Source organism: Orbicella faveolata, unplaced genomic scaffold (genome assembly GCF_042242905.1).
Source record: "Orbicella faveolata isolate gen_17 unplaced genomic scaffold, um_ofav_v1 contig_48, whole genome shotgun sequence".
NCBI lineage: Eukaryota > Metazoa > Cnidaria > Anthozoa > Scleractinia > Merulinidae > Orbicella > Orbicella faveolata.
The window spans coordinates 8,990,542-9,062,630 of NW_028301578.1; the positions used below are offsets into that span (position 1 = coordinate 8,990,542).

General features: G+C 38.3%; 3 protein-coding genes, 3 long non-coding RNA genes and 1 pseudogene across 8 annotated transcripts; 3 read left to right on the top strand and 4 right to left on the bottom strand.

Annotated features, from left to right (window-relative positions):
* Positions 1 to 5,920: 5,920 nt before the first annotated feature.
* On the bottom strand, positions 5,921 to 11,055 carry LOC110048857 (uncharacterized; the record flags this gene model as incomplete). Its single annotated transcript, XM_089280899.1, has 5 exons — positions 5,921 to 7,262; positions 7,966 to 8,119; positions 9,561 to 9,740; positions 10,426 to 10,575; positions 10,819 to 11,055. Coding segments are annotated over 5 exons (1,065 nt in total), but the record flags the coding sequence as incomplete, so codon positions are not given.
* Positions 11,051 to 14,986, bottom strand: LOC149096407 (tight junction protein ZO-1-like). Its single transcript, XM_089281210.1, has 3 exons — positions 13,718 to 14,986; positions 13,065 to 13,149; positions 11,051 to 11,803 (listed from the first exon to the last, which is right to left on the bottom strand). The coding sequence occupies exons 1-3, from the start codon at positions 13,741 to 13,743 to the stop codon at positions 11,315 to 11,317; spliced, it is 600 nt and encodes a 199-aa protein (XP_089137336.1). The 5' UTR covers positions 13,744 to 14,986; the 3' UTR covers positions 11,051 to 11,314.
* A 6,876-nt stretch (positions 14,987 to 21,862) lies between these two features.
* LOC149096408 (uncharacterized) lies at positions 21,863 to 23,872 on the bottom strand. The gene is made up of 3 exons (XM_089280900.1): positions 23,737 to 23,872; positions 22,924 to 23,240; positions 21,863 to 22,342 (listed from the first exon to the last, which is right to left on the bottom strand). Exons 1-3 carry the CDS (start codon positions 23,870 to 23,872, stop codon positions 21,962 to 21,964), a joined length of 834 nt encoding a protein of 277 aa, XP_089137026.1. The 3' UTR covers positions 21,863 to 21,961.
* A 4,600-nt stretch (positions 23,873 to 28,472) lies between these two features.
* Positions 28,473 to 39,124, top strand: LOC149096409 (uncharacterized). 3 transcript variants are annotated; one of them, XR_016204436.1, is made up of 3 exons: positions 28,473 to 28,489; positions 37,471 to 37,586; positions 38,718 to 39,124. It is a non-coding gene; the product is annotated as an uncharacterized LOC149096409 (long non-coding RNA). The 3 variants fall into 3 exon arrangements; XR_016204434.1 differs by lacking the exon at positions 28,473 to 28,489 and adding an exon at positions 33,013 to 33,147; XR_016204435.1 differs by lacking the exon at positions 28,473 to 28,489 and adding an exon at positions 35,356 to 35,431.
* Positions 39,125 to 44,656: 5,532 nt separating this feature from the next.
* On the bottom strand, positions 44,657 to 48,168 carry LOC149096410 (uncharacterized). Its single transcript, XR_016204444.1, has 2 exons — positions 47,971 to 48,168; positions 44,657 to 47,485 (listed from the first exon to the last, which is right to left on the bottom strand). It is a non-coding gene; the product is annotated as an uncharacterized LOC149096410 (long non-coding RNA).
* A 77-nt stretch (positions 48,169 to 48,245) lies between these two features.
* LOC149096411 (uncharacterized) lies at positions 48,246 to 50,312 on the top strand. Its single transcript, XR_016204442.1, has 2 exons — positions 48,246 to 48,371; positions 49,095 to 50,312. It is a non-coding gene; the product is annotated as an uncharacterized LOC149096411 (long non-coding RNA).
* An 18,642-nt stretch (positions 50,313 to 68,954) lies between these two features.
* Positions 68,955 to 72,089, top strand: part of LOC149096412 (uncharacterized) — a 3,485-nt pseudogene continuing 350 nt past the window's right edge.

Consider the following 72,089-nt stretch of genomic DNA (forward strand, 5'->3'; position numbering starts at 1 on the left):
AAACTTAAATGAACGGTCCAAGTAATCGTTTACGGAAAATAAGCAGGTCATTTGGCGTTAGCATGTCTTTACTCCTCGCTTAATCCTTGCAACGTATTGCATTGCACATTCTGTAGTCTCTGTGGTAGTAGCTATTTTTATTTTCTCTGAAAAAGAAAAACAATTATTATTCGGGAAAATGCCTCTAAAATTCTGGAATAATGCTAAATGCTTTTGCCTCGCTAAAGTGCAGGGGAAATTATGGTAGCGTGGGGTACAAAAGCCCATATGTAAAACGTAACGTAGTACGGATTTGCCACTGTGCACGACGCCTGCAAGCTCTTGCCAAATGAACTAAGAAAAAAAAAAAAAACATCAGAAACCAAATCACGGTTCACAAAGCGTTATATATCGACAACTAGTACGTCAGTGGTAGACAACCACAGTTCACGGTTCATGTTGTAATTAAGATATACATTTCACATTCTGGAAATACATTCCCAGGACGGTTTCTGCGTACAAAAGGGTTTTCTCAGTTACGCTTCTCTCATTCCTCGTCCTACTGTTGACCCATTCGAAGTGGTACGCTGTGGTGGATAAAGAAAAATTGCAAACATTCAAACGAAAATACAGTGGAGAAATCAAAACAAATGCTATTATATTTTCGGTAACAACTGCGAACAATACAAACTGCAAAGAAAACAGTGCTCTATTCTCTCTACTTTACTCTACCATGATACGGTGAGTTCATTCTATGACTTCACACTATCTCCTCATTAATTAAAGCCTGGTATTTTTCAGGTGTTACATTTAGGTCCTCTTTCAGTGTGACAGTTATTGGAGGCACGATCAAATCTGTACTTTGTTTTGGCTGTGTGTTGATACATTCTTTTCTTGAGCAACGTCGAAATGTACGTTCCATCACAAAGCTCTTTCCATCAGCTGTTTCATTAGGCGGTGTATTTTGAGCATCCACTGAAATACAAATCTCTCCCTCTGAAAACTGTCTTTGAAAGCCTGGTTTTGCGCACCTCGTTTTGGGGTCAGGTTCCAAATGAAATTTTAGAAACGCACGACAGAAAAAAAAAAAAAGTGTTCGATCTCACCACGAGAAATTCGAACTACTACGTTCTCCCTACGAGAAATCCGAATGCGTAGTTTTCCATTTACACTTGGAAGGGTCTTAGCACGATGGAACCGCAGACTCATCATACAACTGTGCAGAAATAGTAGTAATGCGTCATTATTTCAGTACTTTGATAGATTTAAATTTTTCCAAGACCCCGAAACTTGCAATCGCCGAAAAATGTATTTAATGACCTTTAATCCGACGGTCATAACTTGTATACGAAACTTGTATCTCTAACCCAGAACTCCGACACAATTAAACGAAACGCGTGAGCGCTCGCACAAATGAATGTCGACGCGCATAGATTATAAGAACTAAGGCATATTCGAGATATGTAAATACCTCATTCTTTTTAGGAAAAAGGGATGCGAGACTTTTTTTTAAAACGTTTTGAGTCAAAAGTGTGAAAAGAAAAAAAAAAAGTTTGGAAGGTTGTGTAAAATCAGAGTGGAATAGTTAACCTTTTTTATGTCTTTTTGTTTTTGCCACTCGTGCTAAAAATTTCTACCAGACTCCTATCGTAAAGTCTTTATTCAGGGGACAGGTAATTGGAATCGGAAGAATTATTAACTAAGAGAAATGGGCTTGTTTTAGCATGAAATGCTCTGGACTAGCAAACAAAGAAATGTTTGGTATTACACTTAACTGGGCGAATTGACTTTCAGATCCTGGGAGTGAAAGGGTTACTTGTTATTTCACTTTAAATAAACAATTACATATTAATGGCTACTCCCACTTCCCCTCCCCCCCCCCCTCCCCCCTCCCCGCCCCACTAACCTTTCCAGAGGCCTCATAGTTAGTGCGCTCGTCTCCGGAACAAGCAGCCGAGGTTCGAGCCCCGGCCTGGGATAAAGTGTTGCATTCTTGGGCAAGACACTGCTCTCACAGTGCCTCTCACCACCCAGGTTTATAAATGGGTACGGGCGATCTTAATTCTGGGATTATCCCTGCTATGGACTAGCATCCCATCCTGGGAGGAGTGGAAATACACCTAGTTGCTATATGCTATGGAAACCATGATAATTATCCGTCTTATGGGTCACTAGGCTACCCACTACAGCCCCCCCCCCCCCTTCCTGTCTTGATAAATAATACAGCACAAGTGAGAGAGTGACAACTACTCAACAATCTACAAGAAATATATTTAACCAAGAGCTCTTTGTATAATGGGCCTTAAATTAGTTCCTCAAAATTTAATTATAACTCTAAATTTATACAAAATTCAATACAAAATGGTAGTTACATAAGTGAAAATCACTGGCTCATATTTAACAATCAACGAAAGAATATGTGTGTTCTGTTAATATGAGAGCTGTTTCTAATATATATATATATATATATATATATATATATATATATTCTATTTCCTTGTGGTGAATGGATTTCAAAAAGCGCTCAACTCTTAGAGGAGCATAGTATATTCATTAAATGTAGTTCAGGACTTCAGGAGTGATTCATCGTTTTATTGCTACAGACCTGTTTCGTATGGTCAACAAGTGACCACACTCATCAGGCAACATCAACGAATGACCGGTTAATTTAAATGCTGGCGGTTAAATACAAATTCAAATAGTTGCTATGGTGCTGATTATTGCGTTACGTTATCTTAAGGTTTTTGAGTACATATCTGTTTCTGTGAGGGCACGAAGTTGCTAATTCATTACGTTTGTTGAGGCTACATAGGTCTTTCCTGCAGATTATTAGAAATTTTTCGTAAAGACATAAACTGCATTTTTTAGTTACGTTGTTGTAAGGCTTGGATTTTGGCGTGGGTGAAGTGACTTTTTGGCGTGGGTGATAATGTGGCGGTCTTGTTGGGTGATAGTGGTGAATTGGGATGCATAGTCTAGCGCTTTCAGGAAATAGAATTTGTATAGCTCGTCCATACAAGTTGAGCGCTCTCAGGAATGAATTTCCAAGTGAAAGACTTCGAGTATTCGACCAAGAACATCCCGCTGGCAGGAAAAAATACGTTCCTCCAAAAGTTAATTGAGAAAATCGAATCGCTGATTCAACGTATGCGTTGGAAGGCATTTTTCTTCCTTAACAACCAAGACACCGACGAAACGACTAGGCAAACATACGGATTCAAGTCAAAGCGCTCACCGCCACACGTCAACGAACTGAATGAGTTTGAAGACTGTATGCAGAACTTGATACAGCGAATTGAATTTAGAACTGATCACCAACCTTCTAACCTCCAAAGAAAACTGGCCAACGACCTAAAAGAGATCCGAGAAGACAAACACATTTACGTAAAGGCAGATAAAACAACCAACCACTACAAGACCGAACCGAAAGACTACGTGACCCTTGTACACAAGAACGTAACGAAAGCCTACAAAAAGACGAACCAAAATGTGCCGAATGTGATAACTTCTGTTGACAAGAAAGTGGCAGAAAAACTTGGGCTAGACCACCGCATTGAAGTTTCGGCTAACAGAGATTCATTCATTACCATGAAAGACCACAAGCCAGATTTCCTGAACAACCCGACCTGTCGACTTATAAACCCAAGCAAATCAGAAATTGGAATTATAAGCAAGCAAATTCTAGATAATATAAACAAAAAAGTAATCAACGCAACAAAAGTGAACCAATGGAAAAGCACATCCAACACCATAGAATGGTTTACAGCCATACCAGAAAAAGCCCAGCATGCGTTCATCACCTTTCACGTCTGCGACTTCTATCCCTCAATCTCAGAACAGCTCCTCATGAAAGCGCTAGACTATGCATCCCAATTCACCACTATCACCCAACAAGACCGCCACATTATCACCCACGCCAAAAAGTCACTTCTATACCACCAGCAGTCACCATGGACAAAAAAGAACACTGACAACATGTTCGACGTAACTATGGGTTCTTACGACGGTGCAGAAACCTGCGAACTCATAGGAACATACATGCTGTCACTAATCACCGCCAAATTTAAAGATCAAGTGGGACTTTATCGTGACGATGGTTTAGCTGTTTGCAAAGCCATGCCAAGAGAAATAGAAAAAAAATAAAGCAGCAAGTAACCAATGTATTCAAATCGAATGGCCTCAAAATCACGATTGAAGCAAACAAAAAAACGGTTAACTTTTTAGACGTAACCTTCGACCTCACAAGCGGAACCTACAAACCATTTACAAAACCCAACAACAAACTACTATACGTCCATCGACAGAGCAACCACCCCCCGCACCTACTAAAGAACATCCCAGAAAACATAAACAAAAGGCTAACAAGCATCTCATCAAGCCAAAAGGTTTTCGACGAAGCCATACCCCCGTACCAAAAAGCTCTAAATGAAAGCGGATACACCTACAAATTGACATACAACCATCAGCCCATACAAACACCGAGGAGAAACCGCAAGAGAAACATCACCTGGTACAATCCCCCATGGAACTCCAACGTCAAAACCAACCTAGGAAAGAAGTTCCTCCACATAGTCGACAAATGCTTCCCAAAGAACCACCCACTTAACAAGATCTTCAACAGACACACGCTCAAGCTTAGCTACTCCTGCATGCCCAACATGAAATCCATTATCTCGTCACACAACAAAACACTCCTCTCCGATTACAACACAGCCCCAACACAACAACCCAACAAACAGTGCAACTGCCGAACAAAAGACGAATGCCCCCTTCAAGGTAAATGCCTTGAAACGAACGTGGTATACCAAGCAACCGTAACAACCGACACAGAAACAGAATCATACGTAGGACTCGCAACAAACTTCAAAGAACGTTTCAGAAATCATACAACATCCTTCCGACACGTCAACAAAAGAAACAGCACCGAACTGTCAAAACATGTATGGAAACTGAAAGACGCCAAGAAACCATTCAATATAGCATGGAAAGTCCTCAGAAAATCCAAGCCTTACAACAACGTAACTAAAAAATGCAGTTTATGTCTTTACGAAAAATTTCTAATAATCTGCAGGAAAGACCTATGTAGCCTCAACAAACGTAATGAATTAGCAACTTCGTGCCCTCACAGAAACAGATATGTACTCAAAAACCTTAAGATAACGTAACGCAATAATCAGCACCATAGCAACTATTTGAATTTGTATTTAACCGCCAGCATTTAAATTAACCGGTCATTCGTTGATGTTGCCTGATGAGTGTGGTCACTTGTTGACCATACGAAACAGGTCTGTAGCAATAAAACGATGAATCACTCCTGAAGTCCTGAACTACATTTAATGAATATATATATATATATATATATATATATATATATATATATATATATATATATATATATAGGCAATTGTGGAAAACGAGGACGGACAACTTCGAGCGAAAAAAATATATATATACAGTAAAAAATCTAAGAAATCTAAAAAAAAAGTTTAAAAATTTAATAAAAATAAACGTTTCGGTCAAAGACCTTCATCAGTTGCAGTGCAAGTGAATAATAAATTACAATAACCTTAAATAAGTTTACAGTATAAAAAATGACATAATATTACAAAGATGATTACATAACAGGGCGTGGTAACACATGAAAACGAAAAAATTAACCAATGATAAACAATCGGTGATTACTAAGCGAGATACTATGACAATGCGGTACAAAACTCAAAAGACACAAACCAAATAAGAATAAATAATCGAATATAATACAAATAAGATTAATATCAAAAAAGTAACGCGATTCGTCGAGTCAGCCGAAAGTGTGAAGGGACCCGCGTGTAAAATATTCAATGTTGGCTCGAAGCATCTTAACTTATATATATATATATATATATATATATATATATATATATATATATATATATATATATAAGGTTTACTACAAAATTGATAGATCCATATAACGTCTGTATTAGGCCAGTTGACAGCTGACGGCGATTACTTGTATAAATACATCGTCCCTATTCAAGAAGGTTTAGCTGTAATAAGAAGGTTTTTTTTCTCCTTACCGCTAACTGCGAAGTTTTCTCAAAGGAAATTGTACAAACATCTTTTCTCGTGCTACATTTTTCTTCAGGTATCGATCGTTTCAGCCACATGTGTGAAATCGAGATTACTGCTTCCGTTATCGAGTTACACACAGTTTAAAGTTTTTTGGGCGGAACTGAAAGACATTTCCAGTAAAAATATCATGCTGCCATGTCTTTCCTTAAAAAAATAAATAAATAAAAAAATTAAAAAAAAATGTCTTAGTTCAAAGTTCTCGGTAGAATATACAAGGCCTAGGCTGGTAGCGGCCAAACAGTTGCGGCTGTACGATAAAGCATTTTATAATGATTGTTTTCCTGCACACTTGCGTAAACGAAATTCCTTGACTACAGAAACGGAGGATGAGAAAGGGCTAATTTGTCATAATTCTTTCAGAACACGGCATTTGGACAAGGACTAACGTAACTAACAAATTGGCGTTTCTATGACAACTTTCTAGTTGCGAGCAAATTTATAACCTTTCCTTTTTGCTAAGAAAAAACGTTACTTTAATCTACTATCACAACAAGTTCCTTGATAAAATTTCCCAGCCACACACCCAACAATTGCAATAGAATGGACCAATTCCCTCTATGAGACTTGCTCGCGAGGAATCATGAAATTTGTATTCATGAAAGCTAATATCCAGTCCGAGATGATGAATACAGCTACCATGATTTTCTACAGGCCCGTCTCGTAGCGGGAGTTGTTCATTGGCCGGTTAAATGTGAACGCAAGGCCTAATCTGCACCTTCAGAGATGAAAGGGTTGTAAGGCAGATTCACAGGGCCGGTTACCAAACAACTGAACACGGATTTTTCGAAACTATGAAACATGTTCCCCGTCCGATGATTCTAAGTTCTATTCTATTTCTCTCTGCAAAGCAAAAATCGCCTCTGGGCAACCCACGAGACGCAGGGCGTCACACACAGTTTTAATCGTTGCTCCCTGAGGGCCTTGACTGTCCTTCCACTCTAAAAGCCCCTGGTAACACTTTTCACCAACCGAAGCGTTCTTGTAGTCTTCATCCAAATTTCTTATGATCGCCTCTTCGATGGACAGTTTTCGAAGAACGAGCTTCCACTTGACTCCAACGTAGGGGCTAATACCACAGAGAAGGTTTTCTGTTACCGGCTTGTCATCGCTTAGGCCCAGTGATGTGAAAAAGTGGTCACATTGAACGTGTCCATTTTCTCTCGGAGAATCTAAAAAAACATAATAATCAACTATTAATATGTCATGCTCACTACATCTTGGATCAGCCTGTAAAAGCGGCTAGTGTATCAGTTCCTCTCTTGTAACATTTCAATGCATTGCCACTCGGCGGTATGACCTAGAAAAAGGCATATGTCTGAAATCTTTTACTCGTGAATTTCCTTTTCTTTCCTTTTTTTTTTTTTTTCTACGCGCTCATCTCAGACAAATGGAACTACAACAACAAAAACTAAACAGCAGTCACATCAACAATGTTTTATAAAGACTGGTATGCAAATGATTTTGCGAACAAATTGTAATTATATAGAAAGCTGTTTTAATTATAGTTAGCGTCTCGGTGATCTAGCTGATGTAACAGTGATTGTCCAAGTTCGTTCGTAACTCCTCATGTCTGCTCTAGTCTTGTAGATCTTGTCTCGTCTCGTTTCGTTTCCTCTCATTTTCTTTTTCATGCGTTTTTGCTTGGACGTTCGCTCATGTCACTTGTTTGTTTGTTTGTTTGTTTGTTTTTTTACTCTATTTGTTAGGAAACAACATCACTATACTTGCATTTTCTCAAAGCTCTTTTAACTGGGATTCCTTGCCAAAGGGCTCGGGATATATCAAAAGAATGAGATATGTTTTCCGATTCTCTATAGGTGCTATTCGATAACCCATTTTCATTATGATGACAATTAAACCCTTGTTAAAAACCTGGTGATGATCGTCCTTCCTGATTGTGACTGTCACAGTCGTCATCCTCCTCTTCGGGCCCTGTCCAGGTGGAGCATCCAGCTATCGCATGGGTGTTTCTAGAAGCAGTGACGCTTAGGCCCCCTGCTGCGGGCTTTCGCCGGATACTCTGCCGCTATAAAAACAAGCATAAAAATAATGCCAAGTTAGAATATAATACCAATCACCTTCGTAGAGTAGGAAGAGTTGTTTAGCACTTCTCCGGAAACAATATTACATGAAACGCCAGCCTGCGCTACCTGCTGAAGTTGTCTCAAATTTCGGCTTTACCATTTTTATTCAAGTATACTGAATTTGCGAAAGTTTTTGAACTTTATCTGAAGTTTGTTTTCAAACAAGCCGGTGTGGAATGGGAATTAGCGTGATGTTTCCATAGCATCCTTTTTTGACAGGCCTGTTTATTTATTTTCTTACTTTTGATCTTTTATTGCCATATTTTACGTTAACGTTTGAGTTATATTTTTGTATTTTAAAGACGTTTTAGCATTGCTTAATTTGCTTAGTTGATTTGCATTTGATTTGAGTCATCTTTGGTGATGTGATTTCTTTCTCTTTATCATGTTAAAAAAGCAGGAACTTCCCAAATCGCGAATCCAAGATAGCGGCTGCTTGTCAACATGAAGTGATCACCCCGTGTTGCTTAATTGGCATTCTAGAAACTCTCTAACTTTTAATATCACTGCTAATCTATTATTAAAGTTAGTTAGGGGCCGGATTTTCCCTTCCTCCCACCCTGCTTATAAAAGATGTAGTATAGACCAAAATAACCCGGTGTTTTCGAGTTGGCTTTGACAGTAACGATTTCCCAACTTCGTGGTTCAAAATGACCAATCTAACCATTTTGGAAACATAGAGTTACACTTTCTGTCATCATGCCCCTGTTTCACGAATCACAATATAACCGAATCGAATCGAATCGAATCGGTCAAATTGACTCTCTAAGGCCAAGCTAACTCATCCCCCCACCGTGGTACAAGGAAAGGGGGTAGATGGAATCCCCCTAGGATTCTCATTCTCTTAGGGTAAAGCGAAATAAATTTACATTGATTAGATAGCCCCGAGCTTTCTCTACAAAATGATACCATTTTTGTTGGTTGTAACGTTATATGACGTTATTTGAGCCCATTCTTAGATCCATTATCTTGGATTTTACTATTTTCTTTAAAAGTCACTAAATAACGGAAATCAATACAAAATTAAGAATCGGAATGTTTATGAAATGTAAAAATTGGTGAATTTCTAGAATTTGATGAAGAAAACTGAAAATAAAATACATTAATATGTCCAAAAAGTTGATTTCTGGCCAAATCTACATGAAATTTGCGGTTGCGACGACAACGTATAAAATGATGGACGCACAATTGACATATCAATATTTCCACGAAGGAGATAATTATTGATCATGCAGCTACTGAAAGTTTGAGCCCCTTAGAGTACATCATCTTTACAAAACTTCGGAAAACTTTATGAAGGTGGCATCCACTTCCCTCCCTTCCCCCTTGTACATCCGAGGGTGAAAGCTGGCTTCCTCTACTGTAGCAGGTACTTTCCTCTACCTTCAAAGGCGTAAACCCTGGATTCAGGTATATTGAGTATTCTTGGTTGTAGCCCTCCTGTTGAAACTCCACCATACAAGAAAACCCGTTTACATCTCGACCATCCTCTGGTTTCACAGCAAAATCGCAGGCATTGTTAGAGCGAAATCCATTCCCACTGCCTTTCTCGTATTGGTATATCTACAAACGATAAGATATAACCAGCTGCTGAGTAATAACAACGTTTTTAGATTAAAGAAAGGTATCAATTTGGCTGATGTTAAAAATTGAGAGGAAGTCGATATCAAAGAGACGAACAAATCAATGGCTTTTGCTGTTTTTTCGCGGCTGTTAGGGGCTTTAAACTCCACGGGAGATTTGTTATGGGACAATTGAGTTAAGAAGAGAGCCAGGAGCCCAGTATTCCCTCGATTGTAATTGAATGGAACGTGTATTAAAAGGTGTCAAAGAAACGCAAAAGCCGAAAGATTTGGCCACCGTTACACCAACTTACTTCCCTTTTTCCAGGCAATAAACAGTGTATGCATTAAGACAAAGATAATATGTAAAATCCGTGACACAACGCCTTTGGTACCAGAAGCTGATTAACAACGAGTAAAACCAAAAGGAACCATAAGAAAATTTTTTTTGCCATCTTTGCCAGTTGTTCGCAGTGTTAGCATGGGCTGTTTTAGCAAAAAAAACAAAAATACTAACCCAGATGAACTGATGATCAGGTGGTCGTAAATTAAAGTGGCTACTATTCTATTGTTGTGGGCCGACTTAATTCCCCACGTGTGAGGCTAAGGAATCCTCCAGACAAATACCACATCGACTGTGAGTCTTAACATGATCACGTTTTGGATTAAAAGACATAGTAAATTACCTGCGTATCGTTGGTCTTGTCGAATTCCCATCCTTCTTCAAGCTTAGTGAGTTTTACTGTGATCACTTTGCTGTCACTGTACATTCTAAAGGGCTGCTCCCTGGCTACCCTCGAGTCAGGAAACCGTTCTCTATCTTTCAACTCCACGCGCTTGTGAAAAGAATAAGTAAATGAAAAAGATATTTAAGTGCGATACCAAATAAGTAAAGCCATTGAATGTCCTACAAAAAACATCTTGTACAAATAAGATCTGCAATTCTTTCTAGAGTAGTACCTTTTTATGCTCTTGTCATTTACTATCTTTGTTCAGAGCCGACTAATCCATCCATCCATCCATCCATCCATCTATTCACCCTATCTTATGTTATGCCTATCGTTCAATCGATCTCTTACCTTCTTAGAATCCTCGTTATCACTGTACACGTAGAATCGTAAGTAGATAAGGTCGCTTTTGGGATCCGGTCTGCTGGAAAAAACTGTTGCTCTCTTTCTCCTTGGCCCGCCACAAGCAAATATGCTCCAGAGTGAAAAAGTCTCGGTTTTTATGCGAACACAGTCTTTTCCCACTGTAAACCAAGACTTGCACTGACTGTTTTTCTCCGATTTACTAGGCACTCTCTCCCAGCTTAATCAACCTGGTACAGACATTAGATGGACTATGATTTCCTGTTAACAACGATCAACTACAAGCCATGGTAATGTGGCTGTGCCCACGCCTAATCCCTATGACAATGCCTATGTCGTTGTATGGTGCCTAAACATAACTCATAACTTAAAATTTTTATGCCCCTATGTTTATACTTATGTCTACACCTATGCCTTTCCCTGTGCAAGTAATCTCTAGGTCTGCGTTTGGTATCAAGGGAGGTTATTCTCTTTGTGAGAGGTATCACTTCTCGTGTCTAATTAAGAAACGAAGACCCCCGGGGAAAAAACAAAAAAACAAACTACCATTACCTTCGAATTCAGCAGCCAAATTGCCACATCTGTAGAGAGTTATCGCTTCCTTTTTAGCTTCCCTTAAGCAGAGGCAATGCGGAACGATAATTTCGACTGGCTTTGACAGCTGGATGTCATGAGGCCCGCATTCAACCACGGGAGAAATAAGAGTCTTATCGGGTGCTTCCGGGAAACCCTGTAACAATGGTGTGTCGTCTGAGAACACTCCAAAGAAGACCTGTTGGTTTATTCCAGCGGGAATCGCACCTCTAGGAACGATTATGCGTACGTTTGAGTCCAATGGTGCACTCAACTCTCCACCAGTACTAGTGAATGTGGCCTCTAATTTTGTAATGTATTTGGGAACTGACGTGGGAAGGTGACTGTGCAGAGTTTCGTTTTTGCAGCTTGGTGAATCCTGACCCGCCTCATTTTCTATCTGAGAAAATAAACAAAAAAGTAACCTCCTAACTAACTTTGGGCAAAATGTCATGATCAAGCCATGCGAAGGCTGATAAGGGTGTTTAGGCCTTATAGCTGGTAGATATATTAATGTATTCTTTTCTCGTGCACACAAATGATATCATACGTTCTACAACGGTGTTGTCTATATCGCACTCTACTGCAAGCTCTGTGATTTATAGTCCGTCTCATTATTTCCCAATTTGAACCATACTTACCTTTTCATTTGTTGGTTTATTAATTTATACATGGTTGGTGTTTCGATACCTCACTGGACTACCATTCTGGGGTAGTTTTACACTTTGAAACGGAATAAAACACGTAAACGTGCCGGTTGCGTTTGATCACTCAGACAAGAAAGCCAGTTTACACCCGCTTTCAGTGTTACGTGCATAGCAACTATCTTTCGACATGGCCTACCTCAAAAATGTAAGCACAACTGACTTCTTTAGGGTCAAACTCGACTTTTAGTTATGAAAGATGGATTTATTTTACATCATACTAAGGCTATGTGTAGCAAGAAGTCATTCTGTGAGAGGTAAATCGACTGTTTTGAATGTTCACATCTTTCAAATATTAACTGAGCGGTAGCGGTCATATTCTACCTGAAGTCACTATTGAGAGCCGATTGACTACGCTAATATCGTTTGAATTATCCCGTAAATCGGTAGTCCACAATCTTCTTCATTCATTTGAGCTCAGTAACTATCATATACTTGTCATTTGTTCTGCTAATAATCGGAAAAATTGCCAGTTTCACAGATAAACGATCTTTTAGCCGTTTACATAGCATGTCGAAAGATGGAATGTCGAGAAATAATCGAAAGATGTCGCCTATGCATGTAACACTGAAAGCGGGTGTAAATGGATTTCGCTCTAAGAATGCCCGTGATTTCGCTCTGAAACCAGACGACGGTCAATGTTGAGCTTTTTATTATTACCATTACCATTACCATTACCATTACCATTACCATTACCATTACCATTACCATTACCATTACCATTACCATTACCATTACTATTACCATTACCATTACCATTACCATTACCATTACCATTACCATTACCATTACCATTACCATTACCATTACCATTACCATTACCATTACCATTACCATTATCATTATCATTATCATTATTATTATTATTATTATTATTATTATTATTATTATTATTATTTTGCATGGTACATTTTCTACAAGCAGACGAAGGTCAAGGATATTTGATACTTAACCTACCTGAACCAAGGTTTCACTCATTTTAAGGGAGAGAAGAGGAGACCTTGAAGAAAAAACTGGATCGGATGTCATTCTTTTATCACGGCTGCAAAAGTAATATATCAAGTACACCTAGTGAGAAAACGAATACTTGAATACACGAACCGGATTGGAAATAAGCCGTTATCTATATTTTATTAATTAACCAAGTGAAAGAGACATACTAATAAAGTAACCGTCGTGAATCTTGACAGTACGGAATAACCCACGTCATCGGCCGTACAGAAGACCTCAATGGACATTTTCCAAGTACATTTCCAAGCAAGTTTGGCAAATTACTAAACTAACAGCAAGTCTAGTAAGACGTTTTAAATCAAAATCTCGTCACTATTCCGCTTCCCCACTCTGCTTTGCTGTCTTCCGTTGTATTTCCATTATGCTACGCTATTCTGTGCCATGTTTTGCTATGCTTTACTACGCTACGCTGTGCTATACCGATGCTGCGCTATGCCATAGTACGTTATGTTAAGTTGATGCTACGTTTTATGCTGTTAAGCGTGCGCTAAGCTAATTTCTGCTATGGCATGCTATGTTATGTTCTTCTTTGCTAAGCTCTAGGTCAAGCTAATTTTTGCTTTGCTATTATATATTGTTCATATGGAAGAAGAACTTACAGATAGCGATTCCGCACGAAAACCATAACAATCAGAGCAATAACAATAACAATAAGTGTTAGGAGTCCTGCGACGGTGCCTGATGCTCTTTTAATTTGATTAGACCTCGCTGTTTTTCTTGTCTCTGTGATAAAATAATAAAAGCAAAATTATTAAAAAAATAATAGCAAGTCATAACAGGCGCGACAAACAGGGAGTGCAGAAATTCACGCTCAGCGTGATCGTGACGATACAACTGTATCTTGTACCTCTTGGGAACGTTTGCGGACAATAATTCAAAGCTTTGAATGACAGACTGTTCATAAAACAAAACCTTGAATAAGAAGTTTATGGGGCAGGGGGCCTAGGAGGTATTGACATACCCATAATTCGCCTATGCAAAATTAGAAAACAGCCCTAAGAAATTACGCGCGCTAACTGTTTAGAGCTGGGGATTGCTATGAGGTGATAGTTTATGAAGCCGAAAGCCGAATTAACTATCAACTCACAGAAATCTCGAGCGAAAAATCTAATTATTTTAGTAGAATTTTAACTGAAATTAACGCAAATAATGGTTTTCAATTATTTTTTGACGTATTATTGAACTTTACGCTTTAACAAAATTGCACTTATTGAATTGTCCTTGGGATATTTGCAGTTGATTACGCGCGCGCACCCGTTTTTCAATAATTTCAAGTTTTTAAAGTCAAGAAACCGTTTATGTACGTCTGTCAGTCTTTTCAGGAATTTACTTATCAATTTACGTCTAAACTTTCTTCTAAAACTTCAGAAAAACGATGAAAACGTCGCATTTCATGAACGACCGACAGCCACTGCACTCTAATAAACAATTAGATTATGAGCTCGAGATTTCTATCACGCACAGAAATCGAGAGCGAATGATCTAATTGTTTTAATATAAATCTGCTAATCGTTCAAAATTCTAGTTACCTCCTCTACACAGACCCTTCAAAAACGCCAAGAAGCGGAAGTCATTTTGTTCACGAGGGCACACTGCTACGGCACTCACTATCTATCACAGATTATATAATAACCCAAATTATTCTCACGCTTTGATTGGTTCTCGCCTATAATCTATTAGAGGACAGACGCACAATTGACGTCATCATTTTAAAGTTTTTCCCCTCTGTGTTTTAAAATGGCGGAAAGTTTTGAGAATTTATTTAATATTTTATGTGACAAAGAGAAAGATAAGATCCAAAGTCGAGGCATTGAAGAGGTACGAGAAGCAGGAAGAGAAAAAAAGCCGTTTCCTTTTTTAAGAAAATGACTCAGAAAAAATACTCGAGCAGTCTCAGTCGGCAGTCGAGCGAGGATCAACCAAACGCAAAATTTGTCGTCAATTAACTTTAAGGTAAGAAACCATTGTTTTGTCTCGAATATAACAAGTCCAACAAACAAAATGTTTATGACATCAATTTATTTTAAAAAATTCTTAAAATAATTGTTGACACAGATTGATGTCAGGAATGAAACATCAAAACATTGCTTTCTAAAATTAGTTAAGCTTAAAATAAACACATAACCTTGCTTTCCGACGCGAATTTTCTAGTCCGTTTCAGGGCACAGCAGAGAACAAAGTATCGCTCGCTACAGCTCACGGCCAACTGTATTTTAGCTATAAGGTATCTCCGACAATATATCAAACTGATTTGAGAATCTCCAACCACAAAGGACACAAACTTCCACCGTCACAAACGCTCCTTTCATTCAAAACTCCAATCGAACGGCCTCCAGTGTCGACCGAAACCGCAAGTTTTCCGAGCGTATTTTTTCAACTCCTGCAATATTCAAGAAAACGGCCAAGCTTTCCGGCTAACAGGGCTGCTCTCACGACAAACGCTGACTTGACTTTTTCAGCATCTTCTTTAAGATTTTGTAGATTTCGCAGTTCAATTCTGCTTTCGCTGTAACTTTTCAATTTCACTCAACGATAAGCGATCGGTCGATTCAAGTGTGACTGGACCAATCACGATTATTTGTTACGCATAGCAACCAATGAGTTATGTTGAAAGATTTTGAAATTTAAAAAAAAAAGCTTTTTCTGTAGTAGTTTGTTTCTTTATTATGTAAAACAAATAGATTCCATGTTGCCGTGCGTCTGTTCAGTAATAGATCACAGAGACGTCAAAATGTGGTAAGAACATCAGTGACACACTCGGCTATCACCTCGTGAGCCACTTTTTTTGTTCTTACCACATTTTGACGTCATCTCTGATCTATTACTGAACAGACGCACGGCATTATGGAATCTATTTGTTAAATAGATAGTGAGTAGCGTAGCCAATCAGAGAACGGCAATCGTGATAGAACGCTAGTAGATTTATACTAATGGCTGATAGTATACGAGTAGCTTAGCCAATCAGATTTCAGCATTTACATTAGTACACTAGTAGAATTCCACTAAAGATCAATAGAAGCACAGGACTAGCACGAGCTGTTAACGTAATGATGGCGCGAGCAAAGATAATTTACACTCTGATGATCAAAGTAAACAAGTGTTTATTATTATTATTGTTATTAAACACTCCTTTTATTATTATTATTGTTATTATTATTATTATTATTATTATTATTTTCGTCGCTGTGTTCTCGAGTTATAGAAACACTCGTGAAAGTTTGGGGGAGCTCAAAAAAAGCTGTAGAAACATTCGCCTGCGGCTTCTGCTCCCACAGGATTTTTCGTTCTCCCAAACTTCCACTCGTGTTCCTTTTACTCGATAGAAACACGGTACATGTTTCCTATTTCTTAAATAATACATAACTCAATGTACTACTCCCCATCGTCAGAAAATAATACTGAATGCACATTATTTTTTTGCAGAAGAAACCCGACACTTGCTGTCCCGTACCTCTAAACAAACACATGCTTACCCATACGGCACTTATTTTATAAGTACCGTATGTCTATTGGTGTTGCTTTTTTTTTTTTACCAGTGTCCCCAATGTCTATGTAGGCTTCAGAGGATTTGCTTCTTACCATGACAGAAAAGTGGAAACTAGCTATGGATAAAGGTTTATCTGTTGGACCTATCTTTATTGACTTCCAGAAAGCATTTGACACTGTGTCACATGAAATTCTACCCTTAAAGCTAAATGCAGTTGGTATCTCTGGCCTGAAGTAAACAACCAAAGATCTGCTCTTCTCCCTATTAAATTTGGTGTTCCTCAAGGATCCTTACTTGGCCCAAGACTGTTCACTATCTACTATTACTATCAAGATGGCTCCATCTTGATGTATGCTGATGACACCACAATTTATACAATTGGCTCAAGTGTTGACCAAGTCATCTTATCTCTAAACGGCCTTATGGCACAGATATCTATGTGGAACACTTTAAATAAATTGACAATCCACCCTGTAAAAACTGAAGCTATGATTTAAAAAAAACAACAGTTTTTTGGTCCTTCGCAGCCATTACACTTTGGCTCTGGCTTTGTGAAATTTGTTAATTCTACCACTTGCCTAGGTGTTACGATTGATAAAAATCTCTCTTGGCATGCCCATGTAGATATAGTTAAGACCTCTTTTTCCAAAAAAGTCAATTTTCCGCTTGATGCGTTCAGTGTTGGGCCAAGAGGGTAGCCTTGATTTTGATTGAATTCATCCAACTGAACGTTTGACGGTCATTCGATTCTCTTGCACTGAAAGATTTTATGATGAACTTGACAACACCGACATGGGCCGCCCGTTTGCAAAATTCAACAGCTTTCGTTTTAAAACTGTTTAGCGGTGAATACGTCCAACGTTCGGTCAGGGAACTCGCTTCTCACTCAGTCGAATGCATCCCATCGATAATTGGACGCTCATTTAATATTTTGCTGTGAAAAATTGATTAAACTAAAAAAAATATAAACAAGCACAGGTCAGGCAGGATCTCTCACAAATAAGTTTCTTCACATTCAAAATAACGTCTGTATACCCAGCAGAAAGCAGCACAACTTTCACCTCCCTAAATAGAGTTGACAAAATTAAGTTCACGACCCACCCTCTGTGCGGCTTTGGTTAGCATACATCGACACGAGTGTAGCCGTATCGATGAAGAGAGAGGAGCCTGGGAATGAGGTTGTTGCAAGGGATTACATCCGTGATATGTTTTGGGACCATAGATTAATTTAATACGAAAACGTAAAAAAAAGCACAAGGCAACTTGAAGGAAGGGTTCAGTTCTGCAGGCATGTTTTTGGCAAATCAGTCAGATATATTTGCTCCAAACATTCTTCTCGATACGAGGCAGTTTTACCCTAAAATAGATATTTAAACTTCTCGCCTGAGCCACACCCACTCGAGTTGACTGAATGTCTTATCAGGGAAAAGCCCAGCCCCTTGCTCCTAGAGCCCTCGTTACCCTTGTCCAGCGGAACGGGAAAGCGTTGAACGTTGGTTCACCGTTGACTGAAACCGCGTGGGGTCTAAGTACGAAACTGTAGCGCAACACAATCTCGAACCCAGAATCTTCATTTCCCTTGTTCGGTGGTAGTGAAACGAGAGATCCTTGAAAGATGTGTTTGAAAGTCCGAGAATATCGGAATTCATTAGAATTGCACATGCCTAGCCGACAAACATGTGACCCAATCGAGCCGCTGGCATTTTACTGCTGCTCATTTTCATTGTTTTTAAAACCATTTCAGGGGACCCGAACACTGAATCAGCAATAACATATCAGTTACATTCATGTAAAATAAAAGTACTGTCATTTACCCGTGTTCTTGGGTCTTTTTGAGCCGTTTAGAAGGGAGTTTGACTAGATCTAGAGGCGAAGGCGGTTCACATGTCATTATCTGTTGCTTTCTTGCACTCACGTTTTAAGCAGTCACGTTTCTTTGACTTAAGGTTTCTCTGTCTCGCGTGCAGTAACACCTTTAATTGAAAGTCCGCAGTCTTCGTCTTTACGTTGCTAAGCAACTGATTTTACCATGGTGACGTAACAACCTTCGGGGTATTTTCGAGTGCTCGGGCCGTTCTCTGGTTGGATAGTACAATTTGGAGACTGTCAACGAAGATTTGCCATAAAAGGCTGAATTTTGTTCCCAGATTGCCTTTTCTCTAACACCTTACCCACAACTATTCTCTCGCGACACTGTATTGAAAGAAACAAAAGGCGAGAGGAGTCATGGATCAAATCCAACCTAGGAGCGTTTTATCTCAAATGAAAAAGTCTGCCGTAACTGTATGGCGAAGCTTAGCCCAAGCAAATGGACTGCGTATTTCCAAGAGGAAACCAAAGAGGAAAGATAGTGGAACTGAAATGAGAGCAGGACCGAGTCACAGTGATTTAAGCAGCAGCAACGAGCAGCTTCCTCAGTTTAGACTAACCAGGCGAGTGGTGATTTGTTCTGTGATAGAAGAAAACGACCAGAGTCATGGAATTCCACTGGCAGAGCTGAGAAGAGAGCTAATAGTTCGGTATCTCTTGATACATGTCGGAATGTTGTGAGGAAGTCGCCGAGAACTGATTAAAATGAAGTGGACTTAAATGTTGTCTCGAATACTGCCATGTAAGCTTGAATTCTAGAACAACTCTGTAATTGTATAAATTGGTTTGCAATGGGTTGGTTGTCAGAATCACGCCGGTTCTCGTTCATCATTGTGCCGAGCGTCTCGGTCTTACGTAATTTTGTAATCAACACATATGTACTTTCCTTATGTTTTCCTTAAATCAATAAATCAGTTTTATTGTATGACATCTCTTACTGTTTTCATAGTGTTTGGGTGCCGCGATTTGAAAAGATGTAATGAGATAAGAAATCTCTATTTTTTTCCCTTTCTGGGGCTCAAGCTCTCTACTCAACATACTCTAAAAACGAAAAAAAGCACGCCTTTCGCGCAGCAATTTTCATTCTGAACGAGTCGGACTAACTCTAGATTTCTATAACTTAATCATCGACATCGAAACTCATAACGTGAACTTCCTTATTTGACAATGCGAAACAACGCAAAAATATGGGTTTGTACTGTTTTAAAAACGAACTTATTCGGTAGATAGGAATACGAAATAAAAATACAGTTAAAACACCTTGTCTCGCTCGAGTGTTTCGTATGTTTCTGTGGTGAGCTGGTTTAGGTCATTTTAAAGCGATTTCAGCTAGTTTTAATTCTCCCTTTCCTTTCTATTTCAAATAGTTATTGTTAATTAAAACAAAATGATTTGATATATGTATTTTCATGACAGTATTGTTACGATGAACGTGTTCAATATTCAAATCACATGCAGGGTCTAAACATAGACTGCCGACAGTCGGTTTTTCCCTCGAAATTCGGCAAAAATTATGAGGTGAGACGCTTTAGCCGGAAAGGGATTGGGACTAGACATGGACGCGGCTCGCTCCAACCCCTTGTCGTTCATACCACTCTTTTGCGTTCGTGATGGCCGATAAAAACTCCTTAGACCCTAAAAGAAAAGAGTGTTTGCCAGCAGACAAGTCAAAACGTGAGCCTAATCTCAGGTTCAAGAAATGTGATAACGTGACGTTTGAATGGTTGAAATTTCTGCGATAACTCGCTAGCTACTTATGAGGTAAATTTTTTTCAGCCGGGGAACAAATGTCACTTGCCAAATGCGCATGAAAATCACATGGCAACAGGGGGTCATGGCAAGGATTGTGCTTTCTAACGAACGGAATTCTCGAGCTTTAAATGTTATATAGTTTCATATAAGATAGTTACGAAACACACTATGAAGATGTTAAACATAAGATGCAGTTACGAGGCTGTTTTGTTGTTAGGGCGCCGCAGAAATTTACCATCCCTGAAGAATCTTTCTCCGACGCTTTTTCTCTGGTTTCGTTTTCCAGCTTGGCTTAATACTTTCATTGTCAGCAGGTTCTACTCGAGCATATGGAGGGGTATCAAATGATCCTATTCAATATAAAAGTGCTCGCAAATTTAGGCCTTTGCTCGAACTGCTCGCAAAAATTAGATAAGTGCTCGCTTGCTCGTGCTCGCAAAATGTTTGCATCTTCTCACGTGCTCGGATTCTGAAGTCTGGTAGCATTTAGCTTCTTCTCTTGGATAGAAACTGGCTTTAGATCTCCTTGAGCGTCCATCAACTGACTCACGTGAAGCTAAGTGATGTAATTTGGCATCAAACAAGGCAAGAGATTGGTTGAGTCGCGATAAGATCCTAACATGTTGCCTCTAGCTTTGTGCATGTTGTCCTGTTCTGGAAGTGCCAGACTACTTGGCGCAAAACAACTTTTCCTTTTACTGAGAGATTCCAGCTAGCGGAAAATTTACGAAGTGCTCACTGCTCGCCATTTGTATTTTCTTAGTGCTCGCTTCTCGCTAGGCAAATTCGACAACTGCTCGTGCTCACAAAAATAAACGCACTGCTCCCATACTCGCAAAATGCTCGCAAAATGCACGCAAAATGCTCGCAAAATGCTCGCAAAGACCATTAGATACGCCTATATGGCCCCGTTTTATTTCGTCATACAACTCGTCCATTTCTGCGGACTATCAAGGGTTTCTTGTCAGACCAGTTAATAAATAACTTTCAGAGTTCCAGTTAATAATCGTATTGAAAGAATCAAGTGTCCCACCTTGCCAAAACATACTCTGGTCTCCCTACAACAATGAACAACCACAACCTTTTTCAACACATAAACGACTTGTTTCTTTCTCTCCAGTGGGGTGCTAGTCCATCGCCAAGCCACCCCGCCTCCTTACCCATCATACACCTGGGTGGAGACAGACACTGTGAAGGAGAGGGGCTGGGAAAGTTTCTGGGACATGATTTTTTTCTCTTTTTTTCTCACCTTTAGGTTGTGCGTGTTTGTTTTGTTTTTTCTTTTGTTTTCATCGGTGGGCAATAGCTTCTGCAGGAATTTTTTTAACGTCAAGTTCAGAACACGTACAGTATAAGAAACTTGATCGATTTTTTCCCCATGGCTCCCCTTGCAGGTCTTTTATCATCATCATCATCATCATCATCATCATCATCATCATCATTATATGTTTTTTAGCAGTTTTTGGAAATTGTCCACCACCTTAGCCCTTATAACGAAGGGAGGAGACTATACCTTGCCTTGAAAAGTAAACCGTGCACAACTCGTAGTTACAAAAAGATTCGTATTTTATTTCACTGAACCCTAATCTATGCTACATATGCTATAACTTTATTTATATTCCTGTTTGTCATATTCTTTGTAAGTACGATCTTTATTTACAGATAATGATGTGATCATTACTAAACAAACACCTTAATTAATAAACTATTTCAAGCTATGCGGCTGTTTCTTTTATTAATGCGGCTTGTATCTATGGAATGCTTGCCTAAGCGGTAATTTTGCAGCCTTAGCAACAGGTCGGAACTCGAACTGGTCCGGGTGAAACATGAGTGACTGGAAAGAACGACAGCAACTAAACTGTGTTGACTTGAATGCAGAGGAATGGTTGACTGTCGCGGGAGATGTCTGGTATCGCTGGCCTGACCGGTTTGACTGCACTGCAAGGAATTCGCGTCTACCGTGACTGACAGGGAACTGCGGTCGCCGTGGTTGCCAACTTTCCATGCGAAGTGTGCTTACAGGCGGCCCAAACTGGCTTGACTGGTTGGTCTGTCGGATGGATGTTGAACGTGCTTCCTCCTTTCTGGACTTTGCACGGCGATTCTGATACCAGTACTGAAAAGTAATTTAAAAAATTATATATGGTTAACTGAGTTGTCAGACTCTGCCATGTTACCCTTAAAAATCCTAAAACTGATTGAAAACGAATAACGTTTTCCAACGTGCCAAGGTGTCAACAGATCTTAACAGTTTTTTTTTTCTTTTTTCCTCTTTTTTTTTTTTTGTTTTTTGTTTTTTTTGTTTTTTTGTCCGCCATTGTGTTGGTCACTAAAAAAAGAAAAATTTCTGACGGTTTGGTTGTCATAAAATTATTATTTGGTGAAAGTATGAAAATTTCTCTGTTTGCCTTTATTAAAATTTCTCTTCCTGGCAATAATGGCATGGATATGTGAACGGTGGCAAGACCTCCCTTTTTATGCCAACATAGTTGTCTGTTATATGTTGCGGAGATTTCATGCCTGCAAGTCTATTGTAGGGTCATTCGCGTTTTTGAGGAATGTGAGACATTATTTTTTTCGCGCCGACAAACTTATATTGACAAATGTTTCTAAAATTGTAAACTTTCCACTCTTGCACCTTTGCAAGGTTAGCTATTCAGTTATGTTTTTTTTTCTAAACCAATCAAAACAACTAACCTTCAAGTTTCTGGCCGATATCCCGAGTCTCTGCACCAGGTCCTTCTCATCTTCACTCATCAAATATGGCCGCCGCCTGTACGCTCCTTCCAGCTCCCACACCTCGATCGGTGAGAAGGTCGTGCGCGTTCGTCTCTTCCTCGCCGTGTGCTCGGTACGAGGCGATGCTTGATCGGGCTCGCTGTTAAAACTGCTAGGGGTGCTTGTGTTGTCAGAACAAGGAGATGATTGTGGGCTGGTATCACTGTAGCTGTGTTGAGGACTTGGAATCTGTACGCTTAGTTCAGGAGGCTGTATGTTTCTCTCTGAAAATATAATTAAACAAGTTTAAAACCATGTACAGATAAATTTCGTGTACGTTAGCAATCTTACTGTTACTCCATGTCTGGATCGCGGCAATACCAAAGATATTTACCAAGTACGATTTGATTTAGAGCCTAGTCATGATCCGTGCTAACTACCGTTTCGAAGTAAATTGCTCAGACAACTGAATTGTAATCTAATAGTAACACGAGAAACGAACATACTCTCACAACTTTGTAAACTCTGTCTCTGCTCTTGCCATTTACATTAATTGTTTGGCTGACGTCTTTAACCATGAGATATAAGATTAATCGTGTAAACAAGAAAGTGTAAAATTATTTGACGAAAACTCAACTTTACAATAGCATGACCTTCTTAGTGCTTTGTTCAGTTTACAGATGGCATGACACTTATTTTGTGTGACAGGCTCTCAAACTAAGAGCTATGCTAATAGCTACTACATAAGCGACATTTACTGTGGCTTAAGTAGTACTATGTAAAGAAACTCACCGTTCTTTGATAAATCTTTCCGATTATCTTCCAGACCCTGGATCGCGCCGATGGAAAAGGACAGTGACTTGCCAGAGACTGCTACCAAGGGCCTTGGACTCAGGGTATGCGTGCGTCTACCAGGCAAAGGCTCCATAATAGAAACGACTGAACGAAATCTGCTACGCTCCATGATACGAGTTTTTTGTTGCTACGTACAAGAAAAGTTATGAGTTACTGTCAGTTTCGTGAACTGAATGACCGTTGCTTCATGGCAAACCTTATTTATACCTCACCAGCGGACAAACAAAGGCGGTCCGACAAAGACGTTGTTTTCTTGTAACGTTGCCGATAACTGGTGCATGATAGGAGTATTGAAAAGAACGTGCATCGCCATGAACGTCGATAATTATTGACCATGAACTGCAATCGGAAATGTGACAAAATGGGCGGCAATTTTCAATCGACCGGTCAAGTTGCAGGCTGTTTTTTTTCTTTCTTTGTTTTTTTTTTTTTCAACTCTGTTCAGCGCGCCTTTTATGACCTGATGTAACTTAAATGGCGGAAGACAATGTAAACAAATTGCTGTTGTTATTGCAACTCGGTGTTTTGGGTTTTTAGAAAGAAAAAAAGATAACTGTCGACCATTTATCTGACGACCTTCCACCCTTTTTCCTGTCTTTCTATTAACCTATTGACACCTGGCACGTTTTGCAAAAACGCATTTTTTTTTATTTTTATTTTTTTGACATTTTTAGCCAGGCCTTTCTCTCCACTAGCACCATGTTATTACATTTTTTTGTCAGGGCATGGCCATGCACAGAAATTAAGATGTTAAGTGTTTGACGTAAGTAGGATGTCCGTGTAACACCAGACTTCTGTAGTCTCGGCATGAAACAGTGTTCCTTGAAATTCTTGGACAGGCTCATGTAGTTCATTGCAATTTTGAATATCAAACCATTTAAGTGGAGCAGAATCCAAAGTTTTGATTTTGATTGACAGTAAAAATCACAATTTACTAGGAATTACAAAATTAAGCGTAATTCCAATTTTGGTTCAAAATTGTAAACATTTACGGAAGATATGTAGACCGACGTTCTTGTTTTGACCTCACAGGCAGCTGACCAGTCCCAGATCCTAACCTCCTGCGGTTTCTGACCCAGCTGGAAGTGAAATTTCATGGTTTTAGTTTTCTAGAACGCAGTGAAAAAACAACAGTATCTATATTTCTTTTATTTCCGTATCATCAACTCTGTAAATTCCATTGAGTAAATAAAATATATCAGCTATATACACTTAAGTGTTAATTAATTCGCGTATTTGCGAACTGACAGGACAACGAGACCTCTGGGTTATATGTTTTTTCGTGTCAAAAGCTCGTTCTTAAAACTATTCGCATATTTTTACTACCTATACAATGAGTGCCACTAAAAACTAGCCAACATTGTTTTCATGGTTTGCACTTCGCAGTTTTAAATTGTGAGCGAGGGGTTCTACTTTTAATTTCACTATCGGAAAAACTGAGAAGGCATAACAGGGCTGCCTCTACTAAAATCATCATCGCAATACAACTGAGGGCAGCGAAAAAACAACTTTCTTCGCCTTTTCTGACAGGACAACGAGATCACTGAGTTGTCGGGGTTTGTGATAACCAAGTTGTAATTTTTGAACGTCGTTATCGACGTTCAAAAAGAAAATGACTGCTTTTTTAAATTAAATTAGCATGCTTTTATTTGGAAAATATTTATTAAAAATATTATCCTAGGCTTGCAGATTACCCAGGAAGGTAATCACGTTTGAAGGGTGAATATGTTCTCAGTCTTTCAGAATATCCAAGAGTGGAAAACAATCTTCCAAGAAAAGACAACGCAAACATTCGCTGACTGGCTACGTTATTACAACGATCTCGATGAAGCCCCGGGGCTAGAAGCCTTGGAAAAGATGAGGGCGTTCTACGCTGATTAGAGTATAGATATCTTGAAAGACGCGGTTAGCATTCCAGGAGTGAGCTTACACTACCTCTACCTCTTCTCTGCATTACCTCTTTACAGCCCCTGTAAAGAAGCTGAAGAAATGTTGAAGGCAGCAGTTGTCGGCGGCCAAAGTCTTGTGTTCACGCGGCACCACGAAGCGGTAGTGACAAATATGAGGTCGCACTACATTGCGAGCCACGCACTTGTAAGCAAATTATCGGCTACGACGCCAACGCGCTCTAACTGTCAACCATGTTCAGAGAGATGCCTTACGGCAAGGAAAAAGTCATGCACTATCGAAATCCAACAGGCGCGGCGCCTATTATCACAGAACGCCTGAAAGCTAGAACTTGGTTTGGATTTGCGGAAGTGGAAACAGAGGTCCCTGAACCTCTGTGGCGAAAAATTGAAGACATGCCGCCGTTCTTTCACAATCGGCAGGACCATGACGAAGCCGTACCATAACACATGAAGGTTTACTTACGGCGGACCGGCAGAAAGAGAGGCGACGGAGAAATCTGGTAGGGGCGTTGTCAGCCTAAGAGTTGTTGTCGTATGCTCCACTATTGCGTTGGTATGTGGAACATGGAGCACTCATCAAAGCTGTGCATCGCACGATCGACTATCAGGCGACGAAGATCTTCACTTGCCTTCTTCGGCAGTTGAGACAACTATAGAAAAAAAGTTAAGTTCAAAGACGTTCCGCTTTCCAATTTTGACTTAATAAACTGGTGCAGATACCTCAACATCCCTATTAAAAGGATACTTTCGCGCAACCAGGAAAAAACTCTTCTCCATTCACCGTGTATAATCAACATGGAAGATTTCGGAAGCATGGGCACTCACTGGGTTTGTTGCTGGCCTGCAAAAAACGGTGAATATGAATAGCTGGACTCTTCGGTCTGCCGCCGGCGAATGATCAGGAATCGGAACAGAAAAAAATTAGGAAAGAAGAGCTTTCTTCGTAATGACAACCAGCTAGGGTGGGTTGGGAGAGTAAGGTGCGGATAACATTGCTTGCTTTTTCTGAATGAAAGAAACAAAGGCGCGAGTTTCAAGGAATTTCTTAGAACGTTTTCTGACAAAGTCCGTAAAAACGAAGAAATTGTAAAAAGTTACCTTTCCTCAAAATACGACCACGGACGTCTTCTGCGTGAAAGAAAAGCCAAAGACTCCGAACGTCGCAAGAACTGAAAAGGTTGTAACCACGAAAAACAGGCGTGAAATGCTGAAATGTCAAATGTGCGAGTTGTGGTATAACAAAAACTCGATTTTTTTTTTTGGGGGGGGGGGGGGGGTGAGAGATTGAGTAAGCCCTCCCACGAGGAGGGCGCCGGTTTGCTTAGCGATGTCGCCAATATCGGTCCGGACTGAATTATTCATTAGCGAAGGTATTCCCATGGTGTCATTCTCTCGTTTTTCGCCTGATTGATCCATTGTTTTTAATGCAATACTAAAAAGTAGTTTCCCACTCGTCGAAAACCAAATTTCCCTTGTATTTCGAGGTTTATCGATTGGCAAAAATTTTACGCTGACTCCGGTTACGCTTGAGATTAAAATCATGGAGGGTTTAAAACCTTTTTGGGGGGCTTTCCACGGTCTGGGGACGACGATGTCAGCTGGGCTTGACTGATCAGTTTCAGTTGTCAAAAAAGTAGGGAAAATATTTCTTTCTATCAGAAATTTTGAGTTCAAACTCAATGCACTAATGCATAACACGATAAACGAATCTGTTTAAGCAGCTCAGCTTTCAAGCAATAGTTTTCATTTAGCAAAATACAGAGAACACGTACTTCATAGCCTTCAGCACAAGTAAATAAATTCTGAATAAATTTCGGTAGCAGCGTTTCTGTAACTATAACCTTTATTCCATTCGCAAAACTTTGGAAAGTTATAATTATCATTAAACACTGTGTTGAATCACTTCGCCAAAAGAATGAAGTTTGGACTACTTGCACACTATTCGTAAAGCGCTTTACTTTCAGCGTACGTGAAATGTTGTCGTCGCTTTGCCCTACGGATTTCGTGTCCGACGCGGAGTCTGTACTTTCATTCTTTCAGTTGCTGTGATTGGTTTGTCGCGTCATCTCATGAGTTGATGAGAAAAAGCAAGTTGATCACGGAAAGGACAATAAATTTTCCTCTCATTGACAGACTTTTTCTATAGTTATTTCATAAAGGCGATAGAGCACTATTTCTATGGGTTTACCGGCACTATAAACCACTTAGGATGTTGGGGGAAACATTCGAAAAGCTTGTAAATCACTCACCTAACGGCTCATGATTTACAAGCTTTTCTCATATTCTCCCGACATCCCACGTGGTTTATTGCGCCATTAAACCGATAGAAAGAGTAGCCTATTGCTAAAGTAAGATATATTCCTGTATAAAAAATCATCGTATTTACACAGATGTCTGTAAATGCATAGTCGTGTTTACTATCAATACATCAGTTTAATGAAATTATAATCAGACGTGTGCCCCCACACGTCTTGTTAATGATTTAATCAGGCAACTGAGCACTTCAACGCCAGTCACGAATACAAATACTTTTAGACTGATGTTCATTTCCATAGTTTCTAGTTATCTTACTTTGTCTGATGACGCCTGCATGTATAATAAATCGCAATTATTTATAAACCCTAAAAGGAAACCATAGAAATCCCTCGTTAGCTTAAAAATATCATGAGAACTTGTTAATATTAAATAGATATTGCTGTTAGCATACATCTTTGCGCAGACTCTGCAGAGGATACATGTCCAAACAAAGAGAAGAAACCCTGGCTCGTCGTTGATACCAGGTTTAATAGATAGATTTTTAGAAAATGCATGGATATTTTTAAGGTTCATTTTTAGTGCGAAGTCCGTGGGACGGAGTAGTATTAGGGTTAGAATATTAGGAAAGGAGTTCAATTGAGGGAAATGCTAGCTCCTGATCGACATCGTGGCCCTCAGATGTCAATATTTGTGGAATTTGGACACAATATGATGGCATACCACGTGGCACTAAATTTTTGCGGGAGTACGTTTATTTTTGCGAGAGTACGTTAGTTTTTTCTCTTTTTTTTTCGAGAGCACGTTTATTTTTGCGAATCAGCGATTTTGTTGTATTTTGCGGAAACTAATTGTGTTTTCGTGTTTTCCGCCCAGGCTGACTAATGTTATTTTTATGCTGATTTGAGGCTGAAAATATTCTCTGAATATTATTAGTTAAAGAAACTTTGGAGCCAGACTGAAGGCAATTAAGGGTGCTTTCCATTCGAACAAAAATTCTGGTGTGAATTTCCGGAAATTTCTATGGGTGAATGGTACAGACTTTTCCAGTGTGCCAAACGACAAGCCGAACAGCTTTGTTCGCTTGGAATTTTTCAATGACTTTGAGGTTTAAATCGCAAATATAGAAGCAAACAGAACACTGATATGTCGACATCGTGACTTTTTATAGTCCACAACAGTAGGGACCTTATACAAACCACAACGGCGGCGAAAATGTCGCAAAACAAAGGGTTAATTGAGTCGTACAATGGTTCTGCACGCGTTATAAATCTTTGGACATTTCCTAGCCAGCCTACGCAAAACAAACGAGTACACTACGGGGGCATTATTTTTATAAAACGCTTTCTTCACGAATTTAGCTGCAGCTAGTATTTATCGAGATATAAGTGGAATGATTCTAAAATATTTCCATTTTCGAATACGCTTCTACGTTATCCTTGCGTGAGATGTCCAACTCGCTGTGATCGCGGCCAAAAGAACTAGCGCTGAAAAGAAAATCGCGAATTTGCATAATTTCCGAAAAAGAGGACATTCGATTTTCATGCCGGAATTTCCAGAATTTTCGGTTGAATGGTTCGCTATTCGGAAATTCAACAATTTCTGGATTTTCTGGAACTTTTCCCTGGAAATTTCCCTACCATTTGTCTCCGTTTCAAAAATTTCGGAAATTTTGGTCTAATGGAAAGCGCCCAAAGCCTTACATGACACATAACTTATGGCAGAAATGATATTAGCATCGAACATAAGGCGAGTGATCGATGTCTTAGTTATTGTTTGCTAGTTTTGCCGTTTAAAGAAAGGAATAAGTTTTTCAACCCAAAAAGTTCCATTCTTTGCAAGATCTCAGCCTTCGGTTTATTCGTAAAACATTTATACAATTTCGCCAAATTCAGCCTCAATATTCCCTTATAATATAGACAATACCCTGCGCGCGCTCTGATTGGTCAAAAAGCCATGTTTTATCAGAGTATAAAACATAGAAAAAGCGTGTTTTATTGTTTTTCGCCACATTACATCTATTCAACATTTTTTGTTAGAGATAGCGAAAAACATTTTCTTTGTGATGATGGAGTTCTGTGCGAAGCAGCAGAAAGTTTTGACACGATGCATGTAGCACCTAAGTGGTACTAAATGGCGTCAGTTTGTCGACCTGTGTTCTTTGTTGTTTCTACTCGCGGCGTGTAAATTCTATATCATAAAGCAAATAAAGAAGACTAAGCCGTGTGATACAATGTGATAAAACACTCCGGACATTTGAGAACACTCGAGAAATGTAGAAGACACTCGCCTGCGGATCTTGTTTTCCACATTTCCCTTGTGTTCTCAAATGCTCATCGTGTTTTATCACAGTGTAATACACGGTTTAGGCTTCTTGATTTGTTAATTACAAAACAACTGAGATACTACGCACGCTCTGATAGGTAAATAGAGTTGATAAACCTATGTTCTATTGTACCAGTAAACCACGGCTCCCGATCTCTTGCAGTTCTGAGCGGGAACCAGAAAACTCGCAAATCTAGAGATAACAAATGTAATAAATAGTTTTGCCTTTCACTGGCTGAGATATCAATGACACGAATATCTTTTCAATCAACATACACATGAAAATTTGCCCGAAAATAAAGGACCAGAAGTTAGTCGTCAAATAAGGTTTTATCTTTTTTTTTTTTTCCACGGCAAAAATTTTACGCTGACTCCGGTTACGGTTTTAATCTCAAGCGTAACGTCAGCGTAAAATTTAAGTTAAAGAAGTTTTAAAAGCATTTTTCCGTGCTAACTACGCGCTGTGGAGGACCAAGTCAGCTGGGCTTGACTAATCAATTTGGGTTTCCAAAAAAAATTAATAAGGGAAATATTTCTTTCTATGAAAAATTTTAAGTTTAAACTCCATGCGTTAACGGATAACACGATAAACGAACTGTAAGCTCAGCTTTTAAGCGATAGTTTTCATTCAGCAAAATACAGAGAAACACAGACTTCATAGCCTTCGGCATAGGAAAATAGATTCTGAATAAATTTGGGAAGCAACGTTTCTGTAACTAACCTTTATTCCATTTGCAAAACTTTGGAAAATTATTATTAAACACTGTGTTGAATCGCTTTACCAAGCCCGTGAAGTTTGGACTTCTCGCACTCCTTTAGTACAGCCTTTTACTTTCGTAATGACCGTTTCCACCTACAAATACCTGCATTTCCTCGTCAGAATACTTTTCAGTTAATTAATATACGTTTTGCTTTCACCGATACCTTCTCCTTTCCTTTCTTGAAACTTTTTTTTGCGTACGTCAAATGTTTTCGTCACTTTGCTCTACGCATTTCTTGTCGGACGCGGTGTCTGTGCCTTCCGGCATTCTTTCAGTCGGTGTGAATGGTTTGTCGTGTCATCTCATGAATTTGATGAGAAAAAGCAACTTGATCACGAAAGTATAATAAATTTTCCTCTCTTTGACAGTATTTTTTTTTAAAGTTATTTAATAAAAGCGATGGAGCACTCTCTCTATAGGTTTACAGGTCCAATAACCACTTGGGATAATGGAAGAACATCCGAAAAGCTTGTAACTCACTCGTCTAACGGCTCGTGATTTTGAAGCTTTCCTTGTGCTCTCCCAACATTCCGCGTTGTTTATAGCGCCAGTAAACCCATAGAAAGGGTAGTCTGTTTCTTAAATAAAATATATTCTTATCTAAAAAAAAGAGTATATTTACACAGATTTCTGTAAATGCATGGTCGCGCTTACTATCAATACATCAGTCTATAATGAAATTATAATCAGGCGTGCTCCTTCACACGTCTTGTTGATGATTTAATCAGGTACCTGAGCACTTCAACGGTAGTCACGAATTCAAATGCCCTCGGAGTGATGTTCATTTCTATAGTTTCTAATTATCTTATTTTGATGGTGCTAGCATCGAAATTATTTCTAATATTTTTATGGTTTATTTTTAGTGCGAAGTCTCTTGGACGGCGTAGTATTATGGTTAGAGTACAGTGGAACATCGATTTAACGAACCTCTATTTAACGAAGTCCTCGATATAACGAGCGATATTCTAGGTCCCGGCCAAAGTTACAGTAAAATGTATGGAATAGAACCTCGATATAACAAATCTTGATATAACGAATTCTTCGATATAACGAACATAATCCGGAAGCCCAAACGTTAAATTTACCTCGATATAACGAATTACAGTGTCAACACGCCACAAAAGATAAACGCTGAACAGATCAACAGTCAACAAATGCTTGTAATCCTTAGGGTAAAGAGACAGCAGCCTTTCACTCAACAGCTTATTATATGTCATAGACATTGGCACTATAGTATTTCGACATCAATTAACTTCTGCTCTATCTTCTTTGAATTCCGGAAATGTTGGGCAGTGCAACGTAACAACACTGAAACCCGTTTCCTTCTTTGCGTAGACAATTTTCTGTATAACCTCTATGTTGTAACATTTTTAAATCGCTACTCTGAAAGTGTCGTTCTTTTGCAAACAAAGCCTGCGCGTCTGCTCAAAAGTGAAAATAATTGATACTGAAAGCCACCATGCTTCATGAATTGCATCTCAAAACGCGACACTTCTGGGTGACGAAAATTGCATTGAATTGCGTGACAGAAGTCACCTGTGTTACAAATCAATTATTAACTATGACCTCGATATATCGAAGATTTTGGTTGTTTCCCCTCAAATTCGTTATATCGAGGTTTTCGATATAACGAACCCTCGATTTAACGAACAAATTTGGCCGGCCCCCAGCGACTTCGTTAACTCGAGGTTCCACTGTAGCAGGAAAGGAGTTCAACTGAGCAAAATGCTAGTTCCTGACATAAAACGTGCATGGATCTCACTCAGGTGTCAATATTTGTTTGAGTTGGACACAATATGATGGCATACTGCATGGCACTAAATGTTTGCAGGAGTACGTTTATTTTCGCGAAAGTCCGTTTATTTTTGCGAATCGGCGATTTTTTGCATTTTGCGGAAAATAATTTTTCCGATTGTAAAAGACAGTGTTTTCGTGTTTTCCGCCCAGGCTATATAATGCTATTTTTTATGCTGATTTGAAGCTGAAAATATTCTGTGAATATTATTAGTTGAAGTAACTTTGGAGACAGACTGCAGGCAATAAAACCTTTCATGTCACCTATAACTTATGGCAAAAATGATATCAGCATTGAACATACGGTGAGTGATCGATGTCTTAATGGATTATTTTTTGCTAGCTTTGCCGTTGAGAGAAAGGAATAAGTTTTTCAACCCTCAAAGCTATATTCTTTGCAAGATATCAGCCTTGGGTTTATTCTTAAAATATTCGTACAATTTCGCAAAATTCAGCCCAGATATTCCTTTAGAAAATAACTGAGATACCATATACGCGCGAATTGGTCAATAGAGTCGATAAACCTATGTTCTATTGTACCGGTAAACCACGGTTCCCGATCTAGGGCAGCTCTAAGCTGGAACTAGAGAACTTACAACTCTAGCGATATCAAATGTAATAAAATAGTTTTGCCTTTCACTGGCTGAGATATCAATGACACGAATAGCTTTTCATTCAACATATACATGGAAATTTGCAAGGAAAAAAGAAGGACCAGAGGTTGGTCGTCGTTTGAAGCTTTATCTTTTATTTTCCATGGCAAAAATTTTACGCTGACTCCTGTTACGCTTGAGATTAAAATTAAGGAAGTTTTAAAACCTTTTTTTCGGTGCTTTTTACGGTCTGTAGAGGTCGATGTCAGCTGGGCTTGACTGATCAATTTGGGTTGTCAAAAAAGTAGGGAAATATTTCTTACTATCAGAAATTTTGAGTTTAAACTCAATGCATTAATGCATAACACAATAAACGAATTTGGTTTCCATAAGCTCAACTTTCAAGCGATAGTTTCCATTTATCAGAATACAGAGAAACACGGACTTCATAACCCTCAGCATAAGTAAAACGATTCTGTAATTAAACTTTAAACTTCTGTAATTAAACTTTATTCCAATCGCAAAATTTTGGAAAGTTATTATTAAACATTGCGTTGAATCGCTTTGTCAAGCCCATGAAGTGTTTTGGACCACTTGCACACTTTTTGTAGAGCCTTTTTCTTTCGTGATGACCGATACCACCTACGAATCCCAGCATTTGACCGTCAGAATACTTATATGTTTTGCTTTGACCGATAACCTTTTCCTTTCCTTTCTTGAAACTTTATTGGCGTACGTGAAATGTTTTCGTCGCTTTGCTCTGTGTGTTTCTTGTCCGACGCGGAGTCTGTGCCTTCCGGCATTCTTTCAGTCGCTGTGATAGGTTTGTCGCGTCATTTCGAAAAACACGGACTTTATAGCATTTAGCATAAGTAAATAAATTCTGATTATAAATTTCGGAAGCAGCGTCTCTGTAACTAACCTTTATTCCAATCGCAAAACTTTGGAAAGTTATTATTAAACATTGCGTTGAATCACGTCGCCAAGCGCATGACGTTTGGACTACTTGCACACTTTTCGTACAGCACTTTACTTTCGTGATGACCGATTCCACCTACGAATCCCTACATTTACCCGTCAAAATACTTTTGAGTTAATTAATTTACTTTTTACTTTCACCGATAACCTTTCCATTTTCCTTTCTTGAAACTTTCAGCGTACGTGAATTATTTTCGTCGCTTTCCTCTACGGATTTTCGTGTCCGACGCGGAGTCTGTGCTTTCATTCTTTCAGTCACTGTGATTGGTTTGTCGCGTCAGCTCATGAATTTGATGAGAAAAAGCAAGTTGATCACGGAAGTACAATAAATTTTCCTCTCATTGACAGACATTTTCTATAGTTATTTCATTAAGGCGATAGAGCAGTCTTTTATGGGTTTACCGGCACTATAAACCACTTGGGATGTTGTGGAGGAACACTCGAAAAGCTTGTAAATCATTCCCCTAACGGCTCGTGATTTACAAGCTTTTCTCATGTTCTCCCGACATCCCACGTGGTTTATTGCGCCAGTAAACCGATAGAAAGAGTAATCCATTGCTTAAATAAGATATATTCTTGTATATATATATATATATATATATATATATATAAAAAACATCGTATTTACACAGATGTCTGTAAATGCAAAGTCGTGTTTACTATCAATACATCAGTTTAATGAAATTATAAGCAGACGTGTGCCACCACACGTCTTATTCATGATTTAATCAGGTAACTGAGCACTTCAACGCCAGTCAAGAATACAAATACTTTTAGGCTGATTTTCATTTCTATAGTTTCCAATTATCTTATTTTGATGGCGCCTGCACGTATAATAAATCGTAATTATTTAAAAACCCTAAAAGGAAACCAGAGAAATCCTTCGTTAGCTTAAAAATATCATGAGAACTTGTTAATATTAAATAGATATTGCTGTTAGCATACATCTTTGCGCAGACTCTGCAGAGGATACATATCTAAACAAAGAGAAGAAACCCTGGCTCGTCGTTGATACCAGGTTTAATAGATAGATTTTTAGAAAGTGCATGTGTATTTTTATGGTTCATTTTTAGGGCGAAGTTTGTGAGACGGAGGACTTTTTTAGGTTAGAATATTAGGAAAGGAGTTCAATTGAGCGAAATGCTAGTTCCTGATCAAACACGTGGCTCTAAGATGTCAATACTGGTGTGAGTTGAACACGATATGACGGCGTACCGTGTGGCACTAAATTTTTGCGGGAGTACGTTTATTTTTGCAAGAGTACGTTTTATTTTTGCGAATCAGCGATTTGTTTTAATTTTTGCCGAAATTAATTTTTCTGATTGTAAAAGTGTGTGTTTTCTTTTTTTCTACCCAGGGTGAATAATTAAGTTTTCCAACCCAAAAAAACTACATTCTTTGCAAGATCTCAGCTTTGGGTTTAATCTTAAAATGTTGGTACAATTACACAAAATTCAGCCTCGATATTCCTTTATAAAGAGTTGATAAGAGTTGCTAAACCTATGCTCTATTGTACCGGTAAACCACGGTTCCCGATCTATGGCTGCTCTAAGCGGGAACTAGAGAACTTGCAACTCTAGTGATAACAAATGCAATAAGTAGTTTTGCTTTTTACCGGCTCAGATATCAATAACGCGAATATCTTTTCATTCAACATATACATGGAAATTTAGTAGGGAAAAAAAAGGACCAGAAGTTTTTCGTCATATAAAGTTTTCTTCTTTTTTTTTTTTTTTGTTCCACGGCAAAAATTTTACGCCAACTCCAGTTACGCTTGAGATTAAAATTATGGAGACTATAAAACCTTTTTTCGGTGCTTTCCACGGTCTTTGGAGGACGAAGGCTGGGCTTGAATGGTCAAGTTGGGTTGTCAAAAAAGTAGGGAAAATATTTCTTTTTATCAGAAATTTTGAGTTTAAACTCGATGCATTAATGCATAACACGATAAACGAATTTGGTTTCCATAAGCTCAGCTTTCGAACGATAGTTTTCATTTACCAAAATACAGAGAAACAGGGACTTCATAGCTCTCAGCATAAGTAAAAAGATTCTGAATAAATTTCTGAAGCAGGGTTTCTGTAACTAACCTTTATTCCATTCGCAAAACTTGGGAAAGTTATTATTAAACATTGCGTTGAATCGCTTTGTCAAGGCCATGAAGTTTTGGACCACTTGCACATTTTTCGTAGAGAATTTTTCTTTCGTGATGACCGATTCCACCCACAAATCCCTGCATTTCCTCTTCAGCATACTTATACGTTTTGTTTTGACCGATAACCTTTTCCTTTTCTTTCTTGAAACTTTCTTGGGGTACGTGAAATGTTTTCGTCGCTTTGCTCTGTGTGTTTCTTGTCCGACGCGGAGTCTGTACCTTCCGGCATTCTTCCAGTCGCAGTGATTGGTTTGTCGCGTTATCTCATATATTTGATGAGAAAAAGCAACTTGATCGCGAAGGCGAAAGTATAATAAATCTTCCTCTAATTGAAAGTATTTTTTATACTTATTTCATAAAAGCGATAGAGCACTCTTTCTATAGGTTTACAGGCGCAGTAAACCAGTTGGGATGTTAGGAGAACACTCGAAAAGCTTGTAAATCGCTCGTATAACGGCTCGTGATTTTGAAGCTTTTCTCGTGTTCTCCCAACATCCCGTGTTGTTAATTGCGCCAGTAAACCCATAGAAAGAGTGGTCTATTGCTTAAATAAAATATATTCTTATATAAAAAAGAGTGTATATACGTATGTGTCTGTAAATGCATAGTTGTGTTTACTATCAATGCATCAGTTTAATGAAATTATAATCAGACGTGTGCCTTCACACGTCTTGCTTATGATTTAATCAGGTAACTGAGCACTTCCACGCCGGTCATGAATACAAATGCTTTTATTCAGAATCCCTCGTGCCCGAGACCGATGTTCGTGTCTATGGTTTCTAATTATCTTGTTTTGATGGCGCCTGTATGTATAATAAATCGTAATTGTTTTTTATCCTAAAAGGAAACCATAGAAATCCGCCCTTAGCTTAAAAATATCATGAAAACTTGTTAATATTAAACAGATATTGCTGATACCATATATTGGAGACTGCAGTTGTTCCAACTATCTTTGCGAAGACTCTGCAGAAGATACATATCAAGACAAAGAGAAGAAAACCTGGTTCGTCGTTGATACAAGGTAATTCATAGTCTTTTAGAAAATGCCTGGATATCTTCATGGCTTATTTTTAGTGTCCGTGGGACGGAGGACTAGTACTAAGGTTAGATTATTAGCGAGGAAAGATATCGAGCGCAATTAGTGCTAGTTCCTGATCGAAAACGTGGCCCTCAGATGTCAATACTTGTGTGAGTTGGACAAAATATGACGACATACGGTGGTGCACTAATAAGTTTTTGCTGGAGTACGTTTATTTTTGCGAATGGGCGATTTTTTGCATTTTGCAGAAACTAATTTATACGATTGAAAAAGACTAGTTTTTCTTGCGTGGTACTACTTCTTGCGATTGTTTGAAAGTCGCGTTTAATTTAAATTAGAACATTTTCGCTTTTTTTAAAAATTTAAATGGATGCAATTTGGCAAGTGCAAAAAGCCATGTATCAGTCGATCGACCTTCTGAAAACTTTATGCGAGAGAAATAGTATGGTACGTTAAGGAAGTTGATACAGGACGAGACCAGACAAAGGACCTTCAAGTCTGGCATACCGCTCAGTGATGCGTGAGAAAACTGCACGATGGTTAATAGATTTTTACAATTATATTAATCAAATTCCACACGTTACAAAAAATGGATAGAGGAAAATGGGAAATAGTAGATGCTCTTCTCAATGGAGTGCCTTCGACTGATCTTTTCCTGTAAATCTTTTTGTCTAAATTCTGAAAGTTTTATTTCTCCGTTTTGTTCTCACTGTTGTCTACAATTCCGTGAACGAATAAAATTTGCCTTGAGTTGTTGCCAGCCACTCATCTGGTCTTTTTTTTTCCTATCGCCATACTGTTATGTTTAGCAAGCATTTCTAGTCAGATCTTTTCTTCTTTGCATTCATAATCCTGAACAATTGTTAGAACAAAGAAAAATTCTTCAAAAATGTTTAAACCGGCAAAGCCTTTTAGAAGCCTTACAAAGAACTTTTTGTAGAGACATTTTAGACGTACTAATAGTGTAGCTTTTCTGGTTAAGAGCTCCAATTTTTTATTTATAGTTTGACTGAATTTTTACACTTAAAGATTTTTTTCCTTGTGAGTTTGGAAAAAAGGCTGTTAATGAAATTAATCTTGCATGACTGTATCTTATCTTTCTCCATTTGCTAGTCATGTATTTCAAGTGCGGAATCCTTTTGCTGATGCTCGTCGGATATTGTAAGTATCAAAAAGTACGCCGGCGCACGAGCACACTCACGAACGCACTGCTTACGAATGTACTCAACCGCGCACACTAACTTACACGTGCCCACTAACGCGTGCACCCGCCCACGCACGCAACCGCCCACGCAAGCATCCGCCCACGCACACGTGCGCATGCGGGAATAGAGTCATGCACTTAAACAAGCATCAATAAAAAGTACAAGACGCTTTCTTATGATCAAGAACTTATCAGAACTTTTTCAAATTTTCCTCGTTGTTTATGTTCTTTTCTGTTTGTTCTTTGCAGGTGCAGGTATGGTTTCCTACCTTCGTGACCATGCAGAAAGAAAAGCAACACCCTGAAGAGTGTTAAATAGACTTATTTTGAGAATGAACTTTAACTCCAAGTTTTACGAATAAAAAGTAGCGATAATAATTTCGAATGAGGTTTAGATGACTCGTTCATCATTTTCAAATCCTAAAAGGTCAGATTCCTATGAGTTCTTTATGTATTGAGAATGCTTAATGCCTATTGCCAATGACGCATAATTTTTTTTTTTCATGCTGAAGAAGGTTACAGTATTTTAACCGAAACGTCCAAAACAACTTTTTTTAGTCAGTGACAACAAACATTTTAATATCCTTAAGTTAGCTTGAGTTTCTTTTATGAACGAAGAACATCATAAAGGCAATCCGTGTCATGGGATTTCAGGCATGGAAACAGATCTATTTAATGATAAAAAAAGACTCATTTTGGATGACTTTTAATACTTACTTTGTACTAGTGTACTCTGTCAATAAGGTTGTGTCGCGTTGATTTAATTCTAATTGATCGATTATCTGACTACAGTCTGAGCAAAGGTTTAAAATTAATTATGCAAATGCTCAATTCTTTACTAGGTGGATGTGAGGATTCGCGTTGGGACTGTAACGTATTGGCACGGGACGGTCATTGTCACTCTAACCCGTATGCAACATTACGTGAATGCCCCAAGGCCTGTGCCGTCAATTGCGGTAAGTGCTTGGTAATCTAGCCTTCTCAGCTTCAATTGGTCCTTCTACTGTGAAAGATGCTACAAGTAGGTTTCCACCTCGTTTAACCTTGGGATCAAATTGGAAGGCTGTAAAGCGCCTTGCCAACGATTCCGTATACTATGGTGGGTCAGTGGTAGTACGCAGTCTTTAGATAAACTACAGCGCGGTATCTCAGTATAACACAGGGGTACAAACAACTTAATAGTTGTTTCGTCGAAAAACGGCACTGTTATGCCGACAAAATTGCACTTTTTATTTTTGACCGGCATTAAGCTTGGGCCTCTGTATTTTACTCGAAATTATACCGGTATAATGTTTGAGTTTGATTTGCTTGCTTTTTCAAAGACCCCTGTGAAGATCACAGGTGGGACTGCCCCAGCCTGAGCGACCACTGCCACAGCAACCCGTTCTCTACTATCAATGATTGTCCAAAAACCTGTGGTGCTTGTTCCTAAAAGAGAAATCTGCAATCGGTAAGGTTTTTTTTTCTCCAAATATGTTTAAATAACTTAAGTCAAATGAATTCCTTAGTAATAGCCTCAAGTAAAGGAAAATTCATTCTTTCCGATATACTCTTCATCCAATAGTGTTACCCTTATTCCTGAGAACGACGGCACCGGTGACGACAGATTTCTGTCCTTTTGGTGCATTGTCAAGTACAATAGCGCAGCCACCATATAACAACCTTTGAGAATTCATAAGCAACTACATTGCATGCGGGACACTTGCCTTGCCCACTCCTGAACTGAATCGTTGTTTCTTACCATATAACTGATATAGAAGACGTCTTAATCATAAGTATACCCTTAGAACTCGGGAAACTTTCAGTCACTTGGAAAGAAGCACACGCAAATTATATTTCGGAGTGGTTAGGATTTTTCAGACTACCACAGCCTACGATACCTCTACAACGTCAAACGACATTTGTGCCAATCGGTAGGCTAGGGAGAATTAGTCAATTGTCGCTATATTTCCTTTAACTTTTAATGAAAGCAACTATATAACTTAAGCCTTATGAACTGCTAAAGGGAGCTTCTGCAAGTGTAGGGTTTACCCCAGCCCCACACAATCAGTCACAGTCAGTCATGTGATATGTAGAAACTGGTCGACCACGAGGTCGAGAGACCGTCGAGAAAATAAAACGGTTGAACAAGTCTATTTTTTGACCTTGTCTAGTTCTTTTGTGGAAACGAGGGCTAACACACGAAATAATTTTGTTCTCCACAGAAAGATGGATAGCTTTGAAACGCAAGCACTCAGGATTCAGATCACAGATTGCTAAAGCAAGCGTGGGTGATAATTGTAACGGCTGGGGAAAACAGTGATGTTTATAAAAAGAGGGCATAAATGGATGTTAATAAAAAGAGGGCATAAATGGAACTGGTTGAACTGGTCTGTTTTCTTGTCATCCTGTTATTAAACAAATTGCGATAAAACTCCCGATCCGAGCGGTACTAAAAAAAGGGGGAATACTGGAAAAGATGGAAGAAATTATAAAAGACAAAAATCACCTAAGGGAGTCTAAAGGGATTCTGCAATAATTACTTGAAGGGGGGGGGGGGGATTAGAGTGGGGGCATAGGAAAAAATGACAATAAGAGAGAGGGGGGGTTGGATGTAAAATGTAAGAGGCTGTCTCTGTAAGAACCGACCACTGATTTTACTTCGAAAATTCGATTTTTCTCATAAGCTAGGATTTCGAAGCCCTTACCTAGTCAATCACTAAAATGAGTTTTGTTTCATTAAAAATTCCAATTGAAGTTTTCTAGGATTGATTGAAGTTCAGTCCGCTCGACCCAAGTTTCATGCCCGCCGAAACTGGAAAAATAGCACATATTGCCGGCGCTCTAAAAAAAATAATATTCGCTCAAAAGTCCCAATTCTTTTTTTCAACTATAGATATATCATAGCAGTTTGTTTAGCCATGTTGCAATCATAATTCAATGGTGTTCCTTCAACGGTTAAAAGAAGATTTTCTAGCCGTTAAATCGAGTTTTGAACCAAACGCGAAAATAGCTCTACTTTGAAGGCACGTTTTAAAAATATGGCACCTGTTTGAAACTGCTGAACTACATGAATAGAAAGTATAAATGTCCCTTAATTCAAAACAATAATAAAATTTGTCTGCCCACCAGGTTTTCAAAACTAACGACCGCTTAAAGTTCAGGAAATTTTGAAAATATTGCGGTGAGTAACTAACACACTCGCCTTCGTAAATTGCTCCGATAAATTCCCGTAAATTTCTTACCTGGCTTCAAGATTAAAGTTTTGGTCCTTTGTGGCGATCTTCGAAACCTAGGTAGCATTAAAACTGCCAGCTTTTCCTTCCAACTGTAGGTTTGTATATAAAGTAGATTTATGCGTTCCTCATCTATGTCGAGCGTGACCGTCACATGCTTCGATGTTCTTTGTATTACTGACCATTGTTTTTCCTCAACAAGTGATTTAGTTCCCAATCTTCCCGCTATACTCACGGGAAGATTGGGAACTAAATCACTTGTTGTGAACACAAAATGGCCGTGGCATTAATCAATCCTTCCTTGGCTTCCCGAATCACCGTTTACTGTTCATACATGTATGTGTGCCGAGAGTTGTCCAAAAGAGTGCTTCTAGCTACAAACCTTTCAAGAGGAGTCTACATGGTTAAACCGGCTTCGAGGAAAACAATGGTCAGCAATACAAAGAACATCGAAGCATGTGACGGTCACGCTCGACATAGATGAGGAACGCATAAATCTACTTTATATACAAACCTACAGTTGGAAGGAAATGCTGGCAGTTTTAATGCTACCTAGGTTTCGAAGATCGCCACAAAGGACCAAAACTTTAATCTTGAAGCCAGGTAAGAAATTTACGGGAATTTATCGGAGCAATTTACGAAGGCGAGTGTGTTAGTTACTCACCGCAATATTTTCAAAATTTCCTGAACTTTAAGCGGTCGTTAGTTTTGAAAACCTGGTGGGCAGACAAATTTTATTGTTTTGAATTAAGGGACATTTATACTTTCTATTCATGTAGTTCAGCAGTTTCAAACAGGTGCCACATTTTTAAAACGTGCCTTCAAAGTAGAGCTATTTTCGCGTTTGGTTCAAAACTCGATTTAACGGCTAGAAAATCTTCTTTTAACCGTTGAAGGAACTACATTGAATTATAATTGCAACATGGCTAAACAAACTGCTATGATATATCTATAGCTGAAAAAAAGGAATTGGGACTTTTGAGCGAATATTATTTTTTTTTTAGAGCGCCGGCAATGTGTGCTATTTTTCCAGTTTCGGCGGGCATGAAACTTGGGTCGAGCGGACTGAACTTCAATCAATCCTAGAAAACTTCAATTGGAATTTTTAATGAAACAAAACTCATTTTAGTGATTGACTAGGTAAGGACTTCGAAATTCCAGCTTATGAGAAAAATCGAATTTTCGAAGTAAAATCAGTGGTCGGTTCTTACGGAGACAGCCTCAATACATACAGTGGGGGCATTACTTTTTCATTCCATTTTGCAAACTGGAAAAGTAGTGGAAGAGTTATTAGAGTTCAATTATAAATACTAACATTAGCATAAAACGGACAAATTTATCGACTCGTGGGTGTTCTGATCTATGAACTGTTTTCCTATCTGTCATGCAGCAGGAAAGGAATGCCTCTGTTATATATGGGAGGAGACTTTTTTCAAGGGGGGTAGCCTTAATATCATCATTATGTGAGGGGGGGTTGAAATTAATTTTTGCTTAATGAGAGGGGGGGGGGGAATGACTAAGTTTTGGGGCATATTTCACCCATTTCCCAACCCCCCCCCCCTTTCCAGGTAATTATTTAATTAGGTGATATGTGGTGCTAACAAGCCGAGAACCATATGAAATATATATAAGATCGCATTTACTATGAGTATTCACCTTTGTGAATGAGTTTCTCACGTAATTTACGCGAAATAGACAAGATTCGAGTTTAACACTAGTACTGCTGAATAAAAAGACTCAAGAGGGAATGTCCACTAACGAAGAGCCAGTCGTCGCACATGAAAAACAAAAAAAAACAAAGTTTTCATATTCCTCTCAGAGATAGCGTATGGTAAGCCTAGAAACGTGCCGAGATTTTTTTCTTTAATTATTTTTCTAAACCCGCAAAAACAAAATCCCAAATTCGTTACGGTCCCAGGTCTGGTCAAAAACACGCAAAATTTAGTGACTAATACCTTATCATAAACTTCACTCTGTTTAATCGGCATCACAACAACACTCCAGTTTGAGCCTGGAAACGTATTGTTCAGGGGTTTACAAGTCTTCTAAGGCTGAGTATACTTCTGTGGGTTAATTATCAAGGTCACGACGAGCCGCCTAAAATCACTAAAATTCGCTTCCTCAAAATTCTTAATTATGCACACATTTTCAATCGGCAAATTCGCTACCCTGTAAGACACTGTAACACCTAAAATTCTAACATTTCGAAAGAAGAAATTTCACTGTTAAACCTGGTATAAAAATGATTTTCGGGCTTTTCATCAGCGCTGAGTACTAACGCTCTCAAAATCGTGATAATCACAACACTACCCTTACCAAACCTAACACTATTTTAAATGTATTTAAATACTATTTTTAAAAACTGTTTTAAACCTATTTTATGAAATAGATTAAAAACAGGGCGAAAAGTGTATTTTTAACGTAGTTTTCGACTGCTTTTAGTGGTGTTTAAACCTGTTTAAAACACTATTGAAACAAAGTTTGAAATGTATTTTGAAAAGCTTTTAAAAATATAGTTAAAATTCCAAAACTCGAAATCCTTTGCTAAGTTAAAAAATATAATTAAAATAGTCTGTAACTACTTTAAAAATCTCTCGAGGAACACAGCAATCGGAATAAAAACAGGGCACAAATCGTTTTAAAAACAGCTTTTAATCTGCAAGACTATTTTTAAACTAGTTTAAATGACAATTTTAAAAGTATTTTGTACAAAATAGGTGCAAAATTATATTTTTAACATATTTTTCGACTGATTTTAAAGGTGTTAAAACCTGTTTAAAACACTATTGAAATCCACTGTCTCAAAACATATTTCAATAGTACTTTAAACAGTTTAAAAATTAAAGTGGATCATTTATGAAAAAAAATATGTCAAATACAATATAAATATATGAAAATAGCTTTAAAATAGTCTAGAAATGGCATACAGTAATATAGTATAAAACAGCATAAAAATAGCACAAAATAGTATAAAAACAGTATGAAAATACTGTAAAAATAGTATAAAAATAGTATTAAAATAGTTCAAAAATAGTGTCAAAACAGCATAACAATAGTGCCAAAAAAATCTTAAACTTACATGTAACTTTGCTGTAGCTGTGAACAACACATGACATACTAGAAGTAAGTGTAGGGCAAACTCAAGCTTGATGGGGGTGCTTGGCTCTACTTCTTTCTTTACTTGTATAATCAATGTATGTAGCTCTACACTTACTGACACGTATCTGTATATGAAAAGCTGTAATAACAGTTGAGCCTGCGATAATATTTTTTTTGTCTACTGTACATGACTTGTATAAAAGGCTAAAAGTTACTACAGTTTTAAAAACCAAAACATTTTTGAGTGTACGGCCATCACCAGTGGTACATATTTTCTTTGTTAAGAAGAATTGCAAACAATGTAAAGGAGTCAAAGGAACATGCATGTATCAATACCAATTGAGAACTTGAGGCTAAGGGTCCATTACTTAGTATAAAACATCTTCTATATCACTCATTTTAAGACTAAATACAGGTTATTTACTTGTACTGGTATGCTATGTCTGCAGGGCTGTCATTAAGGGTTGTAAGCCGTAACACCTGTTATGGCTGAGTATGCTTGATTTTCCCTTGATGCTACAGGTGAAATTCCCTGTTGTTTAGAGAAGTCACCCACAAAGTAACAAATTTGCTATGGGTGTGGAGAATAAGGCTACAGGTGACTAAAAAATTAATGACAACCCTGGTCTGTACATGGGAACTATATACATTGTAAACGTACATGCAGTACATGCATCAATCACTTCTAATCAAGGGAACCCTTAGGCCAATTTAGAGGGTACAACTCATTATGTGTGGCTTTTGTAAATTTAGTAGGTGATGATCATGTTGTGCAAAGGTTTTGTTCATCTTTTATCACTGAGCAATGTCTGAGGCTGCAACTAAATCCTGCATCATTTATGTGGTCCATGTTACAGTTGCAAGCAAGTTGTGGGTTTGATTTTGAGTCATGGACTTGTTTTATGTACATGTACAAGTGCATGTAGCAATTAAAGCTGTACCATCTTATTGGGCCTACAGATATTGACTATGAGTAGTCCCGGCCTCTTTCGCTTAGTCTATTGTGTGTGATGCAAATGAAAACAGCGAGAAAAATATGTTGATTTTCTTTTGTGTCACGCATGATACATAGACTAAGGGCCTCTTCGTATGAGCGAGGTAACTGCCCAAGTGCTGTGTTGCAAAAGTGAAGCTATTTTGCCTAAAAAGTTTCGTCCTGGTTACCCGGGCTGGAGCGTTCATATGGGGAAATTTTCATCCTGGTCACTGAGATCTTGGACGCAAAAACTGAGATCTCAGTAACTGGGCCAGCCTGGCTTCTCATACATATATGAACACATCAAAATTTTTATGAAGGAAAGAGTGGCCAGGTGAGATCTCAGAAAATGAGCCAGGCTGGTTGACTGGGCTCATATGAAGAGGCCCTAAGCCAAAGAGGGAATACTCGTAGTCTTAGCAAGCAGGGCAGGGAAAAACCCACATCCCATTGCCTGGGGCAAGTAAATTTTGCTCTTGGGCAAGTGAAAATGGAAGTTTGGAGGTCTGGTCAGGTGGGCAAGTAAAATTAGCCTCAGTACATATAATCTTGTGAATGATAATTTCTAATCAAAGCCTATTTCAAAACTTAAGACTGCAAGATGAGCAAAACAGTGAGTTGAAAGCATGGATTAATTTAAAATCCAAGCATAATTTGTATCTGACACAACAATATTGTCACTGTTGGTAGTTTCTTTCACCTAGTTTCATAGTGCCAGTAAACTCATTTTGTTATAGTCTATCACTGAATATAGACAGCAACTAGTAACTGATGTAGTTGATAAGGCATGAACCCTACATGCCCATTGGGCGTTAGTAATATTTTAGTGGAGCCAACTGAAAACTAAAATATACTGGCCCACCGGGCAGCTAGATTTCATTTTTTTTTTTCCGGCCCTGGCAAGATGAAGCTTAAAAAACCAAAACCACTTGCAGTAAGTTATAGAGAACCCAAACTGTCACAAGTCAAGGTCATGTGCAATTTGAGGTAAAGTTTTACAAAGACCACAGTATTCAATCATGAAAGAATTAATTAATGCATACCATGTTCCCCTTGAAATAAACTTTGTAGCCGCAGTGTATGTAATATATGATCGATACTATTATTATTTACAAGTTAACAAAAATTATCCCATCAAGTTGTAAGGTTCATTCATTTCCAACAAGAAACAACTGTACTTTCACTGATGTGGCATGACTGTAGAAGTTACATATAGCTTCCTTTCTAACCCTAAATTTAGTTATTTCCTCCTTTAAAAATTTACCAACGATTGCAGAATTGCAGCAATAACTTTGTAACCGGAAGGCAGTTGAAAGACCCCTATCAAACTCACAGAGACTTTGGCCCTAACAGGGCAGCACCACTCTCCATCTCCTGTTTCTCAAAGCTGAAAATAAAAACAAAATTATTTACTGCATTGCTTAGTTATTGCAGGGTTTAATATTTTAGCCTCCATGTATGTTTTGTTATCATGTTAAGTCTATAAAGTTGCCTTTCCACTTGAAGAAAAACAAACTGTTTGATTCAACTTCCACAGCTCGCACTTTAATTTCCCTACGAAGAGATCGATCAGTTTATGCCATGTCAAGATAGTAAAATGATCACAATGGATGAGTAATTTACGGCTGCACAAAAATGGCATACACAGTTGCAAACATATAACTGCCATATAACCGATCATACATGTATATAGAACAGTACCTAATTATGTAGACTGGACGAAGAACAATTCAAAATTCAGATCTATGTTTCACAGGCAATCATCTAATTCGATAAAACAGCTGATGTGGTTACAGATATGTTACATGTATTTACATGTGCATGCATCTTTTCGAATGAAAGACACACCAAGACAGAAGATGGTCGGCTTACCTCCATTTCCTTGAGACATTACCAAGTTGAAGTCTATCAGAAAGATAAATCATGGTCGCTGCACCCACGAGTCATATGATTCGGTTCGGTCCCTTAACTTTTCGTCCAGTAAAAGGTAAAAAAACAAACAAATGAACTGTTGCACTAGTTTTAAACGACTGGAACGAAACCTCCGTTTTACACAGCAATTTTGAAATGGAAACAAGTCACGTGGTCATTCACATGATGTTTCATGCAATCACAGCTGACCAAAATGCTCGCATCAGAGTATTGCACCGGCGGGTCAGCGGAAAATCGACCGGAAAATCTGTTTGCGCCAAAAGTTACGACCGCCAAAACGAAGCAAGAGGATCGCATCGATCGCCACATTGGATATAGTTCTTAGCCCAGGATTTTTAACGGTACGGTATCTGTTTATTTTATCTGCTTAAACTTCATTTTTTTGTTTACAACCCTCGTAACTTTTTCAAGCGTATTTTCAGGTATTTTACATTGAAACATACGCGGGTAATGCTTGGCGATTTCTTGTTTGGATGCGCCAAATGTTTATTCATAAAAGAAGCTTTCTCTTAGATGCATGGCTTTGCTCCAGACGTAACTAATCACGTACCAAATGGAACGTTCAATTAAACGAACTTTATCGAAATCAATCGAACTTAATCGAACGATTGGGTCTGAACACTCGAAGAACAAAATTGGGACATTCGAATGAATGGAATCGCACTTTGTTGTCGTGCAAGAATGTGTTGTACACATGTTCATGTATTGAGTAATTGCATGCTATAACACATGAAATCCAAGCTTGAATCAAGCCTGCCATGAACAGTCGAATCCTTGCATTTTGGTTGCGACTTTAGGTGTCACTCAACCTGTATTCGTCCTATTGTTTCTATCGTTAATTTTACTTTAATTATTTTCATTCTTCTATATTATGGATGTAGATTTCTTGGCAAAAATGATATTCACACAAAGAGGCTCTGGAAAATGGTTGAAGGGCCTAGTGATAGGGACTTCTCCCCATGCACATGTTAGTTTTGACCTTCAGTGGGGGATAGACAAGCATTCAGTGTAGTTCAAATTCAACAAATTTTTGATTAGATGAATGCACTATATTTATGTGGCAGGTTGATATATTTCCAAAAAATATGGCTAAGCACAACCAAGGTTCAAGAAGAAGAAATTACCTGGCAAGAAGAAGAAAAAATAATGAAAGACAAGAGGACAAAGTAATAAGAGAAGGATGAAAACACAGAAAACTACATGTAGCTGAAGTATTTCATTCTTTGCAAGAAACTGAAGCAGATGAAACAATTAAGTTGGGAAAGATTTGCAGAACCAGTGTGATTTACCACCAAGGCATTTTTATGTGGTCCAGTGAGGGTTCTTTATTCGCTTTTGCTTGTAACATTTTCAAGAAACAGAGTAAATTTAACCAGTTACAGAATAGCCCACTAGGACATGAATGAATGGGTAAGTGGATAATGCAGTTTATTCATGTACATAATTAATAATGAAATGTTCCAAGTCTTGGTTCGGTAGTTGTTGTTCGCGAGATCTTGAAGCTTGTGCTCTAGTTTGCAAGATGGCATCCAAGCAAATGCGCAAAGGCCTCTAGGTGTTCTGAAATGTTATTGTTGACAACTGAAAAATAAAACTTTTTGTCATTCAATGCATTTTGTCTTCCTTTTCATTGGCTGAGAGCCCACCAAGTGACATGTAAATAACTGCCTACAAGTAATGATCTGCTCATGCATAGTGCCGTGTAAATGTGTTTGCTGCAAATAATATTGAATTTTCCTCTCATGCGTAATTGAAACCAAGCTCTCAGGTGAAATAATTTAAATGGCAGATCGCTTCGCTGAGCTGTCAGAGAGTGATTTAAATGTGAAACCAAACTGGGTGGTCACAGATCAATTATTTGGCTCAGCCTTCAGCTTCGGGAAATAATTGATCTGCTTGCCACTGACGAATCATGATATTTTGCTCAACCTCATCCAATAATAATTATTATTCACAGTTATTGTGGAACCGGCGCTTTTTGCCAGCTTGCTGTGATGTTAGTAGTGAATGCCTCTTGTTAACAGATCAGAGCACAGACTCTCATAATATTAGCCTGGTCACAGCATCTGTCATTGAAACCAACCACTAAATTCAACATAAGTCTGCTCATAACAGACTGGAACAACAACTTTTATCATTTAGACAAAAAAAAAAAAATGGATTTCCTACATTGTTAACAATAATGACTGAACTGTTGTACACAAATATTAGTTCAAACCACTTTTGACTTCAAAATTAAATGACTGTCAAATCTGGAAAACTGTAACTGCTCATATGGGAAACAGGAAAAAAGAATTGTTTGAAAGAACAAAAAAAAAAAAAAAGGAATTAATTTGGTTGTGAGATCTTGATTTTGGTGTACTTTGTGAGTGACAGCACTTTTGCAAGATCTTGAAGCATGTATACCATGATGAGGGACCACAATAAATAACTGGCTGATTACTACAAGCAATTTTCTTTTTCATATTCAGTGGTTGTCATTTCTTGTGATTTGTTTTGAGATCTTTCACGTGCACACTGTGAGTGGGACACTTTCTGCCAAAATTACATGTATGTAAATTATGTAATCTTGAAGCACGTACATGATGACTGACCACAATCAATAATTTGCTAATTACTGCAAGCTAGTTACATGTACCTTGAAATTTTCTTTTTAATATTGAGTAGATGTGATTTTTTTGTGATTTGATTGTGAGATCTTAATTCTGGTCTACTTTGTGAGTGATGGCATGTTTTGCCATTAGGAGTAGCCCCAATCAGTAATAAGTAATGTCAACCAATTACTTGGATCAATTTTCCTTGAGTTATTAGTTGCTGCTTTCAGAGATTTGATTGCTCCTGGTAAATTTTTAAAGTGATGACACTTTTGATAGAACTTATATATTGTGCATGTACATGCGGCCTAGCACATGCTCTCAACCTGAACCTCACTTGTGAACAAACATGGCATCTGTGACCATGTCCTTTTAGAGAAGACTGGGATTTACTTTAATGCCTATCGAAAAACTCCTCTGGGAAGTCCTGGAGTTGTTCAGTCTTTGCCTGCCATTTTGGTTATAAACAGTGCTTGATACTTCGAAAAAAAAGAAAGACAGGAATACATGTACATGCAGGGCGGCAAGAGAGTGCTGTTTTGCGAAAAGGTTTGTTTGTCCACAGATTCATGTTTTTGGCTTGGCTAAATTTTTGATTGATTTTGATATTGAGAGAGTCTTAAAAGCTTACACACTAAAGCAGTTTTCAAAAAGGGGATGCAAATTATGTTGATTGAATTATAAATTTCCATTGGGCTAGATTTATAAATAGTGCAAAAATAGTGTATTTAAAATCTGTTTTTAAGATAGACATTATTGTCATTATTTAAAACTACTATTTAAATAGTATACTCGCCTGATTAAAACTTAAGATATGTTTAAAACAGACTGTTTTGGTTGTATTTTAAAGCTTATAATATGAATTGCTATCTCAAATAGGTTTTAAACTTCCTATTTAAAACATATTTTATGTTCTTGGCATGTCAACTACATTTTAAATATCCTATTTAAAGACTATTTTAAGACTGAAAATTTGTAAAATACTTTTTAAACCTACGGCCATTGCCAACATAACTTTCAAAACAGGGTTTAACTAGAATTTTTAAACTGTTTGAACGACATTTTTGTGGCCGTAGTATTAAAATAGATTTTAAATCCCCTATTTAAACCCTGTTTTGAGCTCAAACTACGTTAAAAACAGAGTGAAAATCATTCCAATATCATGAAGTAGGTTTTAACTATACTTGAAATACATTACAAACAAGAAGCAAAATTTTGAATTTTGTACAAAATAGCACAAAAATACCCCATAGTGACTTCAAAATACTGTTTAAATCGTCAAAATACGTTCAAAACAGTTTAAAATCAGTTTAAAAATACAGCTGTTTTGGTAAGGGTAACCTGCTAGAAACGAAAACAAAAGGCAAGTGCCTGTGACCAGATAATCAAAAGGAATGTGAAAATGTCTCTTTGCCTTTGATATTCTCGGTATGTGGACTTAAACTATGGCAGAAAAGTCGTGTTGAGCTCACCTTCTGTAAAATATGACATTCAAATAATACATACTGGTGTATTCAGAATCCTACATGATAACCATTGGGACGCGTGGAGTTCGGCAAATTCCGCAAAGTACATCATCTTCCTATTGACATTCAACTGACTCCGATATAATCTATCACATTCCAATTCCTTGTTCTTAAAAAGCAATCCATAAAAGTGGTGAGGCCTTCCAGCTTCAGTGCCTTGCTTGCTTAAGCGAAATACTTATGTGCTGTTCTCCTAGCTCATGATGCATGCTGAAATGTAAATTTGGAAATTTGGAAATGTAAATTTGGCGTCCTGTCGACCTAATTTATCTGTCACGCAATGGTCACTTGATAGGATTTTGTCACGCGTTGCCAAAAATGGATAAAAGAATAATGAATAGAAAGATTTAATAAGACTTTCAAAGCAAACAATTTTTATTTTAAAGATTAAAGGATCCAAACGAGACCCGTGAAATATCGCGCAGAAATTTTCCTGGCGGAGAAACTGCGTTTTTATTTTTTTTATTTTTTTTTTTATTTTTAGCTCGGGAGGCGGGGGGGGGGGGGGGGGATGAGTTGGGAATACTCCTATATATGGGCTATCAGAGATATGTGCCGCCCAAAAGAGTATGGTTGTTGAGCTGTTTGTCTCTGAAAAAGGTGTTTGGACCATATTGACCTGAAATAGGGTGGATTTTTCCCTCAGGCTTTGGCTTTGAGTATTCTGTTTACAAGGAACCGATTATTTCCGCATTAACATTGGCAAATTTGTTGTCCTTCTCAAATGTTTTCACAGATGAGGCCTTTTTCTTGTTTGCTGGTTTTCCGTTTACTAATTTTATAGGTCTGAAAATTGGGTATCGACTTTTACTTCCTGGGGACTTGGGTGGGGGGATTTTGGAGTTGTGTGACGTCTCAGTCTAACTATTTCATGTGATAGTTCAATGCCGAATGATGTATCGTATACTGTCATGATATGTTCCCATTTTGTTATATAACCACAATATTTATAACTATTTATGAAATTTTTGGCAAGTTTATTACCGTAAGCGGAAAAAGAGCCTCGGCACTTTTAGGCGAAAGTTGAACTTGCTTACAGGTATGCGTTGAAAGGGCAAATGGACCTCACGTTTACTTGCTAGTACAAGCTAGCTGCAGTCCGTGTAACGAATGACGTGCGATCAATTTGTGTTGGCTGCCGATGGGTGGAAAACTTCCGCGGACTTGCCTGTAAATATTGATTTCGACTAAAGGGAATGCAGGCTATCGCAAATCCTTACGCCTACTAGCGACTCCGTTTGACCAACACTTCGGGTCTTGAGAAAAAATAATCAAAGAGTTTCACGATGGAACTGATTTCACTGCCAGAATCGATGAAGATTGTAGCGTATTCACAGCCAGCTTAAATTGTCCAAAACAATTGAGGGGGTCCTGAATCTGCTTCCACCATTTTTTTACACTTACCAAAAACGTAAAACTTGACATGGTGATTAGAATTCGATTAAAAAAGGTTACAGGAGCCGGTCTTGAGTTACAAACCCATTAAAAAATGTACAATTAAGAGTGCTTCAAATGGGTTATTCGTTTGCATCACGAAAATGGCCACCACTTGCTCACCAGTGTTTGGGCATTTGTTTGATACAATTATTGTAGTATCGATGGGAGGCGGGTGCGGTCCGGATTTGAGCCCTGGCCGGAGACATTGTGCTGTGTTCTTGGGCAAGCCAATTTACTCTCACAGTGCCCCTCTCCACCCGGATGTATAAATGGTTACCGGCAAACTTAATGCTGGGGGTAACCCTGCGATGGCCTGGCATCCATCCAGAGGGGAGTAGAAATACCCTTAGTCGCCTCTTGCTACAGAAACCGGGATAAGCTCCGGCCTCAAGCCACTAGGTTCGTATTCAGTGTTGCGGGACAGATTTTAGAGCTCTGGGAGGACTTCAACAACTCTTTAATCACTGTGGTTTGGCTGGCTTCAGATCACTAAGTGCAGCTTACAAATAAAAAGACGCTATAATAAAGCGCGTTCCTGGTCTACAATGTTCTGTGATTGGTTAAGATGAACCATGGGTCTTCTTGTGATTGGGTAACCTCAGCTGTTTTGGAATTCTAACCGAACCTAGTAAAGGCGGTGTTCTTTAATCTACCTGAACCATGTTCCTGGTTTAGCTAAGAAACGCCTATATAACTTCCAAACTGAACGGTTCACTTAAAAGGTTGGCAAAGGTGAACTTGATTTTCGGTTTCCTATTAAAAACTAATCTTGATCCATCAAAGGAGAAATTCTTAAAAATGCCGCAAAGCGTTACATACGATACGAAAACAAATCATGCCACTGTGGATTATCTCTTTATAGAAAAAAATATTCTTAAAAAGCTAAAAGATTAAATTCACGCTGTGAAATGTCTCCGTATTGTAAATATTTTTTCTAATAACGAAATGACTTAAAAAGAGAAATGTTTGTTGGTTCTTGCACAGTAAATACGTGACAATTTTATTAGTTTTATCACTTCTCGCGAGGCGCGTGACCCAAAGCATGTTATCGATAGCTTGCTTTACACAGCTAGTTACAAAAATAAGGTTATTTACTGAGGGAGATGTGTGCATGGCGAGTATTTGTAGCCGTATGGATTAAATTACATCAGTCTTTTTTACTGTTTGAAATCATTGCATGAAATAATTTTTTATTTTTTATTTTTTATTTTTTTTTTGTAGAACTACGGCGCTGAAACATAAGACCACAAAATAACGTAAAAAGGATGACTGGAAATGTAAAGAAACAATTTGTAGCAAAAAGTGTGAAATGCATTGAAAAATTCACGATTGTAGTGGAAAGTGAACTTGTTTTACACTTTGGGGACCGTTCATTTTTTATGAGGGAGGGGGAGCTGGTGGGATTTGGGAAGCACCATTTAAAAATCGCATGACCCCCCCCCCCCTTAGCTTACCAATTTTTTCACATGCCCCCCCCCCCTTATAGCTGTCATTTTTGGGGATGACCCCCCCCAAAAAAAATATTGAACAAACAATATTTAGATTTCAACTTTTTTAATATTTCTCTATTATCCCCCTACTTCACGTTTTGTGCTCACTGTGAGGACAATATTTACAATCCCTATACTACAGAGAGCTGTTGTTTGAAAAACAAATCAAAAGAAAGAGAAGTCAATTTCGGATCTCCTAGTTATGGCTCGCCCTGAGCGTGTGGCATTTGGCCTCTCATTGGCATCTCCCTCATCTGAATTGATGAATGCCCACAGTTTTAATGTAAAACAGATCAAATGTATAGAAGCTAAGTTGACGAAGGTCACGCAGGACATGGAAACACTAGAAAATAAGAGCAATTATAACAGCATATTCAAGGGCATACTCAAATAGCACGTCAACAAAAGGAGAAGTAAAAAAGAAAACCGCAGAAAGTCCAATCAAAGAAAGAGGAAGCGGACTGAAAACAACGTCCAACGAGTTTATGGAATCTGTGTTGGAAAACCGCTAGGAAATGATCTTCCACAATGTCTTGTGTGCCCTCCTAGAACGGCCGTCCCGGAAGAGTGTATTAAAGTTGAGGATGTTGCTACGTCGTTATTTAGAAGAGATGGGCCATACATCGCACAGCTCTTGGAAGGGAATTATTTCACCAATGCTGCAAGAAGCAGAATCACCACCAACCTTGAGCAGGAAGTCAGAGATTATGTTTACACCTTCATGTACCCTGAAGAGTACACTGACGGAAAGCATTGCTGCTTCTTGCACCATTGGTGAAAGAGACTCCCATAGCAGCACAAGCAGCGACGAAGAACTCGACGACAGCGAAGATGAAGATGAGTGCCAGTGAAAGTTGCATTCGAAAATAACCGTGTTAAATACTTCTTTTCAGTAGCTACAAATGCTTTTTGTCGCCAAACGTTTTTTTAAAGCAGAAGGAAAGTTTGTAATAAATTTGTATCCTGCCTTCTATGTTTATTCTATAGCAATATTTTTGATATTCAAACATTATGCCATTTTAAAGTTTTACTAAAATATTTCACGTGATCCCCCCTTTTTCCCTTATTTTTTTGGGATGGCCCCCCCTCGAAAGCCATTTTTTTTCGCATGGCTCCCCCCAAATCCCACCAGCCCCCCCTACCTGATAAAAAATGAACGGTCCCTTGTCTACGAAATTTTCACTAAACAACGCCGTTTTAACCCTTAAATAAGTTCTTTGGCTGCCATGACGCTAAATAGGCCCACGTTTATTAAAAGAGCTATTTTATTTATTTATTTATTTTTTTTTTTTTACCAAAAAGTTAGATTTCCCGAAGATTACGTACAAAATTGTGCATTACAATCTCGTTCCCAGAGCCTTCGTTTGTCAAAAGCAAATTCGTGTAGACCTAAAAGCACATATTGCAATAGAAACGAGCCTAAACAATGCATAAACACACTGCAAATTACAGAGGTGTGAAACTCTGCGAAGCGAAATGCAGATGACAGCGGAAACTATGCAGACGTATGATCAATAAAAATTTCCCACAGCACAGTCTAACGGCTCCACTCTACTTAAAATTCCTCCTTATTACACAACATGAAGTGCCCTTCATAAACACGAGTGAAGCGACAAAAAAGGTCGAGAGACTGAACAGAGAACGACAAATGTACAAATGTCACGAACCGAGGAAGTCGTGTAGGCTAGTTAACCCCATTTTATATTGTCATTGAAAGCCATGGAATCGGTATATCTAAGCTATGATCAGAAATCCACTGAGCAACAGGGAACAAAGAAATAATGACTGTCAATAACATATTTTTTGGTTAATTTTGAACAGCTTGAACACGCTCGGAAGAACATCCTAAATGTGAAAAAATCTGACTTCGTTAAGGAATAACGCCACAGTGTCTTTAAGCCCAACACTATTGCAATTAGATCTTTGAAGTGGAATATTCTCTGCCAAATATTGCTTGAGTGGACATATTAAGTGAATTTAATCAACTGGTGAGGTTCCTTAGAACACAAGTTCCCACTTAGCGACCATAGTTTCACGCGCCTTGCAGCCGCAAGATGGCAGGATTCGATGTCCCGATGTCGATGGACAGAAATCTTGAATTTTCTTTTAACTTCCCACATCGATTTTTTTTTCATTTTTTGACAATGTGGAGATAATTGCAAATAAAATCTGTTTTTGGGAAGAAACGTATGGGTCACTGAACGTCCAAGATCGTTAAATCCAGGCAAAGCTATAGCAATGACCATCTGCCTTATCATTGTTAATTCTATTACTTAGCGGGCGTGTGGGTTACACATTTTGAAATTGGGTCACACTTGGAAAAAAAGATGGTCACACTTGGACTTTGTTGTTTGAGCATCCTGTTCATGATATTTTGAAACCGCTATTCACCTGGAACTTGGCACAATACTCAAGAAAAATTCCCTGCTCAAAATGGCATGATGAATTTATATTAGGTTGGAGTAGTCAGGGTTTATTGAAAACAATTGCATATTAAAAACTAACAACAATAATTATAATAATAGATTATTATTTTGAGAGGAAGCCTCTAATCACCTAGAAGTGATTTTCAGGAGGGTCCTGTAAAAAAATAAAAGTCTAAAATATACATTTAATGTCTAACATACAGAAGTAATAAAAGCTAAAACCGTGAGACTAAAACTAAAGTTTAAAACTAGAACTAGGATTACAAATAGTTCTACTAACTGAGGTAAAAAGTGGTTAAGTAAAAACTGTTTCAAAATGACTAACACTAAGTTTTAGTCATTTTTATAAGAAAAAAACTATTGAGTTTGTCTGTGACTGGTCCCTCAGGCGATTTACGGTCGGCTCCCGATAACTCGAACCTTCAAGGAAAATTTAAAAAGGTTGGAGTTTTTGGGAGTTCAAGTTATCAGGGGTTGAGAACAAAGGACCGAAAAAAAAAAATCGTTGTTTACTGTATTTCTACTTTCGTGTTTCTATTCATACAGTGTTTATTTTAATCAAATTAACTATAGACGTAACGTGAAACAGAACAAAGCAAAGCAAAGCAAAGCAAAGCAACAGGAAATCGGTCCATTTACTGCGAACTTTGTGGGTTTCAAAAGGAATAACGTCGGGTTACTGCTACAGAGTACATGGACTTCATGCGACTAGTAGTTTCAATGTTTTGCCGGGACTACAGTACTGAATGTTTTGAACTGTCACATGTTGACCAACGTGGTTCAAGTTATTGAAGGTCAAATGATATAGGTATGTATACCTTGATTTTGTCTTTTTTGGCACCGTCTTAATTTTGCTTACAATGGCATTTGTCATTGCTGAACAGCCGCACTTTGCATTTTCCCATCGCGTTTCATTCACAATTCAAGTCACAAGTACTGTACGTATATGCATGACTCACTGGACTCATTTTGTAAAATTTGAATAGGACATCTTTCGTACATGTTACTGGTGAGCTTTCAGCATATCACAAAAAACAGTTAATAGTACTTTTAAATTTCTGCAGAATTACAAAAAAAAAAAAAAAAAAAAAGACACGAGACGCGTGAAGGTTTTAAGAAAGTGAAATCTCTTTCGCTGCCCCTTGCCCGCTAGAGAACCAAAACAATTCGGTAACCTGTTTTTCGAAATTGGTGACAATGAAAAATGAGCACTTTAGGTGGCTCGAGACAGTTTCCAGCATTTTCCAAGACTTAGATTTTATTTTAACCATTCTTTCTCAGTTGTTGCCATAATCATGGTGTAAAAATATTGCTCAATCATTGGTGGACACTTTGTTATCATTTTCGTGACACAATAGGTTACCATAGAGAAATATTTAACGCCTAATGACTGGTCCCGAGGGGAACAGTGAATTTTGTTTCCCGATGATCTCAATGTTTCCCAGGGACGAAATTGAGGAAAACATTGAGATTTGAGGGAAACAAAATTCACCGTTCCCCAAGGGACCAGCCATTAAGTGATTTGTTATATAGCAAAACAAAACAAAAGCAAGTTTTGAAAAACGCGCTGAGATTCAAACATAAGGCCACCTTCAACTGCACCCTCTGATGACGCGCAACAGCCGTCAACATTTCGCTGGTAACAGCCTCGTATTAATTTAATAAGCAAATTACGTTTCGTTTTTGGTTATTACGTAATAAATGAGATCGGAGGGATTCTGCCAGACGAGATTACGTCACACCCAAGTCTCTATGATTTTCCCAAGGTCCGTTTTGACGGATTGCAATTTACAACGAGAGGGTTTCTGGATAGGGGTGATAAAATCCAGGCCCCAGTTGTTCGAAGGTTGGATAACACTATCCAGTGGATAGATGTTAACAAAACAAACCACCCTATCCACTGGATGGTAATTTATCCGGCGTTATTCACCTTTCGAACAACCCAGGCCAGGTTACCAAGTTAATATCACGGGTGACAACTTACGCATTAATTTTGGCGCCAAATTTCAGCGCCCTTGATTGATCATTTCGTATGTAAAATTATAAAATTACTATGGCAACGTTTGGCGCAAAATTTCTGTAGACAACAAACAACTCAAAAACCTATGATCGTAAGTGCAATTTGTCAAACATGATAGTTATTAAAAAGTAATCAAATAGTATATTTCAAAAGTACTTTAAGGCCTGGATCCAAGACTTTTACTTGTGAATATAATTAATCAGTTATATTTCTAAAGACACCGTCCCTCTTTTTGCATAAAGATTTTATGGGTTCAAAGGTGTTTTTTTCAAGAACATTCGACTTTTGATCATCTATATCTTCTATCCTTGGAATCAAGGAAATTTAAAAATCATCATTTGAAAACGTAGCAAGATAGATCATTTAAATTTGCATCGAAAATGCACATTTATTGAACACTACAATTAAAATTCGCCACCAATTGGCCGATTTATTAAATTTTAACAAAATGATCACGGGACACTTGAGAACGCCAGGTTTAATAATCAGGGAAAATTCTAGCTTGATGAAACAAATATAGCGAGAGATATGGCTGCCTAATCATACATCTACTTTTCATTCCTGATCCAGGCCTTGAACTGCTTGAGTCGTAAAATTAAGCAATAATTTTACTTGCGTTGTGTCAAAATTCAAATAATTTCCCTCGTTTTTTTTTTTATTTATATGGAATTTTTCGTTTGATTACCCATATAAAATTTCGGAGATTTTTCAGCAATGAGTCAAAGTTCTAGCCCATTTCTCAGGTATCAGCTAAGACCGGTTGACATAGAAGGCCTCAGAGCTTAGCTATATGTTAAAAAAAAAAAAAAAACCGCGCTCTTTCTCAGCTGAAAGTTAAAATAAGGGAGCAAGGATAGGTTTGTAACAAATGGAAAGGTTCATTTTGGGCCACTTGTTATCTTTGCTTTTCTTTCCAATTCGCTGTCTTCCTCTTCCTTGAGATAATGGCTTTGACGATGATAAATTTCTGTTTACATTCGTTAGCTTTGCTATAACTGCTAAGGGAGAAACTGAATTCAACACACAGGTTTACATGAGAAACATGTGGTGTATGTCCGTCCCTAATTTTTCTTCTCCTCGCCAATGATTTTTTTTGGCCCAATTGTCTGAAGTCTTCTTTTATTCTAACGGATCGATACACAATTTTATGGCTTTCGTCAAGAAGGTTAATCCATTTAAACACACGAAAAACAATCAGGCTTGAACGGGATCATGTTGAAACATATTTTTTCCTGCTTCATTTTCACAGCTGCTTGAGTTGTGAATAAAACTGCGATGATTATGGAGGCTAATCCATTTAAACACATGGAAAAAAACAAAACAAAACAAAACAAAACAAAAAAACAAAACAAAACAAAACAAAACAAAACAAAACAAAGCAAAACAAAACAAAGCAAAACAAAGCAAAGCAAAACAAAACAAAACAACAACAACGAAAAAATCAGGCTTGAATTCGAACGGGATCCCGTTGAGCATATTTCTTTCCGGCTTTTATTTTCACAGCCGCTTGAGTTGTGAATAAAACTGCGATGATTATGGATGTCTCTACATCTTTCTACGCAGTTCAAATATACGATATTTCGTATATCACTGGAACTACTCCTGACCATGCCATTTCGGTCTTCAATGTCTCTTGAGATCACAAGAAAATTTTCGAGATGTTTTCTGGCCTTCTCATATTCACTCACCCATATTCCCATTGTTCAAAACCTTGGTAAAATAAATCTTGTCTTTTTTGTTCTAAAATGTGTTTCTGGATGACAGGTTATTTTTCAAGAAACTCTAGTCTTCCCGGTGGAAACATTTCCAGCACACATTAAGACTACTCATAGGTTAACCAAACGACAAAACAACACGGAAGAAAGCTCACTTGGAGAGTCCCTCCTCAAAACAATACACACAGTAAACAAACAAACAAACAACCAAACAAACAAACAAACAAACAAACAAACAACCAGCCAAACAAACAAAAGACTGAGCTCAAAATTTTCGACATGCCCAGATATGAAGGAAAAAAGGTTTTCTGCTCAGAAAAAAACTGTTTTTTCGTCTCTTGCCTGTTTTCGAAAAAGCAGTTCACGGCAACCGATTTGTTACCCTCCATTTTACCGTTCCGCAGTGCAAAATGTGCACCCCTCTAGTTCTGCTCGAGTTAGAATTCTTCTTTTCATCTCGGAAGGCCATTAACTGAAAAACATATGGCGCAAATCAACCAAGCATTGCCTTATTTCGCGTGGTCTATATATAATTAGCCAACTGCTCTGCCTCCAGCCAGTCAAGAATTTTAACTATGTTATTTTAGTTTCTTTGTATTACTTGTTTCAGCATTTTAAAACATTTTTTCTGGAGTAAAAGCCCCTTTGAGAACTGGTATTTGTCTTTATATTTTTACAATTCAATTTTCCCAATGTAGCGTTGATTCTTCTTCTTGCTTAATTGTCACCCTTCTTGTTTGTGAGATTTCAGTGGTAAGTAAAAGCAGCAACCTGGGCCCCGTTTCTCGAAGGTCCCGAAAAGTTTTCATACCCGAAAAGCCGTAGCAAAATCTCAAACCTTATGATTACAGAGCTGTTTTTTTTTTTGTTTTTTTGTTTTTTGTTTTTTTTTTCACCTATTCTTAATACGAACAGAGTTCCCTTCATACAAAAAGTTTCAGGAGTATACAACTCTATGTCTTTGATTAAATACTGATTAACTAAAAATGGCTTTTCGGGGCCCGAAAAGTTTCCGGGGTTTTCAAGAAACGGGCCCCTGGTTATAAAGTTTATCCTTATCTTTATTTCGAATTTTTCCCTCAATAGACATGCATTTATCTAACACATTCTGATAATGTAGGATATCATTTTTTTCAACACAAAGATCAGATCTCCCCTGCCGCTTGGAGAACTACTAAAGTGTCAAATTCTCAAAATCGAGTAGTTTAGCTAAGTGCTACAGTTATTACTTACATTATGTTACCTTAGAATATCATAATGTCGAGGCTTTCATCATACAACTTTGATCTGCGATATTTCATTTTTACATCCCTGTTTCTTTCGTTTTGTTTTAATAGTGTATTTCTCTTCAATGATACAAAGAATTACTTCCTAGTTTCTTTTCTCCTTATCCCACCACCCCTCGCCCCTTCCAAACCCCTACTCCGCCCTTGCCGGCGAGCCTTGTGTCGAATATATCCTCGTTTTCTACCTCTTTTTTCCCGCTTCTCCACATTTCCACTAAGACGACCTCCTAGTACAGTCGTTTTGGATGCAGGAGCATAATTAAGCTCAATCGCCACATCCCAGCTAGTCAGTTCTTCAGCCTTCTCTTCATTTGCTGCCGCTACACTAAGACTTGCTAATCTCATTGACTGTTTCCTTCTTAACTGCACTAGATACGAATTTTCACTTCTCGTCATTCTTTCGCACTGCTCTCTTGTTTCTCCCCTCAAGTTCTGCTTTAAAGAAACCGTCTTGACGTACTTGTTACTGTATTGTCGTTGAAGAATTGTGCCATTTTTCAAGCATAAGCAACTCACTTGCTCTTTCTTCCGGCGAAAAGCTGCCAGGTCATCATAAAAACCTGTACCTTCCTTTTTTATTTTGTGCCAAAATGTTTGGTTAAAGTACTGGAGTAATTAATAACTCATCGGCTGCGTTCCATCGCTTGATATTGTCTTTAACTTCGTCGCTCAAGCCCACAACTCTCTCTTTGTCTTGTCTCTCGTTAGATTTAAAATAAAGAATATCATCTAATTCCCAGCAAAGCAAGCATTTTAGCAGCACGACTGACTCATCGACGTAATCTGTGATCATAACCAAGTCAAACTCCTTAGACAAAAATGCAATGTAATTGTTGATAGCTGTAACATTCTGGTGAAATTTGTAGGCCAATCCTAAATCGAATGACATGGGATTTCGAGCCAAGCGCGTAGATGCTGTTTTGAAAAAGTCTTTCAATTCGATACCAGTGCTAAAGAATGTTTCTAAAGCATTTCTGGGATCTCTGCCGAATCCATAAATATCGCCCAACCCCATATAGTTAAAAACCGACTCGTACTGGTCAACAGGGCTTCGGAGAATTGTCACGTATTTGGCAGTGGGCTTTGGAAAGAGATGATTCATCGGTTTTTGATTGTACCTGGTGTGACTGCAAAGAAAATTCAGTCGAGGTCTCTCTAAAGGCAATGTAAAAGAGACCTGAAAACGACGAGGCCAGACAATCAACGTGTTGCCACCAAACACAAAGGTAAGATTCCGTGAGTCGCCATAACGGAAAAAGATATTGGCGATTGTGGTGGAACCTGTTTTGTGCGTCTTGAGAAAGAGGACGTGTTCTCTGGGAGAGCACGTGTTTGCACTTTATCCACTGCTGTTTGTGTTTGCTACTGTTTCTTGTTGCCTGTTAAAACAAAATAAACTTGGTTGTAGAGTTGATAGCTTTTAATGTTTGTCAGTAAATACTTAAAAAGATTTTTTAAAATAGTTTTTAATTCTACCTCTGTTGGTTTGATGAAAGTCCTCTAAACCACCAACTCAATATTGGATCAATATAGATTTGTTTGATAGATGAATATATATTTTTAATATAATAAGTCACATTTTTCTCGCAGTTTGTCTGGTTCTCGCCTGTGATCTATTAGAGGTCAGACGACGCGCCATTGACGTCATCATTACAAAGTTCCCCCCCCCCCCCGTGTTTTAAAATGGTGGAAACTTAATTTGAAGATTTAGATAATATTTTATGTGACTGGGTGAACGATAAGCTACAAAAGAATCTTGTCGAGGCATTGAACTGGTACGAGAAGCAGGAAGAAGAAAGAAAAAGCTGTTTCTTTTTTAGAAAATGACTCAGAAAAAAATACTCGAGCAGTCACCGTCGGCAGTCGAGCGAGACTAAATTAAACACAAAATTGGTCTTAAAAAATAACTTTAAGGTAAGAAACCATTGCTTTGTCTCGAATTTTTAATTTCTTCAAAAAATTCTAGCACATGTGAAGATATCATTTTTGATAACATGTTCGGAAAATCGCCTCAAACGTCGTTATGTATTGTGATTATGTATTGTGATTATGTATTGTGATTATGTGTTTTGTTACATGGTCGCTTAATTCACGAAGGCGAAGTGAACATTGGTGAACATTCACTGAGACGACGTCGAGACGAATATTCACCAATATTCACTGAACCTGAGCCGAATAGTTTTTTACGTATGATTTCACACCTAAAAAGAGAGAATAACAGACTAAAAACATAAAAGCTGAGACGCAATTGTTCATGCAGCCGTAGTTTTATTCATAATAATAATCTTACATGTACATCGATTGTGAATTAATTCACTCGTCGAGTTCGGCGGTAAGCCAAACGAGTGAAACACTGCGAAAAATAAATTCATCTGGCATCTTTGTTTCATCGTTGATGACTTCATTCACAGTTGTCATCATCTAAAAATAAGTACGTTTAGTTTGAAGAAATATAAATTTCAGCGATCTATGTAACCACTGCTGGTTTACGATTCTTCATAATGCCTTGAATACGACTTCCTAGAAGGATTTTTGGTCGAATGGCGGGAGCATTCATTTTGAAAATGCTCCATCCTTTCAAATATGTACAATTATTAAATTCTCAGCCTCGGATAATGCAATTCTAGCTTTCTGATTGGTTCACTGGATCACGGTTACCAGCCATTATACCTGCGTTTGACCTTTTATGGAAATAAATGTGGTAAATGTTGCTCGGCATAAACTTTTTCGCGGGAAGCCAAGTTTTGTCGACAAAAAAATGATGAAAAAAAAAAAAAAAAACAGATTCGGTGAGCCATCTACAGATGAAATACAGGAAATTATGGACAATGCCGTCCCAGTAACAACAAAAAAGCCACAAAGTTCGAGATTAGATTAATTTAACGGTACGTATACGTTAAGTTTCTCTTAAAAGCTGCAAAATTAAAATATGACCGTCAAGATTTTACGCATTCATGAAGATTATGTAACAAAAACAATGTTTACCTTAACAGAATGGCTTGCTAGTCCAGGTGGCCCCAAATTTTTGAAACCGATATAAGAAATGTCAAAAGAAGAACTGAATGTTTGTTTGAAGTGGTTTTACACGTCTGCGAGGAAGAAAGACGACACCTATTTGCAAAAGTTCATTGACTAAATCCATTAGAGCCGCCAGTTGATCATTTTCTTCGCACGCCGCTGCACAACAAACCGTTTTCCATTATCGTAGACCAGGCAAATAAATTATTAGAGCATATGCATTTATAAAAGGCCTCAGGAAAACAGGCATCATTACTGGCGTAGTCCATAAGAAAACAATTTCCAATCAGCAGATGAGGAAAGTGTTCGACTTAAGCAAGCTCGGATCGGCCGAGAGCAAAAATTCCGCACAGCTACAGAGGACGACCTAGTTTCATCTCGGTCTCTTTTTTGGCCGACGAGGACGAGAGAACAACGACAGCTAGCGCCAACAATTCTTTCCTTGCGAAAAACACCTCGAGGAGTTCAGTGTTTTGAGCTGAACCGAAGAAAACCCGGTTCTTTACCACCCACGAAAAACCATCAGGGTGGCCTCGGAGATTCTGAATATGAATCTGACGCTAAGATAGTTTTTGTCCCTGACTCTGAATCTGCAGAATCTTGCCAACAGTGAGCTCCACACGTACAGTTCGAAATGCCAAGGCTTTCAAAGCAAGGGAATCCTGAAAGAGGTCTTGTCGAGAATAATTTTGTCACATGGCGATCAAAGGTTTCCGCAGCATCAACGGCAATGTGCAAATGCACAATTATTCGGCTCTTCTCCATGACTGGAACTTGAACGCTTTGCAAGCTTTCTGATCAGGGTTACATCTCCTTCATTTGATAGACGTTCCTTGAATTCTACTTGACTGCAATTTTATGCAGCAAATTCGCTTGCTTCGCTTTTAAATTTTTCATTCAACTAATTTTACAGACGGCGCGCGTGTCATGTGATTTCCCACTTGTTGTTGTTTTTGCCACGTCGACTTCCGGTCGTTTTGAAAAGCTAAAATCCAATAAAATTAAGCTGTAATTTCCAAGAATACAAACGCACCGAATTTAATAAAACAATTATTCCATTCGCGCTTGTTGGATATGAGATTGGTTATAGCCAACGCGCGCTCATGGAATAATTGTTAAATATCCCGGACTTGGAGTGATGTCTTCCGAATAAATGAACTCATTCAGCAACTGTCCGCCATGTTTACTTGACGAGATAACAAAGGTGGCAAGCTTAATAATCACCGCCTGGCGCAGTTAATATAACGTCATATAAGAACTCGCTCGACCAATCAGATCGCTGGAAACTCTTAGTGCAGCTCTGAAATTAAACTAATTTGCGTATTTGCGAAAATGATCATCGATGTTAATTGGACGTTTTGAACTGAGATGTCTCAAGTGGGTTAAAACTTGTTCTCCTCACTTCGACTATTGCAATCGCTACAGAAGACGTAATTGATTCCTGGGACTTCGTTGGCTGACCAGCTTCCATAATGGCGTTTCCCCTCTCCTTGGCCCCACATCCAAGATGCCTACAGAATTGGCCACGATGGCTTCTTTCTTGCATTCAGTTGTCATGCAGCTGTTTAATTTGACTTCCAACTTGTTTGGAAATAATTCAGGGGCTACTCTCTATAGTTGACTAAACTCAAAGGTGCACATATTTTTCAGGTTAGAGGTATTATAAAACTTAACAGGGCAGAGATTAATTTATTACATTCATTTATCCAATCAACCTACAAACCTCAGAACTCAGTTCACTTGGTTACGTAAACAAAAGTATATTACTGAATTTATCAGACCACGATGGAAGACGATGCTTTTTAGTTCCCAAAATCCTGACCTTCAAAGCAAGGCTACATGTGGAACCTTTGCTGTCAAAATGTTGTTGTTGGTGCCCCTCGGAACACCCACCATGTTAGTGCCCCTCGGAGGGGAACCGACATGGCGACTCCATACAAAGCTCTATAAATTTGGATGAAACACGGCGCGAGTGAAAAAACTGACCACACAGACGTAAATCTTGGCAAGGCTATTTAGTTTTCAATCGTCTATCATATCCCAGATTCTTGTTGTAATTTATCAAATGGTTATGATTTTTATTTTTGACTACGTGACAGTGCAAACCGCCAACAGAAACTTAATAGACCCTATTTATAAATGGCTGTCAATTTAAAGTTAGTTTGTATGCATTTAAATTACTAGCCCGACTAATCTCGTTCGAGAGTAAATATTCTTTTAAATTATCGACTCAAAAAGAGATTACTTGGGCTTATTTTAATACGTACTAAAGAATTTTTATTTTGCAGCAAGCTTCCCGTCGAAGCAGCTCAATTTTGTACGCCACACATGTACACATTGCGGACCTACTTTTGTAACAGTTAAAACAGGGGAAAATGCAGTTCGGTATTCAATTTACTAGTGTCTATTTTTTGGGACTGGCAAAAGTTATATAAACGGCTTTCACGTTTAACAGTAAATGGGGTATACACGTTTAGAAAACTTGCAACGGAACACCGTGTTAACCGAAAAATTTAACATATATTATTATATGCAATATTGTGATATACGCTGAACACTGATAACTTCAGCACAACAATTTCTTTAACGTGGATACGACAAGAAGTTTAATTGTATCTATAACGAAATTCTCGATCGTGATTGATTCTCCGCGCGCCTGTTTGCCACGTAATCGGCGCGCGATCACGTGAGTGTCCAACTACAGGTATCCAATTTTAACTTTTTTGTAATTGGACACCTGTAATTTGATACCCACGTGACTCGCACTTCAATTGCGTTCGCTTTAATGGCTTTCTTTGCGATGTTTCCTACAGTTTTAAAAACTTATGAAACGCGCTACATACGTTTTTGCTCAAAACAAGTTCTGAAAAGACATTTTGATTCCGAAATTTGTTATAGATACAATTAATTAGTAATTGGACCTCGTGTCTTTCAATTCAGGGAGTATTGAAGCTCGTAATTTCAAATCGGCCTCGCGCTCCGCGCTCGTCCGAGTTTTAAATCACTCGCGCGATTACTCCCTAAATTGTACTCCACTCGGTCCAATTACTATTATTTATCTTGCTTGATCAATAATTTCGATACAAAAAAAGAAGCGGTTTGAATTGATTGGATATAATTCAGCTATAAGTATCAATTTCTTGGCCTAAGAGTCAGGAGCTCGAAGGTTCTCATACTAAAAGCAATTAATGTCACAGACTGTATTTGTTTAGGTATAAGTTAGTCTATCATTTTTGAATTCACAATTAGCCGCTAGCTGTAATTTGCAATTTGGAAGGCGCGCGATCATATTAATCGTCTTAGGGCTCTTGGTTGGAAAACCAAGAGACAAGAATTATTTCACCTTTAATTAACTTCCAGGGAAAATTTGACCTCATCGTCAAAGAGGGTTTTCAGTGGCTTGGGCCATGGAAACAAACATTTAACAGTTGATTTTGAACGATCTGACTACGCACCGTAAACTTGAAGTTGACATCTAAGAAACGCATTGACGGAGTTTTTTTGATTAAGATGAAAAAATATAATGTTCACTTACTTTTCTGTCACCATACGATAGCGCTGTGTTTTCCAAAGATAGCCAAGTTCGTAAGTAAAAGACGCGATAAACAGAAGACCTGTCGCGCACGTGGCTAAAGCAAGAAGACTTCTCAAAGGAGTGAATCGACTCAGCTGCAAGGTCCCGGCATGACCGAACGGCATTACTGCGAAATTACGCTGAGGAATGGAGGGCTTTGTCCTGTTGCGAGGGGTAAGGTTGGAAAGTGTAACCGCTTGAAGAGCGAACACCGAACCATCTGGTCATGATAACGATGGCCTTGATACCGACCGATGGTTTATGATGATTGATAACTCGTCAAACCAAACTTTGACGGGTAGACGGTTTGCCATTAACTAATGAGACATAGAGGAATGGTTATGAAACGCGAAAAAGTTTTGTTGTTGTATATTTTCGTTCGCTTTTTTGTCTTGACCGTAAACAAAACACAATAGTTGTTTACTTCTGACAGTGGAACTAACCAATAGAAACCTTTTGATTACGTAATCCATGCATAGTGAATAAGTGCAAATCAAAAGATTGTGCACGCGTCGTGGATCTTCCAACATAAATCTTGGCATCTTTGTTTGCTCCTTTGATGTTTGTGGGGCTTCATAACCATGGATTCCTCTCAATTAACTATGATTAAACTCATTTTCACATAAAAAGTACCGCGCACGAGAGACTTGTACGATGGCCCAGAAGGCTCAGAGTTCAGTTGTGATTTTTCACAGTTCAGTTGTGATTTTTGAAACAGTTCTGTTGTGATTTTTCGGTTGGACGAAAGAGACTGGAACTTAACATAAGGGAACTGAGACAGGCGAGTGTTTTTCTCCCGCCATTTTGGAAGGCGGCAAAGTTGTCCTCTAGTTTGAGTTTGGCAGTGCTTGGCGTTTTAAACGATGGATGCTATAATAAGGCAAACCGTCCGAGAGGAAATAACACGTCAGGGTGAATCTGCCTCTACGAGTTCTAAAGCAGCGACCCGTGAACCAAACCAAGCAACGGTAAGCCTACTGTCTGGATTGCTCGACCGCATCAGAGGTCAGTCAAGAGGGAAAAAAAGAAAGACCAATAAAGAACATCGAATCCAAGTTCGCTGGATTCATTACGACAAGAAGTCAGAAGTTTTTGTTCCTGTTCGTCAGAAGAATGGTGGCGCAAATCGGTTCGTTGCTTATATTGCGTCGGAACCTCCCACAGTTGAAGACCTGAAGCAAAAAGCCACTGCAATGTTTTTCCCTGGCGGGAAAAGTGCTTTCGCTGGCTCTGTTGACGACATGCTCCTAGATATTTGCGACACAACCCAAACGGCCATTATTCGATTTCCTGGTGAAGTAACTATTGAAAGTTATTTAAAGGAAAATGGACTCTATCCGTCGACAACTTACCTCTATCTAAGATTACAGCGCCAAGACACATTCTTTTCACAACTTAAAGCAGACGAGGAAAATTTTCAACGGCCAGTCAACCTGAATACTTCGCAGGTAGCATCAGATGCTGATAAGCGCGTTGTTTGTTTATTATGTAGCTCTACGTATTTGGAAGGTGAAGAATGCATTCGATGTGAGCAGAACAGAGAATATGAGGTTTCTAGGATCGCTGATGGGGGGAATCCATATACTACAGAAATCCCAGAAACACCAGAAAACCCAGTTTTACTAACTATGGATGGAATAAGATTTAGGCGGGTAGCCTTACTATCAAATGGTGGGGCTGAAACAGAGGGAGAAGGATCGCATAGCAATGTGGCTGTTGAAACCAGTTACCCAAGGCTTACAAATGAAGAGAATTGCAGTCGTGATGAAGGCTCTGTAAAGCAGGATTCTCCATGTCCCTCTTCATCAAGATATCTTCCAGAGAGAGTTCTCACAGTTCAAGGATCGTGCATAACAACTGAATTTATCGAACGTTTTAAAGACCCAAGTGTAATGAACTGTAATATTGATTTTAAAGTGACAAATGAAAAGGGAGAGTTTGAACAAAATGTGGGTGTTGGGGTAATTTGTGAAGTGTGCACTTTATTCTGGAGTGACTTTTCTATCTCCATGACTATAGGAGAGAGAGAAAGGGTTCCTTTTGTTAGACATAACCACTTTGTTGAGGAGTTTGAGGCTGTAAAGAGAATTTTAGTTTAAGGGTTTGTGTCTGTCCCCTATTTTCCCTCCTTTTTGTCAAAGGCTTTTTTATGCTACTGCCTCTTTGGCAACCAAGTTCCAGATTCCATGTTTGTTGATTCATTTACAAAATACCTATTCCCAGTGGAGGAAGAGTTCGTTGTAGAAATTATAAGGAAGAATCATCTTCCAGATGATGATGAATTTACTGATTTTCTTGAAAGATTCAAGTGTCGAAGTGTGGTTACCACTGAAAACCTTAGCCAAGTAATTCCTGAAATTTCCAAGCAGGAACTAGTTCAGAAACCACATCTCATGATTTCATCTTTGCAACCTTTTGTACAGCAGTTGAAACAGTATCTCCAGTTCCAAAATATTTCAGCCGTTGAGGGCTGAAATAGATCGTCTTAAACCTACAACGAAAAAGGTGCTATCTTGTCTCACCTCAAATCTACAAAGTGAAGGAGAGAGAGATGCATTTAAATTTTTTCAGCGATTTGTAATAGGTCTGGAGATGCCAAAACTCCTACAGTTTTTGCGATTTACAACAGCTATGGATATTATGATTGACAAGAAGATAGAAGTAAGTGCGAGGGCTTGAGTGCAAGACCCATTGCCCACACCTGTGGGCCCCTTTTGGAAATTCCATCCACACATGCTAACTTTGTGGAATTGAGGGAAATCGTCATGAACATTCTTAATCGGGACAACTGGGAAATGGATATTATATGAAAGAAACTCTATTGGCCTAGGTTATTGATCAATGTTTTTCTGTTACAAACTAACTGTCGAAGGGTTGAATCATGCCCTGTAAATAACAGGCTATTTAATTAAAATGCACAAAATTGGTGTCTGAAATGACCTAGAATCTCCATTTTTTTGTGTTCTCAACTAA

Bases quoted from the DNA above. Each gene is read 5' to 3' on its own strand.
- LOC149096408 (XM_089280900.1), bottom strand. From the start codon at position 23,872: ATGGAGCCTTTGCCTGGTAGACGCACGCATACCCTGAGTCCAAGGCCC. The intron at 23,241-23,736 runs GTGAGTTTCTTT...AAACTTGTTTAA, and splicing joins GAAAGATTTATCAAAGAACG to TTATATTTTCAGAGAGAAAC. The intron at 22,343-22,923 runs GTTAGTTGTTTT...ATTACTTTTCAG, and splicing joins TATCGGCCAGAAACTTGAAG to TACTGGTATCAGAATCGCCG.
- LOC149096407 (XM_089281210.1), bottom strand. From the start codon at position 13,743: ATGGTTTTCGTGCGGAATCGCTATCT. The intron at 13,150-13,717 runs GTAAGTTCTTCT...TTACTTTTGCAG, and splicing joins TTCGTGCGGAATCGCTATCT to CCGTGATAAAAGAATGACAT. The intron at 11,804-13,064 runs GTAGGTTAAGTA...TTATTTTCTCAG, and splicing joins TGAGTGAAACCTTGGTTCAG to ATAGAAAATGAGGCGGGTCA.